This window comes from Athene noctua, chromosome 9, assembly GCF_965140245.1.
Source record: "Athene noctua chromosome 9, bAthNoc1.hap1.1, whole genome shotgun sequence".
NCBI lineage: Eukaryota > Metazoa > Chordata > Aves > Strigiformes > Strigidae > Athene > Athene noctua.
In genome coordinates, this window is record NC_134045.1 from 12193240 (window position 1) to 12265328 (window position 72089).

Genomic DNA, 72089 nt, shown 5'->3' on the forward strand with positions numbered 1-72089 from the left:
GGTCTCTGGTTACCATCAGCAATAGGGGGACACAGAAGAATTCTTAATTATCTGCACAAGGACTGAGTACATGTTCATTTCCAAGGTGAACAACATCCAAACTATTGAACCTACTAAAAAGAATCCTTCTTAGGTTTGGGGGTTTTGGTTTTTTTTTTTTTGCTGTTGGGTTTGGGATTTTTTACTTTAGTTGAACAAGTCATTTGAAAACAAATAGAGCAATGCATTTTGAGCATAGCTCTATGGTTTGCTTAGTCAAATTGTTAGACACAGTCTGACGTTTAATACATTACTGAACAGCCTACTCTGTGACCCTAAGCACCAAATGTTGGAGCCTAAATTACAAATATTTTTACTTTTTTTGCATGGTAGGCTAATGTGTTATACACCAGAACTGTTCTCCACATTCTTAGAATGTAATGATTGCAATACAAAGGCGGAAATGTCTCAGTTTCCTAAGGGTGGACCCTGTTTGAGCCCATTCAGATGAAACAGCAGTCAATGTCCATCCAGATGCAGCAACACTGGTGAATAAAATAAGGGAGCAGCAATACTTCATTACTCAATTTTGCTTGCTGCAGACTTGTTTCAAAGACAGCAGAAGGAAATGGGAAAGGAGGTAAACTGCCAGAGTCGTATCTCTACCTAACTGTGTTTAACATTATGTTTTATGTCAAATCATTACAATACACAGGAAAAACCACTGGTGTTTCGTGCCAGCTGTCTGCTTATTACAGCAAAGAAACTGGGAGAAGACACCAGGAACAAGGCAGCCATTAAAGAGATATGGTACCTCTGAATTATTGACACCTTCAGGTATTAGCAGTGTCACTTTGGGATAGCAGACAGGAGGCAGTGTGGTGTGGAGCTAGGAAGCACATGGTAAGAACTTTGCCACAGCGGAGCTGTGACAGCAGAGCTTGCTGCCAGTCCACTTTCTGGGAGGGAAGGGGCAGCAGGAGTGCTTTGGAAGAGTGTCCAGTGCAGTAGGTCAGGACTGGCCCTGACACTGGCCATCCCAGTACTGCCTTCTGTTTGCTTTGGTGATAAAATCTGTTGACTCAGAAGTTTGATCAATATTTAATGTGAGAGACAGCATGTTGATGCTGATTAAAAAAAAAAAAAAAGTGAATGTATGTTGTTATCTTTGTGCTTTTCACAGATATGAATGATGGCAGATTTCAGTATGACATTCAGAGTTACTCTGGGAAAGGATGTCTTCAGCCCAGGATGCAGCCCATAGTGCAAGGTGTGCTCTGGAAATGCAAAATAATAACAGCTTACATTGACAGCATAAACCATTGATTACACGTGCTTTGATGTGAAGAACCACACTACCAATTGAACTTGAAGCTGTAGTCAGGGACTGATTCACCGCGTGATCATTTTTAGCCAAGAAACTTCTGAATCATGGGCCTATAATTGCTTCAGATTCCTGTTATTGATCTCTTATGTCAAAATAATTGAACTTTATGGCTGACTTCTGAAGCTTATTGAGAAATCATATAATTATTTCCAACCAGCTGTGAGTCAATAGAAGTTGAGTACATTGAAGTTGAGTACACCACTACTCAGAGTGCCTGATATATAAATTTCTTTCCAAACAAACACAAGACCTACAACATATTGATAAATCTAGAAGTCCGGATTCATGGTCCTAAATTGCATAATTACATCACCTAATATTTGTAATACCTGGAATATCTGTTATGCATTTGTATATAAAATATACCCACTTCAACCCCAACCCTACAAGCTGTGGAGTCTGCTGTGCCTGCAGAGAGCCACAGCAGGGTCTGCACCGATGCAGCACTCTGACATGAAGAACAGGGATCAAGGTCTGGTTGGCCAAGCAAACACTATGAAGCATTGGGAGCCAGCATGTTTTATAGTGCTGAGGCTGGCTGAGACATGTCCTATAAAACACTAAAACCCTTCTTTTTCCATTTGAAGTTCATACCAGTCTAGAAAATACTGTCTATTTTTTTTTATATCTATAAAAATTTTATATTACTTTCTTTTTTAGCTTTGCCTTTATTCTTTTGGTTATACCAGTGAACTGTCTGGAGCCTTATTTACAAAATAAGTATCCAGGACACAGCCATCCTTGTTTTCCTTTGGAGAGGGTCTTCAGAGTAGACATACATGTGTAGTCTCTTCTTCAAGAAACTTATACTTCTGTGATTTCTCAAAACCTTAACATTTTTGTTGACTACAGGATGGTGACAAATAACAGTTGCAATCCTTTTGAACAAGCAATTCAAAAAAGCTCCCTTGATAAGCTGAAACTCTCTTCTAGAATTACTGAAGTCGAGAATTTTCACACCCCACTGCTGATGGGGAATAGACTATAGTGTATATATACACACACACACAGAGCTAGCAAGGCACTTGAGTGATAAACAGTGGTTATGTGAAGGTAATGAAGACTTCGTGCTGCCTAGTTGAATAGCTTTAGCTGTCAATTTCTAGATCAAATCCTATCTGAGAAAGCACATTAGCTTTACTGTGTCTTGTTTCCCATGTAATCACTGTGCTGCTAGTATTGGTTTTATTCACTCCTGCATTCCTTTAAATACTGTTTTAGTAATTCTCTTTCCTTAAGGAGAAGAAAGCATTAATCAGCCAGTGCATTTAGTACCTACTTACATTAATATCTAGACAATGCAGTGATTTAGAATTCTTTACACCTTTTTGCAGGTTTTTCATTATATTTCTTAGTGTCTTGAGGATGCCTTTCCTCATGACACTTTACAATAAACCTTTGCAAAATGAATAGCTTTCATTATGAAATCAATGATATTCCCTCTAAATTTCAGGGGCAATGTCAAAGAAAAGCTACTATAATTGCTAATGCTGAGCAGTTTTTTATGACCAAACTCTACTTCCCAGATGTCACGGCAATGCGGTCATCACCTTCCTCAGCACTTTTGCCCTCCCTTGTCACTGTGGTTCTCATTCTCCAGAAAGTGATTGTCAGCCATGTCTTTTTCTGTTCTTCTGTCTTTACTCCGTTTGCTGTTTGAAGTCAACCTTAAAGCTACCCTTTTCAGCAGAAATGGTCTAAAGTTTACACTTGTGACTCTGCATAGCAGGAACCTCTGACCACTGCCTCTCCTAAAGCATGATTATAAGGATGAATTTTAATTCTGAAGCACAAGAAGCAGTTATTAAGAACTTGATGTATGAATTTTAATTCCAGGTTGTTTCTTTTTTTTCAGGTGGATCTACCACGCAGATACAGAATACTGCCTGTGACCAGCCCAGTTTACTGAGTACTATCTTAGGTGTTAAGAATTTTGAAGTAGGGTCCATAATTGCATTTTTAAGAAGCCAAATCCAGTGTGCCTACTAGGACTAGCCCCTGTGGTGCTTGCTGCTTGCACTGGTTGTGTCCAGATGTGAGTGTACTGCTCAGTCTGATCCTGGCTGACACTGTGGAGCCCAGAGAGTTGTGTACTTCTGGGACCCAGAGGAAACGGCTGGACAAAGGAATTCCCAGGACTGTTGGTCATGGACATGTAAGTTCCTCAAAGGTCTGTGCAAGATTAAATCAGGCATATTCATTGTTTATGAGTGTGGACCTTTGTTCTTATGTGTTTATGGATATCAGCAGCAGAAGTGATGTGTGCTAATAGGTCTGGTAAAAGGCTTATAAACTAACAGGTAGAAGTACTCAGCAGCTGTTCATTAAATGCAGATAGTGTGGCTGTTCTACTTTTCAAGGTCTTACCAAGGTGCAAAACTGCGTCAGCCTGTCTTTGTCTCATGGAGAGACACCATTTTTTCCACTTCCATTTTTTTAAGGTAATACATTAAGCTCCGGTTCACAGGAAAATACGAATGAAATCCTAAAAGTTTGTCAGCATCTTGATATTCTCTTGATTAAAAACAGTTTAACTTGTTCTTCCTTTTTTAGTACAGAAATAGACATCTGAGTCACTAATTTGTTTGTCTTCTTTGAGGCTGTCGAAATGTAAAAGAGGTGAGTTAGCAGCCCCTGGCAGTGGGTGCTATAATGAAGATGCTGACAGACTTATTTATAGCATGGTCATGCTACCAGGCATGACAATTACATTTCACTCAGGGAAGTTACTTTGACTTCTGTAAGTAGCAGCTATAGTTAAACAGCTCTTTAAAGCTTGTCTTAACACCGTAGATGTTTAGATGATTGAACTTTTGTCATAGGTACCATACCAGTGGTTATCCTGATGTTCCGTTTTACTTTAAAGGCATACAATTGTCTTATCTCATTCCCAGCTTTAATTACTTTAAATGTACTGACAAGCACAACTGACCAATTAATAGTACTTTTTCTCATCTTATCTCATTTGTTATCCATGATGCTCTTCCATGTTGTAATTACTTTTCAATTTTTCATGACTCAAAATAGGAGGTGTACATAATGAATACAAATAGCAAATTGATTAAATGTAACATGCATTGTAGCACCAGCAAGATTGTCATTTGTTATTAATGAGAGAGATTTGCCAGGTTCTTGTGAAAAGGCTCATGACGCACAGCAATACAAACCTAACAGCTGTAAGACTAGCTGACCTTCAGCCCTTTAATTGTCATGAACACAAATAGGAAGGTAGGCATGATTTTTAAGATGATTTCATATTTCTCTGTTTTGGTGCCATCTTATCATTTGGGGGCTTAATAGCAAAACGTGCAAGTCGGGTTAACTGGGAATAAATGGTGTGTCATTGTAAGGTACCAAATTTCAATGCCAAAGCTGTTTTGTAGGAGCCAAAATACTGATTTTTAAAAGTCTGAAACTAAGCATGGCCTTTGCCTGTGCTGGTATGGCCAGCAGCTCAGTAGTCAGGGAGCTCATGCAAGAAAGGCAGGAACCTGCTGTTCGGATGCCTCTGCAGGATTTAACTAGATACACAAATATATACCTTTTGCATCCTTACTAAGTTACCAGTCATCAGGCAACGGACTACTCCAGACCCTGGTTCATTTTACATAAAGTATCTGCTGAAAGCTGGTCTTCTATGTACTGGAGGGAAGTAGTTGCTATTAGAGTGGGTGGGTTTGAGAGATTTCTTTCATGCCAGTGTCTGCCAAGAAGTTGATTTGATATCCAAAAACTTTTTGTGGAATGAGGAAAGTTTTCTTCATTGTATTGCAGAGAAACATCCAGGGAAGGCTCGAAAATGAAAATGGTAATGCAGGAAATTATTTCCCAACCTTGAGTCCTGAGCCTAAAAATCTAACAGCTAAATCCTTGTCCCCAACATGCAGCTCCCTCAATTTCAGTGTGGATCAACAAAGGGGGTTTTTTTTCCCAGAATCAGAGCCTTGATAATACTTTAGTTCTTTGTTGATGTACATTGTTTTTGCTGCATTAACTTAAAAAATACTTTGCACCAGGTGAAGGTCTGCCTCCTAGTCAGTTTGTTCTTACTAAGGACCATACTCAATTAAAAATTACAAAAACCAGTTTTCCTTTCAAATAACATGTTACAGTGTGAACATCAGTATTATTTACTTGTGTTTAAGAAATTAACTGAATATTAAACCTTGTTATTTAATTCTTCCATCTTCTGCTTTCATAAGTGAATGTAGAGATTTTATGGGCCCTATTTTAAACAAGAATTTTGATCATAAAGCCTTTGAAGAACTAAAAAAAAAATGTTACACAGGTAACATCTTGAGGTAATATCTCAAGGTGAGGAGAATCTTTGAAATTTACTCTGAAATTAGAAACTTCAATCTGCATAATTTATACACTGAGTATTCATAAAAGGGACTACAGTTGAAACTCACCTGTCATCAAAAGGATGGAAACAATGGCTAAGGCTGAGGCAGAGAAATGGTGTTATGGATGTTATTTCCTAAATATTTTCTAAGGAACGGTTTCTAACAGTTACTGAGGAAATTAAGGAAAAGTGACAAAGCAACAATCATTTCCAAGTAATAGTTCTTTTTTCTTTTCATTATCTGTGCTGTCTGCCCTCAGATCTCCTGCATTGTTCAGATTTCAAGACATTTCCTGCTGTCACAGACAAGCAAGAGACTTTCTCCCCGGGCGAGGAGGAGAGCTCTGCTCCCGCAGCGCGGCTCTCACCCAGGGCAGCGCTGGCTCTGCTGCTACAGGCTGGTGCTGAACAGCCAGCTCAGGCCTGTTCATTAATGACAGATAATTTTGCTACGCTCAGAACTTGGTTTGAATAACTATGTAAAAACTGGGCTGTAATTTTCAAATAATTAGCCGGTCTTTCCCCATTCTGCTTATTTTCTTTTCCTGCTTTCTCCCCGGAGGGACAGGATTGCTACTTCTTGCCTTTGGAAACACTTTTGGCTCATCAGGGTTTTCCCTCTTCACCGTGCTACTGGCAGAGGTTATCTCAGGAGCTCCTGTTTTATCTCCAGAAGGGATCTCATTGATAAACAAGGGTCCTGGGCAGGATTTACACCCTTCCTCTGGAAACAGAGGAAGCTTGTGTCAATTCTTGCTCATTCAGACTCATGTCAGCTTGTCAGGGACTATTGGTTGTTAAAAAATTTAACACAGGAAACCTGACAGGATTGGTCTCTTGGTGCTACAACAGTATAAATATTTAATAATGACACGATGATAAATTTCTGTTAACACAGCTGGCATTCTACACTTAAGCACAATGGGATAATAATTCTCTTTATGACTATGCACCCAGTAAAATACTTATGTAATAGGTGCATGGACCAAAGCTACAGTGAACAACGCAGAAAAGGCAACGTCTTATGACAGATGAGTGACTGCTCTAGTTATATTCTTTAATAAATTCGCCTTTCATGATGAGTCCGGCCCAACTTTGAAATTTTATGCTGTTAACACCTAAATCCATGAGTTCCACTGACTGCTGTGGGAGAGCAGGGTATAGATTACTTATAATCAAGGAATCATAATCTCCTTTAAAAATTAATGGAGAAAGCAAAATATCAAGCTTTATCACCCTCTCTCTTCCATTTATTCACTTTTCCTCATGTATAAAGGTCATGTGGGGACAGTGATGGAAGAACAATGCTTTTTTTACCTTTTAAAAATGTACCTGTTTGATTTACCTATCAAATCTAGTTTTCTCTAGTCTTCTGAAGTATTTCCTGAACATAAACATTTAAAACTGGACTCCGTTCATAGCTGAAAAATTGTTTACAGATCATTTTTTCTCTCAGCCCTTTACTCGGTATTTGGATGGATGTAAATAACAAAAGCAAGCCAAGAATGTTTAACGGTCTGATCAAAAGTACTGCTTCTTCACTGATCATATTTCTACTTCTTTGTTCAGTAACTCATGACGCCACACAGACCATCCAGTTCAAGGTAGGTTAGAGCAGAGCTACTTATTTATCCAATTAAAGTTCTTCTCTACACCCAGAACTGAAAAATCTGTGTCCCTCAGTCAGGTGGGGTAAACGCTGGGCAGTGTGCAGCAAGGACAGAACTGTTCTCAGTGTGACAATGGACTGCTTCAATGTGAAAAAGCAGATGGTACAGCATATAGGTAGGTTGATACACTTCATACAAGACCTGCTATATAATCCCTCTGAGCTACTTTCAAATCTGGGGCCTGCAGGCTGAGTCTTAAACCAGCAATGCATCTAATGTATGTACAAACATAAAAGGAATCCTTCTCTGCCTTTCTTCTCAATTTACAGAAATATTCTAATTAGTTATTTCAGGTGGGAGAAGAAAGGGAAGAAATTTGGAGCAGGGGAAATGTGTGACTGTTGACTTTGCAGTAGCTCTGTCAAAAAAATGTATTCTACTTCTAATACTCACCGTTTGGAAAGTAAAGCCCTTTTTAAAATGCTTCAGAACTCATGTCCTTTTTAATTGCCTGGAATTCATGGTGGCTGTGTGAGAAAGCCATAAACATATACAATCATAAAAACACATTTAGACAACCCAAACAGAATCAGTGCCATATTATTTTAGTTTATTATTCCTAGTGGAGTACAGATTGGTCTTCCTACTTTGATATTTATTTATACCAAGGAACTGCAAGAACATAAACGCCACTCTTGGGATAATCCTAATGCCAGGGCCGAACAGAATACACATTGCATCTGTCTCATTTGCAGTAAAATGAAGGAGTGTTTAGGTGTAATCCTCCTAATGAAGGACAAAGTTGAAGGTCAAATGTAGTCTTCAGAATTAATGTGTCACCATGAAGCTGAGAGAACTGTAGTTCTGCATTAAAAAGTTTTCTTAAAATATCAAATAACTAAGAAAAATGAAAATGTAGCTCTTTGGTTTTATAATTCCTTTTTCTTTGAAGCCACTCAAGGGTTCTGTTCAAGACTTTAGTGCTCATATGAAAAATTAATGATGGGTTTTGCTAGACAGAAAGCCTTCTTATTTTGCACATGATTAACAAAGAAAACTCAATGCAGGAGTGAGATACTCAGCAGGGGGTGGTTCTCTCAGAGGGCAGCTCACAGCTTCACACCAGAACATTTATTGACATGGGAAAATACCCACTTTTATCCAAAGACAGTTAAACAGATAGGATATGTGCAGGGCTGTACGTACTGAATAACAAGGAACAGAGTCTTGACAAAGGAAAATGTCAACCAAAATAAACAAACAGCCTAGCAGCAGGCTGACCCTGCGCCGTGCCTGTGGGCTATTTTGAGTCTACTGCAGAGCCAAGTGCAATGTTAGTCTTTTGCTAGTTATCGTCAGGAAGTAGATTATCAGCTGAAAGGCTGGAGGGTGACTTCAGACAGTCTGCCTGTAGCAGAAGAAAGGCCAAGGACATGTAGGCAGTATATAATATGTACAAGCCAGATCCGTACTCTGCTCACATGGCATTTGGGTTTGATGTTCTTCACCTACAAAGATCTCATTTTGGGGTGCTTTTCCCACATGTAAAATCACAGAGTAAGCTCACATGCGCTTGTCCAACTGAAAGCATCCTGGTTTAACCCCGTTGTGCCTGTGTACATCCCTTGATTTTTAAAGCTTCTTGTTTTGGTCTAGTCATCCAACTCCATGCATTTGCTGGGATTCAGAAGGGCCATCTGCTACCCACACATTCAGGAGGAAAGTCACCCCAAAACGGGCATAGATTTTTACAAGTTATGATGGAATTACAATGAGTTTTACTTATTTTAAGCTTAAGACACACATCTGTTACTAGTGTATATTTGTGATTTGTCCCCAAGTATGGGAGGCTTTTATAAGTACCTGTTAAATACAGCAGTGTACTACAAAGAGCTGACTGGGGTTATAAATCTCAGGTCAGACTTGGGGTTTCAGGTGTCAGACAAGAATGAAGCAGATCACCCAGGACGAACTGCAGCAGAAAGCTTTCTTGCCTTTTCTTGTCATAGTAGTAAATGGAGAATGATCCCCATCTCTGCTCCCCCCAATACTGCCATTATGAACTGTAAATTCTGTTTGTAGGTTCAAAAAGGAGTTATGTTAGTTCTGAAAGTACTATGCATAAGTATCCACAAAAGGTGCAGAATTAGTCTCAAACAAGTGAAGTCTTCCATGTAGAAGCTTGATTTCCTTAAAACCTCATCCCCATAGACAGCCAAGATGAAGGTTTCCCATGCCATCTAGAGTGCCTCTTGCTTTTGAGGTACGGAAATCCAGGGAACATTAAAGTTGCTAAAAATTGGTCTTTTGCAGGAGGACACAAGGTAGGGTTTATAAGTTATCATTTCTAAATGATAGGGAATAAGTTATGCTAGAGTATAAAAAGACATGAAGCCACGAATAGAGCACCTGGTAACAGCACTTGTGAGCTTTTCTAAAAGGCTTCCTATTTGTCTGGTTTGGTTATAGTTTGTTTGCTTGAGCAATTCTTTTGAAGTTATCTACAGTGGTGGCACTGAATCCAGTGGCTAGTGTACAATTATAGAACCAGGTTGGCAGAATGATTGAACTGGCTAACTGCCATTTTCACAGCAATTATTTTTTTTCTTGTGGATTTTTAGATCAGATCCCTGCAGGAACAGATTGAGTGGAGGTTTTATATTGTTATTATGAATGTTTTGATATTGCAGTAATGATTTTTTGATATTTGATAATAAAGCCTTGAGATGATAGCAGTGGAAGCCTCAGAGTAACTTTCATAATGTATTGATTTTGCGTTTTTTTCATGGTGAATTTTTTTCTTTGCTACCATCGACTGTTCAGTTTTTTAAATTATTTTTGTAGGGCTATCTCTCAGAGCTTTTGCCTACCACACAGTGCTGCTACATATGAAGTATATACAAAAAATGTGCTTGCGTTATCCTGTCAAGTGCTACTAACCATATACAAATAAGCAGAGCCCACGTTTGGTCCTGCATCACTAAACTCAGCGAGAGCTTTGCTTGAGCTACATTAAAAAAGGAGATCAGGCCCTAGCCAAGAACAGCTGGATGCGTTTGATAGAGTGAGATTATATTCCTGTCTGTACCTCAAAATTTAGATAGTAGTTTTTAGGACTTAATAGAATTTATATCCCTAAATTGTAATCTGTCTAGAACAGGAATGGTATTGCCATGTGTAATCTGCAAAACAATCTGACTATTTTGGCAGGGAAGGAAGAATTTGATGACAATTTTAACTACAGCTGTGAAGTGAAGGACTAGAGACATGCTTGCAAGGGAGAGGTGCCCTGTGCTCCTGGGAGCCTCCACTCATGGGACCACCCAGCTCTCACTGTTGTACCCACACCAGCCAAGAAGCCGTTTCTGCCCTCCCCGGCTTGTCCAGACTTAGCCTCATGCCGATGAGTGGCCGGTCTTGGTTTGCCCACTGGCTACTGCCAAGCAGATGGCACCGGCTGCATTTTCCTCACCTTTGCTCAGCAAGAGCTCTAACTTGTGTTTCCTTCTGCTCCCCAACCAAAAGTGTCCATGAAGTTTTACAGGGCCTGTATTTATTCTTGAGATTTACAATGCTTTTTTATTCTGGCTGAGATTGACTGACAGGCTCAAAAGTTCCTGTAAGGCAATATGAGAGAAAAACAAGGACAGACAGACAAACAGCAATGGCGTGACCCTCATTTCCTTATGAAACCAAGCTAAAAATGAAACTGTAACCTCAGACCCTTTGCTGAGGGCTTCTCCTTTGAAAGCCACGGTAAGAACAGATCTATCCTAGATCAGAAAAGACATGTAGAGATGACTGTATTCTTGTGACTATATTAAAGGAGTCAAGAAAAAAAACTAATTGTGAATAGCTTTTAAGTCCTCTTAAATCACCATTATTATTACAATTATTAATAGTAATTTTATTGTATTTACTTTTTGAAGGAAAAAAATGGTCCTGTGGTACAGTTAAAAGCAGAGAGGGATACCTGAGGGAGAGAATGCAGATGTGTGTGCAGAGATGCTCCCCTGCCCCTGCTCTCTGCTCAAGGGACAGACTGAGGAGTAAGCTGCTGTCAGGTACTGCGCTGGGCTGCAACCACACAGGGAGGTAAAAACAGCCGAGAAAGGAGGTTAGCATCAGTGTCCCTTCTCTAGGTAAGGTATTCATACAGCAGAGAGAGCAGAGAGGTTTTTGATTTCTGTCTCATGTAACAGATGGGAGGTAAGATGTGTGGAGTAAGCTCCTGAGAGGAAGCATGTCCTTCCCAGGCTATGCCCACCTATGTGCTGCAGTCACTCTCAGGCAATTTGTAACCATTTAGGTGGGTGTTCTGTATCTGCATGACTTGACTTTAAAGTCTTATTGAAGCTCTTCAGTCAATTCACTAGTGACCTTGAGAGATCCTATCATGTGTGCTGGCAATTGTGTAGTTGATGCATTTCCATATGAGGCACTAAACCCTTACATATTGGAAAAGTCATTTGGTCTGTTAGAACTTGCATGAAAAAACACAAATATTTCATAAGAACAAGTGGGCAGATTATTCTCAGGCTATTGATTCCACATTTTGGTCTGCTGAAAACCTGCTGCTAAATAGACCTCCCTACTGAAGAGACCGAGCGAAATGGCCATTACAGGGAGACGCTCTGGGGATTTGATTGGACATGAGAACACTAATCATGAAATAGCAAAGATTGAGCATGCTGTTGAAGCTACTCTTTGCATAAAAAGGTAACACTTCAGTGTTGGGAAGACAGATTTTTTCAGAACATTAACAGTAGCTGTTCCAGATCAAGTCATATCTCTTGCCACATCCAGCAGGGCAGCCAGTTCCTCAGGCTTCTCATTTTCTAGTGTCTAGAGAACTGGGACAACACACACATGTTGTCTGTAACAAGCAAGTCAGCAAATACTTTTGCTACACTAGATAGATACTGAAAACCAAACTCCTATCTCCAGCAAGCCTACAGAATGTTTTCTTTCTTAAGCACACTTGAAAACATCATCAATTCTGGATTTTGAAATGGCTAATCGATTTTCTATTTGATTCTTGTAATCAAGAAGTTAATTCAATTAATTTCAATCAATTCTTGTAATCAAATTCTTGTAAACTTTCCTTGTTCCTGACATGCTGATTTTGTCAACTTCAAGTACTCAAAACTCAAAAATGAGGAGGCCCTTGAAATCTTCAGCAAGACTGGACTGTTAGGCAGTTTACTCTTTTAAAACAGTATTTGTTTCATTCTCCCTTATCTTTCTGGTTTAGGGGTTTATTTGGGGGTTTTTTGGTTTGTTTGCATTTTTTTAATGTGGCTCATCAAAGACAGAGACTAAAAATGTGGATAGAATCTTTCTACACTTCTTTAAAGTAAAGACCAAATTTTGCACATATTTATGTAGCTCCAAGCTTTATGATTTTAAGAAAACACATATGAAATTACAACATTCATTATTTGACTAGGCAAAACGTAGTAAGCTGTAAATGTTTACCAGAGTTTACGTGGATGAGATACTTTGCAATTTCCACATATATCCTTTTCTAGCTTTGTCTCTAAGCTGGTAGAGCTACTCATGAAAAACACCCACACATGCATTCATTGAGGGTTTCACTGGGAGGATAATGTATACAGCCAGAAACCAAAACATGTTAACAGAGAGTCTATGAGCCCCAAACAAAAGCCCACAATATATACAGTATTTAGCTAACCAGCTGCCAACACCTCTGCACATCATTCTCCGGTCTTTCTGGGTGCTGCCAGGGACTAGCAGTCCAGTCTCCTGGTTGTCCCTTTCCCCCACCTTTGCTGCAGTCCTGTTTCTTTTGGATGAGGACTAGAAGCTCGGGTTCAGGGGTGTGGCCTGGCTCGCAAGCCCCCCAAATCTGGGGACAATGGTCACTAGGCTCTGAACTGGTCAAGAGCATGTAGGGTGTTTGTCAGAGGCAGGGGAAAGTCAGCCAGAGAAATAAACAGAGGGAGGAAGATTGTTCACAACATATCATGCATGGTCAGTCTTGGAGAGAGACCGTGAACAAGTGAAAACTCTGTGTGCATCTTCCTAGGTACTTGCTAGTCCTCTGCTTTGTCAGCAGACCCCATGCAGCTCCACTGGCAACCCTAACAGGAGGATTGCAAGGTATCTGTAAAGGGCAGGCAGTTATATAGCTCTGAATGTGCTTGAAGGATTTATGTCCGTGTATTTATGTCTTGTGGCATTTGTTTTACCATTCCAGGGCCACACCAGCCACCTTATGAATATCAGAGTCCAAAATTTAGAAAATAGTTACCCAGCCTGAAACCTAGACCCCATAACAAAACATTCATTGCCTTTTCAGAAACATCTAGAAGTAAAGGCTGAGACAATAATTTAGTTTTGTTTATGCTAGGAGCTAAACCAAATGAAAAATCGAATCCATAATTCCATGCACGTGGATGCAAACTGCATTGATTCAGTGCAGAACATGGAATTGCTGGTTTCCTATGCTCCTGTACACTTAGGGGTGTCGGAAGCGACCAGTTCTGCATGATTGTATGAAGACACTGCACATTATGTAGCTCCTGAAGTGCAGTATGATTTTGTTTATTAAGGCAGAGATGAGAATGGCCCAGACTGAGCTCTTCTACCTCAGGTGCAACTCCCTCTGATTATGGGCTAGTGGTACATTGTACCTCGTGCCTGCAGTTCTCAGTTCCTCGCAGATGGGATTCAACAAGGTATCTCAAGCACCAGTAGCTCTGTGAAGTACCTCACCAAATTGTGTCCTGAAAGACATCAGGTCCCTTAAATGCCAGCTTGGCATGCTGAGGGAGCGGTGGATTCACTCCACATCTGATGAGAGGATTCAAATTGTCAGTTCAGTGGGAGAATCTTTCTGTTGTAGGGATGAAAAGCTCAGAGGACCTCACTCATGCTCAGTGGTCTTGTAATTAAATGTTACACACTTGATGAGCATTGCATTGCAAGCCTCAAGGCTAATTTACATGTTACTACCAAAATGTCTTATTTTGCTTGTAAAAATACTGTACAGGCATCATTGCATGTCATTGCAAATGGTTTGTATCAATGATGCTTGGGCGACTCTCAAAATTACTAAAAGCTGTACATAATTACTGCTAAAGAGCCCCATACAGAACCAATAATACTTCCTCTACAATAGCTATTTTATGACTAAGATGGCTTTCCTGATGTGACTGACAATGCTAGGATCACAAACAAGCAGCCTGCCAGCAAATAAAGAATAGCTTTTTGGGGAAACAAAGTAGTTTGATTCAATTATAGTATTACATGTATAATTAAAGTGTATGTCACTTTTCCAAGAGTTGCCCATAATTCAAGACTGTAAGACAGGGTGGGAGGAAGGAGAGAATAATGAAAGTGGATAGAAACTAGTTGTAAGAATGGTGATAGGTATGATGCCAATATAAGGTATTTACTGGAACATTAAATGCTTTCTGTTGTAAAAGTTGCTTTTAGTGATTTGGGCCACATGACTCACTGTTACTCTTTACACAATGGATGAGTGAAAAGAGAAGAAGCTTCTCCAGACTCCGGGATCCATTTAGCACATACACCTTTATCAGTTTCTTGTTCTGAGGCGGTCATCCCACAAGTAACATTTCAATGAAGGCATATCAGATGGACTGAACTGCCATTTCCTACAATTCACTATTTCTTTAATACTTATGTGACTGACTTCAAAGCAGTGCTAAAGCACTGCAACCATTTATTGGAATATATTAATAATAATAAATTAGAGTTTCATTCACTGAATTCCAGCTCTTAGAAGAATAAACAACCTTGTGCAGATGCAGAAGAAAGGCAGGGAAATATTAGATGACTTACCCACAGTCTGCAGCAGGTGAGTGGGAGAATTAGAAACAGAACCTCTGGCCTCTAGCCTTTCTTCCAAATCATCTTTCCTGTGTTTGTGCCACAGTAAAATGATTTTGCATATGTCCTGTCTCAGAAATATGAAAAATATATGCAATATGCAAAGCAGCCAATTGGACTGCCTTTTGGAATATATCATCATTTATGAAAGGTGCATCTTGAAGCCTAAACAGATTGTGTGCAATTAATTGCAAACTGTCAAAGAGACTACAGCACTTTACTGCCAATTTGTAAATAAAACCTAGTATGCAAATGGATTAGGCAAGTGAAGTAAGTTTCTGTGGATAAAGAGAAGGCAATGTGCAAATGGAATGGCACACCATTTTTATACTCCAGGCTTTAAGAATTTTGCTGACCCTGTAAGAAAATGGAACGGAGTCATTGAACGCAGCTAGGCTCCTCCACAGGTCAATATTTTACATAACCCAAATGAAGAAGTCATTTATTTGAAAAGCTAAAAGAATACAAAAGTCATCAAGTGCAAAAAAAAAATATATTTTTTATTAAAATCTTGGTAGAGACACAAGCATTTTTTGTACCCTAAAGATGTGCTGAACGATGGTGATGAAGTGTGGATCATTCCAAATACAGGGGACTGCAAACAAAGCAGATTCCCTTTATGTCCTGATTCTGACCCTCAAATGATCTTTGTTATAAATATGCTCATCCTGGTGGCTGGCCAATACCTGACTCGATTCCTTATCCACTGCTGTCTAGCTCCCTTTGTATCACTGCTGTTACCATCCTATACCTCATTGTTCCCCTCCGTAATATTCAATAAATACAATATGTTTGCTGCCACTGCTGATCTGCTGAGCCAGTCAGTGGCCAGCCCAGTGACTCAGACTTGATCTCAGCTTCAAAAGAAAAATTATGATGCCTGTCTTTCTAGGTTTGAACCCCTCTGGTGAACAGTATCACAAATGTAATACAGACCTTCAGTAATTACTGAAACAGCAGTTTGTCACAAGCTGCTGGTGGCACTGATGGAGAATCTGCTTGGGGGTATAGTTAGAGGAAGGAATATGTAGGAAAATATGATAATTGTGACAGGCTTAACTTGGAAATTTTTTTTCAGGGGATGAAATGTACATGCAGAGGCAGTGTAGATGAAGAACTGGATACTCATATTCATCAACAGTTCTTTCCACCTCTCTGGTATTTAATATATATGCAAAAATTACTCTAGTGTAAATGAGAATTTGGCCCAAGTAGTAGCCACAACTACATGAAGAGCAGTTTTTATCTCCTCTGAAGTTCACATACATCAGCAGTTTCCAAAACAAGTAGATTTGGCCCTTGGGGAAGAGCAAAACTGCCTACATATCCCAGTCACAATCCACACTGATGCCACTGAGGGGATCCTTGCAATGCTCAGTAAATAAAAAAATCCCTTCTCGACTCCCCTGAGTCTTGTAGCAGGCCCAGAGCTTAATGCCACATACAGGCACTTCCCTGTGCTCTGTGAACCTGAAAAAAATGGAAATCTAAAAGTCTGCCCTTCATGTGAAGCAGTTCTCTTTATACTTTTTCTCCCCTTATCTTGTAGTGCAAATGTGGTTCCAGAAATGACATAAAACATCCGAATCCAGGCATGGTGAGGTAAATTCAAGGTTGAGAGAAGATGAAAGAAAAAATGGACTCCGAGCCTGATAGGCTTTGGATGGAGCTTTACAGGGAATCAGCACTCCAAAGGATGCTGTGGCGGAGGTGACCTGCCCACGCAGGGGAAACAGGCCCAGCTCGCTGCAAGATCAGAAATCTAGAACAGAGAAGAGGGAATGTGCTGTTTGACCCAAGCTAAATTCATAATGACACTTTGTTTCACAACTTAATATTTAAAATGTGTTGCTCCAATTAGTGAATTGAAGAATTTTTTAGGAGACACAGTCTCTCCTCCCCAATTAAGGTATTTTAATTTCTTTCAGGACTTCTTTGGAACCAGATTGCACTTGACTCTAGGAACAGAAGGTATCCTTCATAAATCTTTGCTGAGTTTATGGCACAAACAGCTATGTCCCTCCAGCCTTTATTAACTCAAGCTTACAAAGTCTACCTGTCCACACACCCTTGTTTGTTGCACCACTGGAGACTGCTGGTGTTTCACCAGGAAAGGCTCTCCAGTCTGCAGCTATTGTATTTTCTCTCTTGTGTCACTCGAGCAAACTGCCTTGCAGCTTGCCTGCGCCAGGGTGGGAGCAGGGCCGCTGAAGCCCGCTGGCCCCAGCCAGGGGCCTGGCTCATCAGGAACCCGCTCGGCACCGCGGGTGCAGACACAAGCTGGGCTCTCCCCAGCGCTGCCGGGAGCCAAACGGGACTTTGCCTGAATGAGTCCTGGAGAACGGGGTGCTCTTTCAGAGCTACAAACAACTCTTTAAAATACTGGCAGTGTTCAGAAGATGGAAATTTGCTATATTACAATTTCAGAAAGCAGTAGATGAACACCGGACATAATGACCTCCCCTCTTCTGAACAGCTAACCAAACACGGTGAGTCCTCTGAACAGAACAGCTTCAGCCCTTGACTGCTCATGAGAGTTATTTTTATGCACTGTGATGAATGCAAGATGAATGCATAAAAAGCAGAGTTCAATAAGCAGTACAGAACAGCATTCGTTTGCTGGCTTACAGGTTTACCCTACAGTTATTATGCTAGTTGTTTCCAGCCTTAAGTCATGAGAATTTGGTTGGTACTTAGGGTTTTGTCCTCCCTTTCCCCTCTCTGCCACTGAAGTAATCTGGAGTCATCATTTTCAACTGAAAATTTGTGTTATCTTCACCTGTAGTTGCCAGTGTCTTTAAGAGCTCAACCCATTCCTCTTACCACTACCTCTGCAGGTGCTTGTGGAAAGTGAGGAGGGGACCAACACTGCACGTGCCTGTTGCCAGCACGACTCCACAGTTTCCTGGCTCTGAGGTACCAGGGTGTGCTGAGCAACCCTGATGCTATCTAGGGATACTAACATGTACATCATGTAATGCTTGTATGTCACAAAGATTTTGGAGGGTAGAATAGTGAGAGAGAATAGGGAGAGCCTATTATTTTCTTTAGAAATAGCCTTCCTCCTCTGTTGTCCCTTGACATCTGCCCCTCACAACAGGCTTGTGGTGCAATATGCATGTTTCCCCCCTGCAAAGGCTCTGCTCCTTTTAGAAAAGCCTTCCAGAAGGATACCGACAGCACTGAAATCCCACTCAGTCTGCTTGGTTTTTACCAGCCCTATGCAATTGCCCTGCAGGAAGAGAGGAATATTTTCCCTGCTCTCTGGAGTAAAGTCCTCCATTACCATGTCATGAAAGCAAACAGGCTGTTTGGTAGCTAAGGAAAAATGCTGACTTTAAACCTGAGATAAGGCTCTATCATTTACACTAATGAGCTCACTGGTGGGGAATTTGTAAAATTTTATGATAAAAAGTAGCTGTAGTCAGTGTTTGATGGAATTTACTATTTTACTTTTTTGCTGAAAATACACATAACTACTAATAATTTTTCCAGCCAAACCTAGAGAGAAATAAATGCAGCGAGAATTGCCTCAGTAGAAGTTCAAAGATCTTGTAAGTAATTCACTATTTTTAAAATTTATTCTTTAACCATGAGTTGGTCTAAATTCTGCTGAGAAGGGTATAGACACTTTTAACTAGTTGAATAACAAATTAGTTACTTGGAAGGAGGAGCTCTTAATAAAATATTAATATCAGGATTTTAATTGCTGGTAACTTATGGTTAAAAGTTAAACCTCTAGATCTGATAGTCATCATTGTCCTGTCAGATTTTGATTTCTGATGGAAGTGTGCCCTGAGATGCACCCTGGGGTTGCCTTGTAATAGCTTCTGTGTCGGGTACCACATGTGTCCAATACGTGCAGTGAAAAAGGGGAGGTATCTAATAGCCTTTGTTATCATATACTGCCAGAGCAGTAAATGACCAGTGTTAAGGAAATCTCCCAGCTACTGTACATTACAAGAACCTAGACCGTTCTGTTCAGAACCAGAATAAAGGAGTGTGGCAGGAGAGAGTAACACTGCTATAAAACTAGTAAAAATGGAAGAAAGGGTATAAGAAAGCATAAAGCAGAGAGGAATAGAGATGTCTCCAGTAGAAGAGCTGGAAAACTCTCACAGTTTGGCATGCATGTGAGACATAAATGAAATGTTTTCTCTCCACCTCTGAGTTTTTGGGTTTTGTTTTTTTTTTTTTTTTTTTTTTTTTCAGCCTACCCACTCTATTTGAGGTGTTTAAACTCCACAGAGTCTCTGGTTCAACGCCTGGAAAAGCTGGCCAGAGATGCAATACAGTGCATTGACTTCATTGCATGTGAGAACTCACTGCTGCATGCAGACAGGAAACAAGTCCTTAGGAAATATTCCAGGTACTGTTTGTACCCCTGCAGCCTTGTTTTCTACTCGGGGGTAGCTGTGTTTCTGCAGCGCTGTCTCAGCCACCTTATCCTCTTAACAGTCATAGTTTTGACTCATCACTTTGATAGCAATTTGAGAAGGGGTGCTGGGTTGTGTGATAGGCACTAATCCCAGAGCAGGAACAGCAGAACAGTAAGCAATGAACATAGAGATTTGAATGTGGGTTTACTGCTGCTGAAAAGGACAGACAAAAGCATGTAGCAGATAGGAGAAACATCTGTGGAAAGAATACAAGAGGGACAGCTGGTTTACAGGCTGTTACTGATGCATCTTCTAATCCCATGAGTCCTGCAAGCACTGGGAATATGGGAAAACAAGACAGACCAACAAAAAGGATTGGTGTGAGAGTCTCTGAAGTGGCTGGTCTTGCATGTGAGTGATCACAATTACTCTGATCTTTCAAGAACACATTGCATTTTTCGCAACAATATTGTCAAATCCACGGCTCTTGTATCTCTGTCTTGATATGGCTCATCATGAGATCCCCTCCATCCTACACCCATCACTTTGTACCTAATACAGAAGTGATGCTACTTTTCTTTAAGAGCAGCCACTAGAGGGAAGGATGCACACAGAGAAGTTCCCCTCAGCACCTCTGGTGCTTCCTCTGTAAGTTAAAAAAAAAAAAGTCAGAATTTTACCCAGCATTTGTAAGGTGGCCTGGTTTATTCTTTCAGATAAAATATACTGAATGAGATTAGTTTTAGTATTGCAGTTTCACCGTACATCCTGAAACACAGCCAAAATTAAGGGCCAGAAAAGAAATAAAATCACTGGCTAAATTACACAGAGGAGATTGGATTACCTGTTCAAACAGAGCTCTTAATTCTGTGTATAAATAGAATCCACAATTACAAGAGTACTGTGGTAGAAAATAAAGCCAGCCAACAGCCCCTAATAACCCCTAATTATTAGGAGTTTTAGTTAACATTTGGGCAGCTTTGGTCTTAATTCTTTTAAGTCTGAAGAGGCAGCATGACCGAGGTGGCCACATTTACAATTTCAGCAAGCACACACGCTGTTCCGACCCATGCTGGCTTTAGCTGAGTGTTCTCTGGCAGCTTGGGTTGGGATTTTGCCCCGTTAAAATATAATTACCTATCTGAATGGCGACTAATTTCCAGTTTATTTATTCGTAACAATGCACTTGTTTTGACAGAAGTCTATGACAAGAAAAACAAATCAAGCTCCTGACCTTGGCATCATCAGTCACTTACGAATTTTTTGTACCTGAAAGAAAACCTGCTGATATCCCATCCAAGTAATGTATTTCCTTGTGTGTTATCAGTAAATACAACAAAGTTCTAGCGGTAAAGCAGACACCTCTTCAGGTAAAACTGAAGTCCAATGTTACTTTTTAAAAAAATAAAATGTTACTTTTTAAAAGCTTAATAGCACTATACTACATATGGACAATTACGGTTGTATAAACCAGAATGTTTAGTAGTAGTCTCAAGGATGGTGTTTTCAGATATCTTTAGCAGTGAGCTAATATTCTTTCCCAGTTTTGAAGCTGCCCTATGTAATATATATATGGGAGACTATAAATCAAATACTGTATTGCAGGCAGTCAATAAAAAGCAGCAGATTACATTATCCACATTATCTTAATAAACTGTGTTGTTCTTCAAAATATACAAAACCTAATATGTGTTCAGCCCAATGATCCTTCAAGGCAGACAATTTAATATTCATTTACTGCTGCAATCCCCACTTTGGTTAAGATTGTGTAACAGTTTCCCCTTTGACCTTCTGTTTGCAACTGCCCATATCCATCAAGAATTTCCACTTCTGAGACTGAAGTTTGCCACGACTGCAAGCTGCAAAAGGTGAATTTTTATTTCAACATTTTATCACAATCTTTTTGAGCATTTCAAAACACATGACAGTACAGGGAATACACTAAGCTTATTTTGTTTGATATTCTCTGCCCAGAAGTGAGATCTGAAAATAAAAATCAGAACTGTTTTTCTATAGGAAGGAGTGCATGATTAATTTTGGGAAGCAATCTGGCTTCATTTGATCAAATAAAATTACAGAACATTTGGATATGAATATACACAAATGATCACCTGGCAGTTATTCTCAGGTACATGCCTTGGAAAGCATACATACTCTTTAGGTATCCATGCTACTGTTGGGTTTTACCCTCAGTGATGCCATCCTTCTCCTGCAAGCATAAGTGATCAGGAGAGAATTCCCTTGGCCTGGTGGTGCTCTCCCCTGGCACCTGAACCACCTGTCTGTGCCATTTTCTGTCCTTTCTCTGCCGTGTACCACCTGCGCTGGCAGGCGTGTGGCACCACAAGGCTCTGTGGCCTTTCTTATGCTACAGGGTGAGGAACATTACAGATAATTTCTGCTGAACGGCACCTTAACAGTTCATCTGCTCCCGCGGTGCACTCTTTCACTGAACTCAGCCTGCTCTTTGAGATACCTTAATTGCTTGCCGGGGAAGCTGAAGGTGACACCATAAGCAAATCACCATAAATACATGCAAACCTCTCTTACAACAGCAAATCAGATGGGTGTAGATAGAGCACAATGTGGATCAGCAAGAGCTGTTTTGCTCTAAATCTTATTTTCACACATCTTCAGACTTTGTACAGAATCCCAGCAGATGTTTGGGAAGACAAGTAGCTTAAGTTTATACCGGCATATATAAATCCCTGAATGCTTTTTGCTGTTTATACTTCATAAACTAATATAGCAGTGAACAAACTGCATTTTCAGAATTGTGAACAAACTGAATTTCGTATGAGTTACCCAGTTATGGGCCAGACCTTGCGTTTCTTACTCAAGAAGGATTAAATCAGAAGGCAAGTAGTCTGTGAAAAGCTGGTTTTATCCACAGCTAGCTAAAGTCTTGATAAATTATTCTCTCAAAGGAAAAATAAAGGTTTCCAGTAGATTTCTCTGTGCTTGTTTTCAGAGAAGCTTATGCTTGCCCCCCTTAGAGGCTCTCTTCATAAGTGAAGCTAAAGTTAAATGTCTAGTGAGACTGAGTTTCTAAAGATGATTTTCCTAAAACAGGATTAAGGCTCACTGACAATGTAATGCAGAGCAGGTAATGTTGCTGCTGCTCATGATTTACACTGCTCTGCAGCTAAACGATATTTTGGTTTCTACAGATAATGGTTCAGTACCTCTGAGCTTTAAACCTGCTTCTGTAAAAGGTAAAAAACATGTTATTTTGGTCTCTCTGTACTTTTTTGTCTGGAACAAAATGAGCAACCCTCTCACCATCTAAGCAGGATAGTAACCAGTCCTAAAGTGGTCCTTCAGAGACTTATTGAGTATCATTGCATTATTTTTTTTTCTCCTCAGATTATTACCATGGGTGAAACATTAGGGGAGCTCTACAAACTAAGATCTGTGGTCAATCTGTCAACATCAAGGTCACGGCTAGTTACGCTGCAATGGACAGTTCGCATATTTTCTCCATATACACAAAAGTATTTCTTAAAAGCAAACATCAAACAATGAGCTCTGCTTGACAAATAGTTTCAGTCTAATATCTAAAACATCTACTACAGTTTGTTAATACCGGTGACACTGTTCCCATCTTATCTGAATGACAACTGCACTATTGTATCTCTATGACATTGATTAACAAGGCAGTTTGTAATTAGATAGGGTAATGTAATTCCTGGCTCTCTGTAAACATCTGGATTTTCAAATCTGCACTCCTAGCTTGGGAGCTCTCTGCCACGCATCACTAATTACACCATGTTCTTATATATCAGTACCTACATCCTCCTGCTGAGCATCTCTTCTTTGTTCCCAGTATGAGTGAGAGGCTGTTGTCAATACAGAGAAAATCAACATAACTGCCTAGCGCCGCGTGTGACATTTAATGAAAATGAAGTAATGTCTAATTTGCATGGCTGGTGTTACTTTATTAAAGCCAGAACTGCAGAGGCTGGGTGCTACAGTGCTAGTCAAGTGTGCAAGACTGATAGTCTGCGGCAATGATGGTGTCTGGCACAGGAAACTTTGCATGCTCCCCCTTGCCTGCCTGCCCACCTCGTAAGTGAGGACTAGGGCTTCTGGTAAAAGTGACAGATTTGTTCATTTTTCCAGGCCCATCTGTTCTTGTTCCTTCTGTTAACTCCATCCGTCAGAGCCCGCGACGCGGTCAAGGTGGGCAGGGGAGGAAGGCCCACCCTGCCGCCTCCCAGGGGGAATCACACAAAACATCAAGGGCAACTTCCAGCTCAGGAGGGAAACCCCTCCTGGATTTAAACCAGCACGCTACAAATAAAAAGCTCTATAGTACAAGAGAATTGACTTCTGCCATGCACAAGAAGTGTCTTAAATGAGAAATTATATAAACACTTTTTACATAAAAAAAGCTATTATGTTGGAAGAACACATATTCAAGCACTCAAAAAATTTAAAAGGGCAGAGCTGTGCTCCTTCAGTTTCCATTTTCCCACATAATTTTGACAGTACTGACAAGGATGCAAAATGCTCATTTTCGCTGACTGTCATTTGCTTTTGCCTTATTAGTACCGTTTAGAAATACTGAGAAATGTTAATTTTATTTTTTTAAAAGTTTCCGATTCTGACTTCGGACTCAGTTAAGAAGGCCGGCAGTAATAATGCATTATAAGTCATAAGCTTATGTCTTGAAGTAAAACGTAATACACCTTCTAACAGGTGGTGGCTCCGCCCACTCAGTTTTATCTCATTTTCTACTTCTCAGGAGAGTTTTTGTTTCTATTTTCTTATCTTCCTAACTCCCTTCTGACCAGTTTCCTTCCCCTGTAACCATTTTGCCATTACACTGGTTTCCAGACAGCTTTACTGCTGAAAGTTTCAAATAAAGTGCAGGTTTGATGCCGTTGGTTGTAACTACAGCCGGTCCCCTAGACCCAGCCAGCACCAACCCACAGGCAAACTCGGATACTGCAGACTTCTTTCTGAACAACTTTACAAGCATGCATTTAACTTAGCAGGGCAGTAATATGAACAAAGTTTTGTCTGTAGCCATTTTCAGAGAGAGATCGATTTGTCAGGTAAAATCTGCTGAATCACATAATCGGAACAGCACAGTAAAATAAATTAAAACCTTTACCAAAAGGCATGATGGTTTGCACTGGAGCCCAGTTTTGGCTGCTTTTCAATTTCCCAGAGAGGATGCTACAAACTCCGTATAAGTTTTTATCTCTGAACAGAAGTTTAATTTTGCAAACAGATCTGCCAGTTAGAAAAATATTTTGTTCCAGTGGTTTGATTCTAATGGCTCATCAGTCAATCTCTTCTTCCTCAATCCCGGGTGATGATGTTTTGACAGCACATCCAGAGGGAACACTGGCCAGGTGTCCACCACAACCTCTGCACTCCAGGGAATGACCGGCCCTAAACCCGCGCTCCCGGCCGGGGCCGCCCGGGGCCGGGCCGGCACCAGGGGCGTGCCCTCCCCTGTCAGCCGGCGGCTCTGACGGCCAGAAAAGTCTCCGCATGCTCCTAAAGTTTCTTGCTCGGGAAGCCTCGCCGGAGGCACTGCGTTCTGGTCCTCCCCGGGACGTGAACGGGGCTGCCGAGAGAGACAGCGGGGCTCGGACACCCCGGGCGGGGGAACGGACCCGGCGCCATCTCCGGCGGGGCGGGCGCGGGGGGGCGGATCCTGCCGCGGCTCCGAGCACGCCCGCTGCCTCCCGGAGCCGGCGGGAGGTCCCGGACCCTGCCCCTGCCCGTGCCCCGCTCCCTCCCAGCCTTCCTCGCCCAGGAGCGACGCGGGGACCCGCGGCCCCGTTCCGCCCGCGGGCCCTCGGCCAGGCTTTGCCCGACACCCCGCTCCTCGCCGAGCTGCCGCGGGGGCTCTTCCGCCCCGCGCACCCCGCCGCGCCGCCCCGGCCCGGCCCGGTGCCACCGCGCCCCAACACTCCTACCTGCGCTGCGCTGCGCTGCGCGGTGCGGTGCGGTGCGGTGCGGTGCGGGCGGCTGCTCGGCACCTGCTCCCGCGCCCGCGCCCGCGCCGCCTAACAAAAGCGGCGGCGTCAGGTGGCAGGAGACGGACTGCGCGGCCATTGGCGGCGGCGGCGCGCGGCGGGCGCCGGTTGGGCCGGGCGCGGCGGGGGCGGGCGCGGGGCGCTGACGCCAGCGCGGGGCCGGTGGGGAGGCGGGGCCGCGCCTCGCGCCGTCTTTGTGCTCGCCGGCAGCCCCGGCAGCGCCGCCGCCTCCCGCCGCCTCCCTCAGCCCCGCGCGGCGCGGCGGGCGGCTCCGCTCGGCTCCGCTCGGCTCCGCAGCGCTCCGCGCCGCCCCGCCGCTTCCCGCGCCGCACCGCCCCGCGCTATGTGTGCCGGCGCTCCCGTGCCTCCTCGCGGCCGCTTCCCACCCGGCGGGGCGCTCTCGGCCCCGCTCTGAGAGCGCGGCGCGGCGGGGCAGGGAGCGAGCGGAGCGCAGCCCGGACGTGCCGCCCGGCGCGGAGCGGCGCGGAGCGAAGGGAGCGCGGCGCCATGCGGGGCCCGGGGCTGGGGCTGGGGCTGGGGCTGCTGCTGGGCGCGGCGTGGCTGGCGTGCGGGCAGAACGAGACGGAGCCCATCGTGCTGGAGGGGAAGTGCCTCGTGGTGTGCGACTCCAACCCCACCTCCGACCCCACCGGCACGGCGCTCGGCATCTCCGTGCGCTCCGGCAGCGCCAAGGTCGCCTTCTCCGCCATCCGCAGCACCAACCACGAGCCCTCCGAGATGAGCAACCGCACCATGATCATCTACTTCGACCAGGTGGGGCGGCCGCGGCGGGGCGGAGGGGGCTCCGGGCGCGCCGCCGCCGCCGCAGGAGGGAAGTTGCGGGGGAAGGTGGCGGGGCCGGGCTGGGGACGCGCCGCCCCGCGGGGCCCTGCCCGCGGCGTGGCGGGGGGGTGTGTGTGGGGGGGGCGAGCGGGGGCGCTGGGATCTGGGGCGGCCGCGGGGCAGCGGGGCTGGGCGGCGGCGGCGGCCCCGCGGAGGTGCTGACGGTGCCCTTCCCTTCCAGGTACTAGTGAATATCGGCAGCAACTTCGACTCGGAGCGGAGCACTTTCATCTCGCCCAGGAAAGGGATTTACAGTTTCAATTTTCACGTGGTGAAAGTGTACAACAGGCAAACCATCCAGGTCAGCCCCAAACGCCGTCGCCTCTCACTCCGCGGGCAGCGCGGGAGGGCGCGGACCGCGTCCGCAGCCTGGTGGGGCCGGGGGCCGTGCGCCTGAGCCGCCGCCGCCGGGAGCGCCGACCTCCCGGCGCATCCCCGCCCGAGGGGACGGTGCCCAAAGGGCCGCGCAGCCCCAGCAGGCCCTCGCCCGACCCCTGCCCGCATGAGCCGTCCCGGGACGGGAGGTGTTTGCCCGCCGGCCGTCCCCTCCCAGCCTGCCCGGGCCCCCGGGCCGCGAGTGCCGGCGGGAGCATCCCTGCACAGAGCCGGTGGGAACCGCGGCCCCCGGTGGTCTCCTCACCTGCTCTCGGGTCGCAGAAGATTTCATAGGGATTTGGGGTGCAGGAGAGGCCTATGGCAGGGATATGATAACGAATACAGCTCCCTGTGTGTGGATGCAGCTACCCTATACGTGCCTTCCGTATGTGGTTCGATGCATACGCACCTCCAGGTAGGGATAATAAAATAGCGGCCTGAAGCCAGGTAGCATAACCTAGCGGGAAATCTGTCTGCGTAGCGATGCACATTGCCAAGGTGAATGTACGGCTACACAGCACCGTTCTGGTGTAAGTGGCTTCACACATCTAGATTGGGCAGGTAGCGTATTATTACTGTGCGGTATGCAGTCCCAGAATCATTAATGTGAGCTGAGCAGGGCTTATTGCCTGTGTTGTGGCATATTGTCTTTGCTGCCTAACAAAGGAAAACTACCTCTTGAATACACTTCAAACGCGCTGACTCCAGTGGCTGTGGCTCTGCTCCTCGCTGTCTCTGAGGTTTTGCATAAAGCCATCTTTCAATAAGTATGAGCAGGCCTCTTTTCATAGCCTGAAAACACAGGCACCCTATTGAAATTCTTCAAAACAGGATCAATGTCCTGTTTTATATGCACCGGGTGTTTTGATGTGATTGTCAGTCTAAAACAGCGGTGAAAGGCTTCTTCTTTTAGAGTATGTACCTTAGCTGGGTTCAGATTGGTATTTCATTTTTATGGGGCTGGAGTTTCAGCTGTCAGAAGAGGCCTTTTCTTAACTAAGCATTTTGCCTGCTAGGCAAGCCCCGGCGGTGTCATTGTCTGACTTTAATTGACAGAGGGCTTTGTTTTATCTTGCTCTTTAGGTGAGTTTGATGCTAAATGGGTGGCCAGTGATTTCTGCCTTTGCAGGGGACCAAGATGTGACCCGAGAAGCTGCTAGCAATGGAGTCCTGATTCAGATGGAGAAAGGAGACAGAGCTTATCTAAAACTGGAGAGAGGAAACTTGATGGGAGGTTGGAAGTACTCGACATTCTCTGGATTTCTAGTGTTCCCGCTTTAAATCACTTCTCGTCCAAGAAAAGGGAGAGATCTCTTATGAATTCTGAAGTCGTAGCTGGGTTTAAAGAGTCGTGGACAGCAGACTTTTTACATTCAAATATTAACGAAGCTAAATCCTGCTTAGGTTTGTGTACATCTGCTTTGAAGAATTACTACTTATTTTTGTTGCATTGCAGACAACAGGCGGGAGACACTATAATTGATCAAGCCCCCATTTATATTCTTCTCTCTCCTCCCACAAAATTAGTTCCCATCTCTTGTGTCACTGGTGTAATCTGCCATCGTTCCCCCATGGTTTCTGCCTCACACAAGTAGACTTTAGATGTTTTCATTGTCCTTTACAGCATATTTTGTAGTTTTGTTTTTAAAACATGTTAATCTTGACTCTTTCTCTGAGTTTAACTTTTAAAAAAAAAAAAGCAAAGTATTTTTGAATACGTGGATGCCATGATGGAAGGGAAAATGCAATTCTTGCTGTGTACTGGCTGGCAAAAGGAAAAATTTCTACACGAAGAACTGCTCACAGCCAAGGCTGACTAGAGTATTTCAATATTTCTATGTAATTCTGAGTGATTGTGAAATTTAAGGCTGCTAAATGTTTTGATGCTTGTTTTGCTCTTGTACAATGTGGCCCAACTAAATGCCAGGAAGTATATTGAACTTTTACTATTACTCTGTAATATATGTGTGAATATCGAAAATTAATTTTTGCTTTAATTCAATAAAGTTTAAATGGGACTTTTATTTTTCTTAACCAGAAATAAGGTTTCTCAATGCAGGTAGGCGGGGGGAGGAGGCTCGGCGCAGTCCCGGTGCTGCGGCGCTGGGGCTGGATCAGGGCGGGGGAGACCCTGCGGGTGCGGCTGCGGCCACAGGGCCCCGCACAGCCCCCACCCGCCCCGCGCGGGGCCCCGCAGCTCGGTGTGGCCGCGCAAACCCCGCGGGCAGTGTCGGCAGCCCGAGCAGTCCCATCGCTAGGAAGTTTCTCGCCGACTCTTATATCCAGTTCTTTATAGCATTTATCTGTATTATATTCTATAAACCAGATCGCATTTTATACGGCCGTCTAAAAAGACCTGACAATGTATACTTCGATGCTAGTATGATTTATTTGCTAGTATTATTTTGTTTACAGTCTTTTAAAGATGTAAATGCTATAATTTTGCAGTATTCGAAGAGATTACTACTTTTATTAAAAGGTGTGTACGAGGATTTCCATTGTATCTAAACTTTAATGTGAAATAAGCCCGTGAAACGTCCCGCGGGGCTCTTGCGGGGCTGCTCCGCGCCCGGCTGCGGCACCGAATCCCGCCTCCCAGCAAGGAATTTAATTAGCTCCAAGGCGGCGGGGGGGAGGTGGGTGGGGAGGGGGCGGATTAAGACGAGCACAATAAGCAGCGCTTCTCCTTTTATTCACAGGTTCTGTCCTGGAAAGCGACCCGCGGGGCGGGCGGGGACGCCTCACTAGCCCGGCGTTGCGCCGCGCTCCGCGGAGGGGAGCGGGGCCGGCCCGGGCTGCGCCTGAGCCGGGAGGGGCCGCGGCCCTTCATTTCCAAGGGGAGCACAGCAGCCGCGTGTCGGCACCTGCGCCTCTGTCACCCCGGGGCGAGGGGGCAAAACGCCTTTTTCCCACGCGGCTGCTGACTAGCGCATGTCGCGATACGCACCCTGCAGCAGAGGGGCAGCTCGTCGGGAGCCTCGGCACCTGCGGCCGCTGGCCGGGAGCTGTACAGGGAACAATCGAGATTTATGAAGAAGGGTTGATAGCGGAAGGCAGTCGGGTTGTTGTCACTTGGAGTTAGAACCTGCCCAAGACGCCCCACGTACCGGATTCTCGGGGCTGCGCGCCTCTCTCAATATGAGACACTTTATTACTTTTCCCTGAAGCCTTCAGCCGCTCCCGCACCGCTCTCGCTCCTTGCCCGTCACGCTGGCGAGGCCAGGCCCGGCCCCCCGTTCCGGTTTACACCACACCCGCGGGGTCCCCCGCCGCCGCTCCCGCCCGGGAGAGCTCGCCCGCAAGTGAGAAGAACGGGCAAGGCGAGCGATAGCGCTCCTGCCTCCCGTGACTGCGGCGAGGGGGCAAAGCGCGCAAAAAGACGGGGAAACAGAAATTGCCGGGCTGCAAAAGAACGGGCGGTGGCCCTGCGCCCACCCGCCCTGATACCGGCCCCGCAGGGCCCGGTTGCCGCTCCCGGCCGGGCTCGCCGCGGGGGTGCCCCGGCCAGTGCCACAGGTGCGGGGGCTGACGATGCTGATGCTTGTCTTCTCCCCCCCCGCCCCCTCAACGCGAAGCAAGTAAACTCGCCACCTTCCGCTGAAAGTTTTCCCCTGGTTGTGAGAATCTCATTAATATTGTGCAGCTGGAAATTATATTACCCCCGATCGCAGCAAATCACTGCTCTGCGGCTGTTACAAAACGCCGCCGTGGCTGTCTGGAAAAGCCTTGCCTGTTCCGCGCCCGCGCAGCGAGCCTCTCCGCGCCGCTCACTAACGCGCAACGGCCCAGGCTCGGCGCTGCTCGGGCAGCGCTTCCCGCGGGGCAGCGCGGCGGGGCCGCCCGGAGGCCCCCGGGGAGGGGAGAGCACCGCAGCGCCCGCGCTTTGGAGGTAAAGCCGCCACCGCAGCGAAGCCCCTGGGGCGCTCGGCCGGCCCGGGAGCCCTTGCCGGCGCCCCGGGGAGGCGGCCCGGCCCGGCCCGGCGCCTGCTCCGGCTCCCCGTAGGGGCGGGCGGGCCCCGCTGCCTCCCCGCCCCGGCTCCGCCCGGAGCTTGCCCGGCCGCGGGGTCTGGAAGCGAAGCGGAGTGTGTGTGAGCGGCCGCGGGACGGGGGCTGCCGCCGGGTGATTTACTTCAGCAGACGGACTGTGTTTAAAAACAGCCCCGAACCTCGCCACCGCCCCTGGGCCCCCCCGCGGTCAGAAGAGAGGGGCCGGCCCTGAGAGGGGAAAGGCCGCGGGGAAGCCAGCGGGGGTGGCCGGAGGGCGCGGCGGAAGAGCGGCCGTTAAAGCGGAGCCGGCCGAGTGCCGCCGGGAGGGCGGGGCTGGGCGGAGCGGGAGCAGCGCTGCCCCGACGAGGCGGGCAGGACAGCCCGGCCCGGCGCACCCGTTCTGGCAGACGTCTCCGCGCAGTCGGTGCGTTCGGCCCGTGTTTAAGGCAGGGAAATGTCAAAGGAGCGTTTTGTTTTAGCGGGCGTCTCGCAGCGCAGCCTCAGCGAGGGACGGGGCGGCGGGCGGGGCCGGGCCGGGCGGTGCGCGGGATCCCGGGCGGTTTCCGCGAGGAGAACGCTCCGAGCGGGCGGCGCAGCCGAAGGAAACCGGGCCCAGGTGCGAGCAGCCCGTGCGGGTAGGCGCGCCGGGGCCGGCTCTGCCCGCCCGCCCGCCCTCGGAGGGGCTCACCTGGCTACTGATGCTGCCCCGCACCCGCAAGGCCGCAGTCGCCATTTTTTTGAGCGGCGGAGCCGGCCGCGGCCTCCAGACGGGCAGCCGGGGCCGGCTCTGGGCACCGTCGGCCGGACTGCGTGGAGGCGGCGGCGGACGAAGGACCGGCGGGGCTGCGGCCACCCTCGGCTTTGGTCGGTGGCCCCGCTGCGACCGGCAAGCAGCGGGCGGGAGCCCCCGACGGCGGCGGCCGGGGGCGACCTTTTCCACCCGCAGCGCGGGGCCCTGGCCTGGCGTCCCCTCGCTCCTCGCCACCGAGGGATCCCTCGCGGTGGGGCCGCGTCCCCTCGGGCCTCCAGCGGCCTCGTCCTCGGCCCCTGCAGCCTGCTGCTGAGCCTGCTCCCGGGCATGGGCCTGTTCTTCCCCCAGACGTGAGCAGCTACTGCCCTTTACCCAGCTTTAATGTGTTTTTCAGTTGATGTAAATAATGTCTGATTGAATTCATTGCTGATTAGCGTTGAGCATCAGTTTACACAACAAGAAATTATGTTTCATTCAGTTCATTAGCATGACTAGTGTTTGGTTTATGAGCATATCACTAATGGTAATGACCAGAGTTGATTGATTTCTAATGTGAATATAATTACACAATGTAGGGGAATTAAAGGGGGAAAAAATTCTACATTTTTAATTGTTGGGTTTTTAGGGAGGCCATGTGGGGATGAGGGGGTGGAAAGGGAGAAACAAACCAACTCGCTTCTGCACAGACGTTGTGAATGTAAAGAATTAAGAACTCCAGCAGGAGACAGCGAGTTTGGTCCAAAAGAAGAGAATGCCAAATGCAGTTAACTCTGGGAATAGTTAATGCACGCTTCACGCTGCAAAACATAATTTCCCCTCTTCTGCCCCTCAGGTACAGCTCGAAGCCCAATAAGTTCGCCTGAAAGAGGCCGTTCCCGAGGAGCCAGCAGAGGCAGAGCTTCGTGCATGGCCAGACAGCCGGCTCCCTCCAGCCCCGCCGGCGGCTGCGCGGCGGCAGGCTCGGCTCGGAGGCAGGCTCGGCTCGGAGGCTGAGCCGCTGCCGAGCGGAGGGCAGAGCTGCGCCTTTCGCCGGGGTCAGAGGGAGCTGCTCGCTCAGCCGCAGAATCTTGGACGGCAGCGGCAGTGCCGCCCCTGGCAGGGAGCGCTTGCCCGCCTCGCTGCCCTGATCCTTGCTGGGAGGGGGAGATGGAGACTGCAGTGCTGGAGAGCTCGGGCTGGAGCAGGGTGAAGGGCTGCAACAGGTAAGGGGAGCAGGGAGGGACTGTGTGGGCCAGCCACCAGGAGGGTTTTTTTTTTCTGGGGGGGGGCAGTACTGGGAGAGCAAGTCGAAGCAACTTGTGTGCCTGAGGATGACCTGTGGGACTGTCCTTTCGACTTAAACGGAAGGGTGGTCTGGGAGGGGAGTTACCAGAGTGTTTTTTCTGGAAGCACCTCCAGTGGGATGTGCAGGGGGAGAGGGGGGAGGCCAAGGTTCTGTGGGAACCCCTGCAGTGCAGAAATCCTGGAAGAGGGGGGGCTTGCAGAATTACTTTTCTTGCTTCTTCCCAGGCAGGGTCAGTCAGGGAAGCACAGCATATACTCTGCCTGCTAAGAGTTGCCAGAAGGCCTCTCTTGTTGCTTGCCTGGAAAGAAAGAGGCCTTGTGTTTCTGTGGAGAGTGAAACAAGCTGTGTACCTTGCTGTGGGAGAAGAGGGCTTGGGCAGGGCTACCAGTAATCAGTCCCTGTGTCCTGGGGCTTTGCTCCTCTCTGCTGTCAACACTCCTGCTGGAAACCCAGTGTGGACTTGAGGCTCTGATGCCTGTGCTGTGGATATCTGAATTAGGTGCGCTTCTGCACCTTCTTCCTCTCCCCATGTCAACTTTGACCGTTCTGTTGGACAAGTGAAGAAGATGATGCTGTTTGCCCTTGCTTTATACCTGTGTTAGTGGGGAGACGTGGTAATGATCCATGTTACGTTTCACTAGTTGCATTTAGTTTCTTAAGAGTATGAGATTCCTAAAATGAAACAGTTGCTTTTCAGAACTCAGGACGTGTATGGGATGCTGAAAAGCTGTGTTTGGGAATTTTCCTTCAGGAGGGAGTTGTGGAACTATTGCAGAATGGTTCTAGCATTGCACAGGTGTCTAGACTTGCAGAAAGATTCCCAAGGGTCTCTTGCTTCTTGTGCCTAGGTCGCTAACAAAAATGGGTTCAGTGTCATGAGTCTTCCTCTCAGAATGCTGCTACCAGCACTCTTGTTATTGATGACCTTTTAATTTTTATTCAACTGCAGTGTAGCAAGTCATATATGTTTTGATCTTATCCTCATACCTTCTTTTTTGTGCCTCCATGCTGTATTTTGGAGAGTTGTTGGGGGAGACTCTGAAATGGTGCTAAGCTATCAGAAGAAAGAAGACCTGAAGAAGAGATATTGGAAGAGTTTGAGCAAAATGAAAACAGAAGATATGAATAATTGTCATTTGTATTAGTAATTTGTTGTGTCCAGTATGTTAGAAGAAATACCAGTGCATCAACTTCAGTTACATTTTCAATCAGAAGTGTTGTCAATTTCTTGCCAGAGACATCCAGCAGTAGTGCTATTTTTATTTTTTTGTCTATGCAACACTTACTCAAGGACTAGAGGATTACAGGAGGACTCTTGCTTTGTTTGCAATTAATTGTCATCCAGTTTATAGTGGAAATTCTTATTTCATTGTTACACTTCATGCTAATAAATTTTAATGTGCTTTTGATATTGTAGACTTCAGGGTCATTTAAGTCAGGGGCATCCTCCTTGAGCTGCTTCTATACTTGACAGTGTTTACTAGTTTTGTCAGTAGTAAATAACCCTTTTGAAAAGATAAATATAATAGTGAAAATGAACATGATCCTGAACCTTTTCTGTTAATAAAAATCCCATGTCACTAATTGCATGATAGTTATTTTGGTGTTGCTGTCACAGTTCTATATTTATCTCTCTGTTTTCAAATAAAAGTGCTAAGTCTTTAAAAAAACCCAAACAAACCAAAAAACAACCCAAAACAAACAAACAAACAAAAAAAAAACCAAAAAAACCCCAAAATGTCATATTGCTCATGCCAACAGTTCTTTCCTTCAAAATTTAATGTAAAACACTGCAGGGTATTGGTCAGGCTGCCTGATCTGCTGACCTCATAAATACCATTTCCACTGAAAGAATGGAGAAGCATTTTGTTCTTTCCCATGCATGTGATATTATTCCTGATTTCATAATTGTTAAAATCTGGTCTACGGGACTTGAAATTTCATGGGTCAGTTCTCCTTCCTACTTTGATTCTCCCCAAGTTCTGGGGCATATGTTAAGTCTGGTTTTAAGGTTATTGATTTACGTGGATCTACAACTCCCTTTGGAACGTTTTTATCATTTTCTGTATCTGGTTTTGTATTTCAGGTCTGTCAACAGAGCTGAATTTCGCTATGATTCTTTGGTTGAGGTGTGTGGAAAGAGAAGCTTCTGATGTCTCTCTTTTTAATCTGGTTTTATTGTTCCTTTGTTATCTCCTTTCAAGTGATTAATCTCACTATTTTAGTCTTTGAAGAGCCTTTCCAAAGGCTTGATTGTTCTTAGAACCCAGAGGACTGCAGCCCCTAGTTTTGAAACGCCTCTCTTGAAATGACAGGACCAGTTCTATCCAGAATAGTGAGATGAGGCTCAGCAGTTATTACATGCATAACAGAAATACTAATCCAGGTAGCCATGCAGTTTGTCATGTGGTCAACCTCTTGCAGTGATGTATTGGGCAGAGATCTTCACTCAGTTTTCAGCAATATCACCAGGTCCCTCTTGCAGTTTGATTAAGCTGAGAGCCCTGCTAGTAAGTGACCACTATTAATATACATAAACTTACCAGCTTTGTATTTTTCTTATTGTGTACATGAAAAATGGCACAGTATTGACCAAACTCAGAATTAAATTATTTGCCTTGGCTGAGCTAGGCAATCAGTGAGTCTTAAAACACTAGTGTTTAACATAACATTTTAATCTGTGAAAGTCATATTTATTTTCCTGATACACATAGTGAAAAGACTTCATAGACTAGAAAGGACTTTGGAACACATATGTTGAGAGAAAAATCAGTTTCTCTCTGTAACAGGAAGAGCAGGATATTTCATTATTAAAGTAGAGGTGCCAGGGCTCAGTTTTCAAGAACAGTTTTAAATTCCAGTGGGTTGTTAAATGAGATTTTTCTGCTGACGTAAATTTGCATAGCTGTGTTTCAGTGCAAATTCTCGTGACTTAGTTTGCCTGTGGTATCTTATGACAGAAGCCAGGAAAGAGAGTTGTTACAGAAATATGTCCCGGTCCTATTGCCTCAGTTGTTGCATGCAGTAGATACGCTTGCATGAGACAAGGATTATTTGGATGACTAGCACTTTGTAAGAAATGCTTCCATATTTCTTCTGTTTTATTTTGTCTTGTGGCCTTATGTAACAGAACTGAATTCCTTTGGCCATGTTTTCAAGATCATATCAAACTTCTGGATAACTGTAGAGACATTTAATAGTTTGTGGCAAACACATGGTAGAATGATGCTGTTGTCCAAAAATTAAGATGTCTAGATTAGTTTTTTGAAAATGACTGAATGTTGCAGGGTCAAAGCTGTCCGGTGTTATCTGGTGATGATCACGTTAAGTTCCATCAGTCTAGGGCTTTGGGTACATAACCTGTTCTAGTCCTCTGACAAACTTTTCTTGCTTTAAATGTTTCTAATATTTTATTAAAGATGCAGAAGAAGAACAGTCAAAAGCATTGAAATATCTTATCCAGTAAGGTATTTATTTGAATAACATCCATTATTATTTTCTCTTGAAATGGTAGATGATTTTATAGGGGGCTGCTCCCCTCTGTCTACCAGCAATCTTTTAGAAGACTTGAATACTCATCCTGTGTGGGAAAGGAAATAGTTGAATTGGTCTGGAGATGTTTTAAGACAAAACAAGTGAAGTGCTTATGGAAATGCAGAGAACACGGTATCAAGGACAGAAACACAGTTTTTCTTTCTGATGCAATTTTATGTCTTTTTATGGCTGAATTGGTCATAGTGTAAGGTAGTATTAGCTCCTCTGAAACCAGGCAAACTGATGCTCAGGTTCTCTAGGCCAACTAGTCAATACCCACAGGTTTGGTCATGACTGTTTTATATTAGTAACAGTGGTAATATGCAGCCAAATCCCTTTGGTTATGCTTCAGCAGCTGGGAAGATAAATTAGTCCTGTATAACCACAGATCAACTGCAGAATGATAATTTTAGTTTAGTGTTTAAGCATGTTTTTAATGTTCCCCTTATTGTAATATGTTTTGAGCAAAGCTGGAAAATGTTGTAAATGCAATGTTGGGATGTTGTTTCTAAATTGATTAGGAGCTGGTCTGGTTAGTGCTATTAATGTTAGTATGTTCCAAAGAAAGGAGGGCTCTTTATTCAGGTTGACTTCACATGTATCCTCTTAATTTGAAGTTGTGTGACTATATTTTATATTTTCTGAATATATCTGTCACACCTTAATGGTGACAACATACCATACCACACTGTGTTTCTGTCTTACTGTATCTACACTAAGTCTAATGAATACTTCTGCACAAAGGCTATTGTACATAGTGCAGCTGAGTGAGCTCCTGTCTGACTCAGCCTTTTACCTCTGCAGTTCATGGGGATTGCCCTCCTGTTACACCATGGCCAGGTTGCAGGCTAACCCTGTGTCTATTCTTAGGGTCAGAGGAAGAATGCAAGATACTGCTTGCTGTATCTGTGCAGCCATAAAGCATTTTTGCAGGCTTGAAGGGACTGTTACACGGTAGGAAGCATTAAGCACTTTAGAGCAAGCAAGCAAGGTGAGGTCTGGCCACACACGACCACTTGTAGGAGAATTTTAAACCCTTTGCCGTGACAGTTTACATCTTTGCCTGCAACATTGGTAATGTACTGTAGAAGTACAGTCCTTTATATCTTGAGACATTTTTTTGTACATTCCTTCTGATGCAGTTGCTGATCTGCCAAACTTCCTCTACAAGTGGTGCAGCTTTTCATTTTTGACTGGCTTTCTTCTCATAAAGCCCAATACTTCAGCCTTCCCAATCCAGTGGAGACCCTCTCTGCTGTGTTAACTCTGTTTGTGCCTGCCTCTTTGTGTATCTACTTTCTGTCATCTCTGAGATTAATTTAAAATAATTCTTTCCTTTGGTAGCCCTTTCCAGTTTTCTCCACTACCTTTATAGGTTGTTCATGCTGTGTTTTTCCTTTTTGAACTTAATTTTTTTTTCTTGTTTAGAAGAACCCTGTTGATAGACAGTATTAGGATCTCTGCTGGAAACCAGTAATATGTTAATTCTGGCTGAAGTGTTGGCTACCCACATCTCTCATTGGTTCCTCAGGAAATGATAGATACCGATATATATAGTTATTTTGTTGAGAAGCCTACAGTTTTGCAAAACACTTAAGAATGTGCTTGATGTGAAAAATATGTTCATCCAGTTGAAAGCAACAGGATGCTTGATGTTCTTAAAGCACTTAAGCATAAGTTTTACCAGCCATGTATACCTGCAGGCTAGATAATAGAAGTAAGAGGGTTGTTTTATATTTAGACCATTAGATAAAAGTGGCCTTTTAAAAATTGGAACATTCTTTTAGAAGGAATCACAGGCAACACTCAGCTACTTTTAAGGTGGATCTTGACAAGATGGCAAATGTGTGTTTGTAAAGAAAAGAAGACAGATGTGGAGGTGTGTTCTGTATTTACAGTTAAGTCCAAGTTAGCAAGCTTGTTTCTTTGTTTAATAAGTTACTTTATTAAACATTACTTTATTGACTCTGCTTGGCATACTGCTATGAAAAAAGTTGCTCTGAATTGTAAATTTATGCAGTAGTTGAGGTTTGGTTTCTGTGCCTGTTTTTCCAAGGAGATAAACTGTACCTGTTTCTTTGGCTGGCATTGCTTACTTTATCATCTCTACAGGATAGGAGCACGACTCTTCTTTCTCCCAGTTACCGTGTAGGAGCCCAGAATAATTACCCTATTGGTTGTTCCTTAAATAAACACCTATCCAGGTTCATGACTGAGCATGAAGTTTCTCATGGTTCAGAGTTTAATGTTACAAGGGAATAAAATACTTGTCACTAAATGGTAGTGAAAACACAGTAGGAAGTATTTTGTTCAGGGAATACGAGCTATTGTCCTACCCTTGTCCAGAAAGCAACATACATCAAATAGAAGATGTCTTTCTTACATTCTAGCTAAATCAATGTTATTTCTTCCAGAATACTGCTGCTTCCATTCCTAGAGATAAAAAAACATAGCTCACTGTCAGTAGATAATTCCTCCTCTTGGGCTTTCTGTCCTTGACCAGTAGAAGTTTTTATTTTTCTTAGACAAGGAAGACTTTCTTTATCCCCGGAAGATTAAATTGCCTTGCTGGCAAATCTAGCTCACTGAAGAAACGGAGGAGGAAGAGCAGGTAGGGAACAAATAGAAAAGAAAATAATTTTAGGGTATCTTTACAGTCTCCTATTGTTAGGATGTCAATTACGATCATATATCACCTATACCACAAAACTTGTCATACCTTAGGGTATTCTCTTTTTTTTTTTTTTTTTTTTTTTTTTACCCAACTACTAGAAAATGTATCAATTATCCATAGGAAGGTTTTTTTATTGCTGGACTGGTCTTTAAAGTATAGCTGTGATGCTCAAAGAGATTTACATTTTAGCATCCCGTTCAGAAGCATGAATATTAAAAGATCATAGTTGTGGGTGGTTTTTTTTTTTTTTTATGGAATTGTGCATTCCATGGGAATAATGCAGAAAATAGTGCCATTTTCAACTTTTTTAGTTGGTACTGCTGTGTTTTAAATGCTGTTAACCTCACACTACAGAATGGCTAAAAATGGTAGATTAAGTAGTGTATTCTATGGCTGGGCTCTGATTTAACACTGTAACACTCCTTTTGATGAGCGCACAGTGCATTCAGTTACTGTAAACATGGGTTTTCCAAAATGGTGTATAGGTGTAGAAAGGAGGTTAATGAACCCAGTTACTGAGGGGGAAAAAAAAAAAAAAAGCGCTTCTCTAATTGACAAAAAGGTCTGCAGGGAGTCAGCCAGGTTGCACACAGGTGAAGCAAGCAGGCTGTGGTCTGTGATCCTGGACGGTGGTTAGTTATTGATGGCTGCATTAGGCATTCTGATTACCGAGACAGCTGTGGTGTGCTTAGCTCTTAGCAGTGTTTTTCTGCCTCCACAGCAATCAGATTTTCAGAGTATCAGGAAAGAAGGGAAGCACCTATTCACAGAATATGTCAACTTGCAAACTTTAGGTACAGATCTTTCCTTTTCTCGGTGATGTGGGAACAAGACCGACTTAACTTATGTTCCTTGGAGCCCATGTGTTCATCCCACCCTTGGAAGCACAGTGCAACTCCATCACTATACCCTGGTAGTGCTTGTGTGACCTTTTGAGGGCAGCTCCTGTCCCAGAGGCTTTGATGTCAAGTTTCAGCATTGATTGTGACCGGAGAAGGTTTGTCAGAAGGGCTCCCAGCTCTCACTGGGAACAGAAGACAGAGGGTAGGTAATGAATAGAGCTAAAAGGTCAGAGGTATCTTCTAGTTCAGCTCTCCCTTGGTCAAGTTCTCCCTCTTGATCTACCTAGTTCTTACGTAGACTCAGTCCTCAGTTTCCTTTCAATTAGAGCTTCATCCTACTTTTCTGTCCCTTCCAGTTTGTGTATCACTTGTATTTCTTCTTTGCTTTCATGACTCAGGACTTCTTTTCCTCTTTTCCTTCATGCTATGTCATTTCTTCTGGCTGGAACAGTGTCCTCCTTTTCTGAAAGGAAACATCAGTCCAGCAAGGAAGATTAAAGTAGATTTTTAGAATAAATTCATAGGGAGTCTCAACCCCTTGAAAAAACTGGAAGAAAATGGCAGTGAGTTTCAATTATAGCGAGCTTTATTTCTGAACAGTATAATGTAATTCATAGTGTTATCAATATCTATAAAAGCATAAAGACAGCAGTAGGAGTTACAAAAAACATAATAAAATCAAAAGCCTTATGAAAAGTACAAAATTAAACTTCAAAATACTGTAGAAGAGGAGGAAGGACCAGGGCTAGAACTGCAAATCGTAGGCTATTCTGGAAAAAAACAACTTTGGGAAGATCTAAAATTGAAGCCAGAAGATGGAGGAAGCCCCCCAAACTAACAAAAGAGCAGCTTATCTCAGTCAATTCTAGCTGAATAGGTTAGGAACCGAAGAGGAAGGGAATGTTAAGCAAATTTGGTTTATATTGCATGCAGAAAGAGGAAAATAATCACAAATTTTCTCTGAGTAAAGGGTGTCAAAGAAGCACTGTCAGTTTGACTTATTGCTGAGACAGTGTTTAAAAAATAAACAAACAACCTCTCGGCTTTTTCTTCAACCTTCCTCTCTAAAAAACCCCACTAAAACTCAAAAAATAGAAATCTCAAAAATGATCAGTCAAAACAACAGATTCTCCTTTAAACTTACTGTGTTAGAGGTTAGATCACAAATTCTCTTGCCCTATGATAAATGTGATTAAAACCATAGGGATTCCCTCCCATACCACCTTGAAAAGCAAATAACGCAATGAAGAACTGTATCGATGAAGTGTTGCATGCTCTACTGTGTGCAGTTAATGCTGCACTTCATACCAGCAGCAGCTGCTGTTACCAGTGTGAAGATCTGGATAACCTGTCCATTTTCCCCAAAATGGGAACTGTGTCTGCCACCAGTGTGGACCTACAACTTGTGTCATGGGCACCATGCCTTGAAGGCTTACGACCTTTTGTTTTAAATAAAACCAGAACTGAATGAGATTTTGATGAGAGAACATCAATAAGATAATGGCAAGTTGGATCAAGAGCTACACAATGGGTTTTCTTTTTTTGTCATAGGGATGATTATCATTATTTTGCCCCAAAGACTAGATTTTGGAATCTGCCTAACTTTGAGGGGTTTTTTACTGAAGAAAATGATGATTTACGTCAGTTCTCATGTAAGAATCTGCTTCATTGCGTAATACAGCTGTTACCTTAAAAGTTCTGCCTACGGCCTGTGCAGCATTATGGATTGTTACATTTGGAATAAGGAATGCTTCTTGCAGTTACACAACTTAAACAAGTGATGCAATGGGTGAATCTTTCCTTGTGATTTGTAAAAGAAGGGTTGCAGTTTTCCCATTTCCAGTTAACTAAAGTGTTTTGACTCAGTGACAGACTCAGTTCAAGAAATGACAAAGAAACCTTAGACAAAACAACGGTTTTTAATGTTATTAGTATCTTGGGTTGTTCCTGAGTCAGAGTTGTTACTTCTACTTGAGCCTAACAATGCCTACTTTTTTTTTTTTTTTTGCTAGTAAAATGTTAGGCACCTAAGACTAATGCATGTTACTAGTATTAGGGTATTCGAGACTTTTTCCTTGTCAAATAAGCAAATTCTTGGTTTGGCTTTTCAAAACTGAGGTGTTTAAGTTTGCTGTTGTGTTTTCATAATGCCGTCTCAGTAAGCTGATTTGTTTGTGTTTGAGTTACTTCTAAATGTTCTTCTTTGGAAACAGGAAAATTGGAGATATTTATCCCAGGCTACAGAATTAAAGAACAAAATCTGTGTCATTTGCTGGTAGGCCCTGGTGTGTGTCAGGTCTGTGTTTTCAACCCCACAGACCCCGATGTAATTCTCAGCTCTTGGCGTGATACCACCTGCTAATAGGAACTGCTCTTGCAGAATTCTGCTAGCCATAATAAGGTGTACATTGTATAAGAATAAAAACAGCTCAGCTTTATTACGTGGCTTGCATGCCCGGTAATGAATAGAAGGAAGACACATTCCTTCACGAACAGCAAAATTTAATATAGTCTCTTCCTGGAGTTGCACCAGTGGGACTGAAAGTTTATCTCAGCATTCCAAGGGCAATAAAAATCTAAATTTAAACTCAAAACGTCTTGCTGGGGCAAGAGTACCCGGAGGCTCTGTACTGTTCAAACTTTGTTTAGGTCATAACTGCTTATGTAAAGTTAGTTTATATCAGCTAGTTAAGTTTTATTTTTTCAAGCAGCACCTCTACTGCTAGGAGAGACATAGCAAGTGGAGAGGATGCATCTGAAAGTTCAGCTCTGCTTTACTGTTGCATTTAATTTGGCTTCTTACAGCGTACCGCACAACTCTGAAGAAATCCCTAGCTCTTAACTTTCATTGTGCAGATGTCTTTAAATCTATTCTAAATCATGCCCGTAGTTAAGACATCTCAGATATCAGGGATTTAAGGTAAATATGAAGGGAAGTGAAAAAGATACTGAGTGAAGGCCAGTTATAGCAGGTAAACTGTTAACTGTGAACTCAGATTGGAAAGACCAAATATAAAAAGTAACCAGATGCTGGCTGGTGGGCTCTCAGTTCAGAGTTTCAGTGGTGGCTTGTTCTCTTTGCCTGTAGTTTTAAACATGGGATGGGGAGAGGAGAAGATCAGATGCCATGTCTGCAACGTGAATATGAGCAAGATGGGATAAGGGAGTGAACTAGAGACTTTCCTGAGGTCACATGAATAATCTGGTGGCAGAGACACATGTGAACACTTTGTGAGATTGAGTCACCACATATTCCAAGACCCTTATAACCTCTCTTCTTTCTGGAGAGGGCATGGCTGCTGGATTTAGCCACCGTAAAGGAGAAGGGGCGGTTGGAGGAGTGTAGGAGGGGGTAATTTTGGTGAGAAAACTTGAGGGGAAGCAGTATTCTCGTTCAGTGCCATTTTCTAGCCATGTTCCATTTCTGCATCCCACTCACGTACACAGGAATACAACTACGCTTCCACATAGCGGGCAGGGAAGAAGTAAAGGAGAGCAGGTTTCAACAGAGTTGAGCTTAATGCCACAAATGCTTGTTTTATTTTAGCTTGCGAAGTCTGTCAGCCTAACTTAGCAGAATCAAATGTTTTTGAGTTTTCTTTGAACAGATATCAATGTGAGGTATCAATGGGATGTGAAAAGTGCTGTGTCTCTGACTTCTGTAAGAGAAACTGAAAATTTCTAATCATTTAAAATACAATTTCTGGGTGACCCATTACAGTTACAAAATGTGTTTGTTTAATCTCTGTTCATTGAAATAGTTGTGCTATGGGAAACATATCTTTAAGGAATTTGATATGATGACAAAGATTGTAAATTACAGTGAATCAGACTAAATTACATAAACATACCTCTTCTTATTCAGGAAAAGTCAAAAAAAGGTTTGAGTACGTTGGAAGACTAATATGCATATGATGTAATCTCCAAAACTGTCGGTCTCTAAAACTATGGGTAAGTACACAAAGAAAATAGTTGAGAAGTCCTCGCCTTTTATAAATGTTGAGATATGTTTACAAATCATGTGTCTCCCGATAAATGTTCCCACTTCTTTCTGTTTCCTCTTCATCTTAACTGCCAGTCCTCCCCCCATTTCCATCAGCTTTATGTACCATTTGTTGGTTTTGCCTGCCTTCCCAGATACACTTAGATTACCTGCTTCACCATGTCTACTTTTTGCATTCACTGGCATTCAGCCATTTGCATTACTAATTTTTTTTCAGTCCCATAATAGCATTTTAATACAGTTATAGGGTCTATTTCTTTGTTGTTTGTGCACTGAAATTCCCACTAGTCAGATTTCTTTTGGTGTGCAGGCATGCAGGATTTCCTCTGATGTCTGTTGTTGTCTGGGCTTCCAGCTAAGAGAGCCACAGCTGACTCAGCTTTCCTGAAAGCTAAGATGCCACATGCTTTCTTATTTTCCTTGACTACCCTGCTTCACACATACTACATTCAAAGTTTTTTTGTTAGTTTTATTACAGCATTTTTGTAAGATTGTTTGTCTTCACCAAGACAGCTTTCCACCCGTGAACAAATGTTAGCTATTCCTAAGATGCATGTGTGCATGTTTCAACAGTACTTACCACCATGATCTTAAAAGGTAAATATTTATTATTCAGTAAAACTGTTACTTTTAACTGTGGACATGCTCGAGCATGTTGCTGGATTGAATTGTGTTAAGACTGGACAAACATCTAAATGTTTCTAATCTTTCCCAAATTTATTTAGGTATTTATGAGAAAAAAGATTGTTGTTCCTCTTAGTGTCTTTTACATGTGCTTTTTTTGCTCCAACCCTAATTGTCTGGGAGCTATAGAAAATGCGAATTTTCAAAGCAAATGAAACATCAGTTACAGACTTACAAGCTTCTCTGGAACATAGCTGCTTCCTCTAACTCACTGAAGACATTGCTTTGGGGAACAAAAAATGTATTTGTTCTCTGGCACTTCATTATTTGGCTTCCTTGAAACAGCCAGTTAAGGAGCTGGCTGTTTCTGATGGCAATAACAGTTGCTGCAATCCAAATGAAGCATTTGACTGCAGTTCCAAGATACATGACATAAGTTACAGCATGGATAATGTCTCCGTTACATGTCAAACAACTTCACTCATTTGCTTCACAAAGCCACCTAAACAATTCTATACTAATCATTTAAAGCTGTTGGTATCATAATCAAGTACTTGGCTATTCTTACTGGCTTTTTGGATTTCTTTGTAATTATTGTGTAGTCTTTATATTGCATGTTCTTCTCCGTAATCTCACTGATTTTTATTTTAACTCACAGTACCAACAGTTGCAGTTCCTTATCTTTTTAGATTTACTTCACAAGAGCAAACACAGAGAAGGGAATTGTACAAGTGCAACTGTGTGCCTGAGAATGCCTAGTGAGATTTGCAAAGGCCTGGTTAAATGTCCTACTAGCCACACACACATTTTACAAAGATTTCATAACACCTGTTGATTTTATGCAAACATGGTGCAATGTATGGTGCTACAAACATGGACATCAGGAAGCGTGTAGAGAAGATGAAGTTAGTTATTACTTGACATTAAAAATCGCAGAGCTACTAGAAAAAGAAAAATAGCTTTAGTATCTTTTCCCTTCTCTTTAATAATAATAGTAATTAAATTTTAATATGTGAGTTCTTTGTAGGTCATTAGTGGTATAACTCTGCATATATGTGTCTGCTTCAAAAAACAGTTCTGTCCATAGTCTTGTAATGTTGAATTTTACCTGGCAGTTTTATTTGAACTTAATTTCTTTTTCTTCTAATGCTATTACCCTGAGAGTTATGAGACAGGCCATCAGCTGACAGCACCAGGGGAAGGATAGGTATTGGCAATGGCATAAAAGCAGAAGGGGTGGAAAATATAGCTATTGTAGCATTTATCAGTATTCTACTAATAGTCTGCTCAGAAACAACTCTGGAATAAAATAGACATTCATACTGCAATTTCTTTTAAAGGTTGAAGCTATTCATCTGCAGGGTTACAAGACAAAAGTCCAAACCTCACCGATATTATAGCTGTTTCGTTGTATTTTTATAAGAAGAACACCCTTAAAAAACCATTGCCTTAGGTGTAAATATTCCACCCCATTCCCTTTGGAGGGAATGCAAATACAGCCAACCATCCTTCCTAGAATGCTTTTTAAGTAGTGTCTTTACCTGTGAAAACAAAGCTATCTATAGCCAAATATTCGAAGCAAGCAATGGAGTCAAGAGGCTTATAGTTTAGGGTTTGATCAACCACCTGTTGAAGTGTACAGAAAGGCTCTTGTTTTCCATGGATTTTATATTGTTTCAGTGAAGGAGCATGGTTTCACTGTGTGTAACCAGGTAGAGGGATGCTCCACAAGAGCTCATTATTTTTACTGTAGAAGAGACTTGAGCCAAGAGGGTGGGAACGGTGTCCAGAGACAGCAGCCAAGTCTGTGAGTTCAGAAACCCACCAGACACCGTGCTACATGGATGCACGTAATATCTGTGGAGACCTTTGTAATTCTGATTCTGGGTGGCAGCTGCGCTGTTACCTGTGTTCTCTTTCAGTGCCCCTAGTGAACATACACGTTTTAGGCTGAAATGGAAATTCTTACTCACAGAAATGATTCACTTAGGATTTTTAGGGGAGGACAGTTTAGATTCTGGGCTGGATTCAGACCATCTAACTCGTGTATCTAAGACACCTGGATTAGGAGCTGGGGAGAACTCTCATGTAGACACCCTCTGACTTGGCCTCTGCAGATGTCTCTCTGACATTACAACATTTCTAGGGCAGCTGCTTTCCTAAATTAGGGACTTCACCAAAGTTGTTTCATAGAGGCAAACTTGTGAACCCCAAGTCAGTGGGGATAAAAGAAAGAAAACAACCCACAAAAAAAAAAAAAAAAAAAAAAAAAGGTCAGGCACTTGTTGGCTTGGTGTTAGCAGACCTGTGACCTATTCCTACTCTTCCATTGGAGGCATTACACTTACAATCTTAAACAAAGTTGACATTTTCTTTCAAGTTGATATGCTTCAGATTTTGTCCAAGGTCTTATTTAAAAGAGCTCATTTCCTTTTTTGTTACAGTGTGATTGTTAAGCAGGGAGAAAGAATTTCAGTGAACGATGCGGGTTGTCAAAGATGGCATTTCAGAATTCAAAAATACTCCCCAGAAAGGGTTATAGTTACCCAACAGTTTCTTCAGGAAAAACAGGGAATTCATTAAAAAATTAAATGCTTTTCATGTACTCAAATACTTCATTTCTGTGTTAGTGAAATCAGTCTGGTTTGTTTCAAGTTTTAAGATGTGTAGAGAGGATTAAAAAGGAAAAAACCCCAACATTTTGAATTGCAAAAATGAGCTATTATTTTACATTCTGGTTGAGAAAATTAGATAGAATACTTATTCAGAAAAGCTGTATTTTCTTACAAATATTTAAAGTAAAGAAATTGTTCTTTTTAGAAATCCTGTTTTCTGAAATTAAACTGCTATATAATTTTCAGTTGGACTATTTTATTGTTTTAATTGTAGAACAGACACAGTTAACTGGGATCCTTGATAAAACCTACTTAGTCAAAATATTAGAACACAGAAATGGGTTCAGATTACCTTAGAAAGCACTTGTCATGTTCAAGATTACTGGCAGAGAAAGGAAGATGAAGAAAGGCAATACCGTATCAGTATTCCCAGTTGTAAGCTTTTGGTGTTACTTTCTATATGTTTTACTTCATTCATTCTTCCATAGTCAGTCATGTATGTTTAGATTTATGGAAGCTGAGTAAGAATGTTTAAAGAAAATACTGCTTTCAGGTTAAGTAAGGACAAGAAGTATTTGGTAACTCTGTAATAATTACACTAATGTCTTCTAGTTTTTGCAGTTCTCACTAGCCAGCCCTTGAAGGAAAATATTTTGTGTGCACGTTTCTGTTGTCTGCCTTGTGTCAGAAAATGCATGTAAAATGCTACCAAGTCTGACACCTAGTTTGTCTCCAGTGTTTTCCTTATGTAAATGACTATACAGCTGCATGGAAATAGGAAAAATGTCTCCTGTTTCAAACAAAACTTCCAGCTTTCTGGAGTTTGAAGTCAATGGAAGGGAATATAACTGGGCTTATTTTATGTGAGATAAACAAGCATGAGAAAGTCTGAGAGCTGAACTTAGCTCTCTTTTTTTGGTGAAAGTTTCTGTCAAGTAAAATGCATAGGTGAAATGAAATTAACCCTACTGCTCTCCAATTCATGTATGAGGGATTTTTGCCATATGCTTTTTTTTGTCCAGTTTTATGGACAACATTGAGGTTTCCATTGTCTCAAAGCCCTAAGAGCAAGCTTTTGTCTCTTTGCTAGCTGAAATAAAAAGAGACATGGTTCTAATTATGAATTAGAAGAATTTAACATTTAAAAGGTAAAATAGAAACTCTGTTCCAAGTGAGTAAGTTCTGTTGAGTACTTTCGTATTGCAATATTTTAGAAAAATCGCTCACTAAAGATTTTTTTAACGTGGAAGCGTAAGAAGATAACTTCCTTTTTTGACATACTTTACCTTTGCAAAGTTACTGGGCTGTTGACAGGTACAAGAAGACATGTGCTGCACTTACATGCTATTAGTGCAGTAGGGTTTGAAAAATGTCTAATGCATTGGCATATCTGACAATTTAGGGTATTAGTTAAGAGTAAGACACTGTAAATAGAGTGAATTTTAGCTACAGCTGCTGACTTGAGCATTCAGTCAACATCTGCAGTACAGGGCTGAACTATATACAACAAATAATGCCATCTTATGCTATAGGGATGGAAGTTGGCGTTATACAGTGTGTATGGTTCAGTCTGAGAGCAATGGTAATTGCAATATATTGAAGTTTTGCATTGTAATAAAAATTGAGACCATTAGTGGATAACATTTATGTCATTAGTATTTAGTGGCTGTGTGTTGCAGCTTTTTTAGTGCTCATAAAACTGTCTCTGCTTGCAGATATGTGACAGCACTGATATAAATTTAAATATTTAGAAATCCATAAGACATAAAATATAGATAGTAAATAAGGGCATAACATTATAAGCAGAACCTTAATAATTTGGCACACAAATGTTTATATATTTGCATGTCTAGTGAAGAGATTAGCATAATGGTGATCATGGAAGATACTATGGAAGAACTTGATTAAATACAGAATAACAAATAAGGTAAAACTGAAGCACATCATGCAAAAGCAGCAGAGAATTCTTTCAGGTCCCCAAAAGGGAATTTATGATGTTGGAAGGTACACCCCCTACATATATCTGGCAGGATACTGGTTTTTCTCTTTATAGATTTTTTACTAGTTAGAATACCTATTCCACTAACTAGTAGTACAGTTGTTCTTAAGAAGTGTTTATGTTAATTAACCAATAAAAAATAAAGTTGTTAGGGAACCGTAAGATAAAGATTGGCTGACATTTCTTTAACAGTAATGGAACCAGCCAGCACAGGGAAGGTCTATAATATCTAGACCAAAATAACAGTGTCTTGTCAGGAATTTGGAGGCTGGTGTGAGGTCAGTGAAAAAGGTGGCTGAGGAAAGATGTCTTTGGAGGATGGGGTAGGGAGGAGTCCAGGAGGATTTCCATATATACCAAGTGTTGTACATGAGCCAAGTGCACAAGCCACTTTGTTTGATCTTCCCAGTGTAAGATTTTTTGTTCAGGAAATTTGGAAGCCTGTTTGATTTCCTTGCAGAAGATCTCTGTGAAAGCTGTCATCTTCTGTTGGTTTAAGGAATGTCACTTGGATTCTGCTGGCGGTTACTCTAGGATCTTTATGAGCTTCCCACCAAGGTTGATTTTTCCTTAGGAAGTTCTCACCAGGGTTGATTTTTCCTTTAAGAGACTATCCATTGTCCTTTATTATCCCTGGTTTCTGTGTCAGTGACGGATTTGAAGCAAGAGATTCCGAGACTTGTCTTCTGCACACCCCATCCTCATCTTCAGCTCTGACCTTTACATCTTGGATACACCCTGGAGGTTTGTCACAGAGCTCTTGGGGGATTTGGAAATCAAATTACACAGCACTAAAGGAGAACACAGAAACTATAAAAACACTTCACTCGTTAGGAGTGAAGTGACAGGAAGCAATGTTAGAGACTGAATCTTTCCAATTAATTTTCCTTTCAGAGCTCTCGACATTTTTAATTCTAAATGTGTATGAATGCTTTGGCAACATTAGATGTGTCTTTCAGAAGAAAAGAAAACCTTTGACAAACCTACTGAATCTCTTGACTGAACAATAATAATGCCCTGATTGTTTTGGTTCCTTGTAGTTGGGTGAGAAAGATGGTAGTGTGAATGATGGTGGGAATGTACATTTGCAGAGAGCTTGTGGCTTACATTAATAGTTGTTAAGGTTACAAAATGAGATGCTTTTCAGGAGCTCAGGTAATAAGCAGAAGTGAAACATGAGCTTTTTGTACAGTGAATATAAATAATTCTTTCTGTGGCTCCTAGTATTTCTTACGATCTAACTGTGAAGAGTGTTAAACGGGAAATGTTATTGTTCCTTTACAAAACGTGTTTTTGTCTATTTATCCATTCAAAACAGACTAAAATGTAAATCTGTAAAATGCTTTCCATCTTCAAAGCAGCTATTTATATTCATCTAAATTCTGAAATCTTTTTGAAACTTTCATTTTTATTTCTGATTGTGGGATTTAGTGTCACTTCTTAGCACATTGAATACTGATGGCTTTGAACATACGGCATGGCACAAAGCGATAACTTGGCAGTGCGCACTACCCTGCTGAGAGACAATTCTAAAGGAAAAGTGATTTTTATGCTGGGGTTTTGGCTGATTTTAGAATTAAGGGAAATATTAAAGAGCATTTTAAAAATCTTTTAATTCATCTATGCACCAGTAAATTGCTTGTTATGTTATTTATCCAAGTAACAGCTACCTGAGAGCAGAGTCTGCTTTCTGAAGCTGTTCTCTGCATAGTGGCGTACTAAAGCCACTAAGGGACTGAAATCATAATACAAGTGAACAGATGAGTTTTGTAGTAGAGAGTGTTATGCTTGACTGGGTCTGTGCACACTTACCAAAAACATATGTAAAGGCAGACAAGTATTAGAATGATTTAAGAGAACTGGGCTTTCTAGACCCTACTGTGTCATAAGGTAGAAGACAGAATACGGAGTTTCCGTCAGAACCGGGTGAATCTGAGAAAACACCATACTTCAAGGTATTTCTATGGGAATAATTGTAGTTACTGTAGTTACTGTAAAGCCTGATACTAAATCAGAGTGCAGCATATTCCCTTAAGCAGGACAAGCAGGTGTAACATTTTGAGTTGGAAATGATTGTTGAAATGGTGATACGTGAAAATACCTGTAGGATTATATGAAGCAGATTTTCTTATTCTTGAAATGTGTTTTCTCTTCCTGCATTTTCTTACATCTGTTTAAATTCACTTTTGTTCCGACTGCAAGATGATATTGGTATCTAGTTGCTCCCTCATACTTCTTTGTATCTTGCAGGTAGACAGTACATCATCACAGATTCTTATGGGGCAGTTGGCCTTATTAAGTTACCAAAATTACTACAGGTCACAGCTGAGATCCATTAGTGGAATTTAATAGGAAAGCTTGCCCAGTATAGGCTCTGTTGTTCTTACTGCTTGTTACTGCTTTCATAAGAAGCACAGGACATTATTGAAAGATATGTTTATGAAATATACAGTGCAGTACAGCTACACACCAGGTTTATGCCAAATTAGGTCTTGAACCTGAATGGATTCAGGCATCTGCTGCAGTGTAGATTACAGTTCACTGTGTGACCTCACACATGTAGCTTGGCCTCCTCCTGGCTTATTTAATCCATCTGCAAAATCGAGAAAAACAAGTACCTCCATGAAAAAACAGGTATGCATCTGGGCCCAACTGTCCTGGGTAAATAAATGACAGAGAAGGCAGTGGCTCAACTGAAGGGATAATAAAGAGGAAATGTAAGTCTCTTTGTCTCCTACACACATTTATCATTAACTTTGTGGCTACTGTGTTTACATTTATTGGGTATGTTTAGTCTCACTGGACTTCCAGCAGAACAGATCTGGGGTCATCATCTTTCCTGCAATTCAGTACAGGAGGAGCATTATGTGGTTAGTCTTATTGGAGGGAACATAGGCAGCAGGCTTTAGCGACTTGTGAATGAATCAATAAAGCATGTTCCTGTAGGTTTCTGAATTGTCTCTCATTAGGAATGGAATTGGGCAATGGAAGATCGATTTTTGTGGCAAATCAGAGGTTTTTTAGCAGTCCTTTATTTAGACTGTGGATTTTTTGAGTCATAAAGCTTCATCAAAAATACTATACAGGATTTAAGCTGCAACAAGAATTGTAAATAGTTTAAATATCCTTTTTCAGAACACTCTTGTGGACTCAAAATCACATGAGACCCGATCCCCACAGTTAACTAAATCGGTGGAAAGCGGCTGAGCTCCCACAGCTGAGGAACGTGGCTTATGGAGTACCTGACATGATGTCAGTAAGAGTTACCCAAAAAGGGAACTGTTGTCTAAGGATATAGCTGAGAATTGTGTTATTGTGTATCAGAATTGCTTACAACAGCTCTTGACAATTGAGGTGTGTGACATAATTAAACTCTGCTTGAAATGGTGTCATGCTTTGGAATCATCTCAAGTAATTATTGTACAGGTACAAAACAGGCTTAAGTTTTGTCAGAGAGGTGTTTTAAATCTACAGGTTTTTTGCTTCATCACCATGTGGCTGTGAAGTTCTGAAGAAACTTGCCTTTACAGATGCCATTCTCTGAAAATTCTTTCCCTGCATGGCACATATGGGCTTAATTAAGTGTAGTGGTATCACCTTGGCAGTATGTTTTTAGGATAGTGTAACTTGCTTATGGATAATGCAACGTTCATCTAGGAACCTCTGCTTTTAGTACACACGTGTGCCTTCCCAGCATCTTGAACCGGTGTTAGTTTCATGGTCAGTCTGGGGACAGACAAGGACGGTGCTGTATATGCAGTTCTTAATTTTTTAACAGGCTCATCAGGTAGGAATTTGTATTTGCAAATCCTGAGGGAGCTGGGGAAACATGGATGAGCCACACTGCTGAGCACTAGACAAAAATCAGCTGAATCAAAATCGAGAGCCATGTCAACAGTAATAGAAACACAGAGCTTTATTAAGAATTGATAAATTGCCAGGCATTACTTTCCACATAGATAATGTTGTAAGATGTTGTCTATCAATAAGGCACTACATATTCCAAAAGAAGTCTAAACCAAATATGCTATCTTAATATGTATCATCACCTCTTACATGTACTTAGCTTCAGCTCATGTCTGCATACCTGCAGAAGATAACAGTGTTCTCCAGTCATTCTCTTGAGAAGCAGTTACATTAATTTTCTGGTAATTATGATGTAAGAATTGATTCATGTTACCTACACGTAAAGAGTTTGAGTCATTCATTGCTTGGTGCAAACCTGGATCTGCCCAGTTTTTCCCTTCTTGGGGTACCTGCATAGACATCCTTTCTAGCTGACTGCAGAAGCATGTAGAGTTATGTTTATCCCCAAAGGGTGCCCATAAATGCTATACATACAAAATTAAAATGTTACAGCTCTGCTTGTGGTGCAGTAATAGATGCTGATGGTACAGTGCCTTAGTGGGTGGTTTCTAGTTCATTTTTCTGTTACACAGTCATAATTTGTGATCCTGTGTTAGCATTGTTCTGTCAGTCTCAGTGGTCAGGAACTAACTAAGGATGGATGAACTTTGCAGGATCCTAGAGGTCTGGCTAAGGTAAGAGAAATCTGAATAGTTTTTCAGACCTTAATGAGAGGTGGACTTTTCAGGTGGAAATATTTCCCTTTTCAGTGGTGTATCAATTTTTGCAGGATGCCTGAAGCTATGTTCTCTCTCTAGAACAGAGCGTTCCTTAGTTAGGGCGAACATCAGCAGATGTTTCTGAGGGATTTTCCTAAGCAGGGTTTTAATACTGTCTTTGAGGTCCGGAGGAGAACGTGGCTTTAGCCATGTAGAATTCTCTGAATCAGTTCATAATGTAGTAGCTACAATCAAGGGTTTGTCACACATTAGAGAGGAGTAAGATACTGATGATTATTCGTTGTCATGTTTACAAAAGAGGTCTCGCTGGAGACAAACTGATAGCTACCACTCTGGGGGACTGTTTTTGGACTCACTTAAGGTGAATTGGTGTACATTATTTATTTTGATTTTCACAGGATTCATTGCAAAGAAGGCAGAAACTGAAGACTTTATTCTTTCTTACTCAAGAAAAATACCTGTTCAAGTCAGCAAGTAGTTTGTTTGAGTGAGGGCAGTGAAACTAGTCCATAGTGGAAATTTTTTAAAAAGAGAGGTGAGTGATATTTTTCTTTCAAAACTTGAGTGTGGTTAAATGGGAGGAAATGGAAAATATGGTAAGTGGGTTGACCTGAAATTAGAACCATCCCTCAAAGCTGTGGGCAAGTGCTTTCTGTGTTAAACTAGTCATCGTTTCCTTATGAGAGTGCCCCAAAGAGGAATGTATTTGGGTCTGCTCAGGAGGAACATAGGAGATGTCCTTGATTCTGGACTTTGATGAATCTTTCATGGTAAAAAGACATGCCAAGGGCATGAATGTATGCGTGCGATTGCTTGCATGTTTCTGAATGGTAGAATTGCTCATACCTCTGAGCCCAGCTCATCCAGGTTGTAGGGTACCAGCACCTCCATGGGACCAGAAAACGGACTGCCAAAGCGCTGTGTAGCAAAGGGAAGTAGAAGTCAGTGAGTGGGAGTGACAGCCTGCCAAGCTCAATTGAGATGAGCTTTTTAAGTGTGAGGTAATAAATGTTAGTGTAAACTGCTGAGAGAAGATGATGGATTTTCTATTTAGAGATTAAGACTGGAAGTATTTCAGGAGGGTGTGTTTTAGTCAGCTAGGAAGTATGGGTATTGATATAGAGGTAACAGAGAAAAAATCTGACGGTAGAAGTTCAGACCAGAATGTCTGATGGCCCCTTTAGATCTTAACATTTTTTAAAATGTTAAACTGAAGCCTCTCTATGTTAAGGTTTGAGTGGCACATCTCGGTGCACTTGTAAACATCCCAAGCAGCATTAAGGTTTCAGATGGAATTGTAATGTTTGTGTGAACCCATGTTGCCTACCTGAGGACAGTTGGCCTTGCTTGTGTAATGGAGATATCTAGTGGACATAAGCAGTTAAAAAAGAAATGTGATGTGCATGCTACTGACAGTATGGTCATCTTTTCTGTCTAAGGCTCTTTTTCAAGCCCCAATAAAATTTGAACCACAAAGGAAAGTACATAGTAAGAACTTGAAGAAAAAAAATGCAGAATGAAAATTCTGACTCTTGTACTTCCCCTTCCTCCATTAAGCCTCATGTGGGCTTTGCATGAGCCTAGGAAATGCACATGGAAGTGGTTCCCAGTTAGTGGTAAAGAGCACTGTGGAGCCATAGGGTGAAATAGGATTAGGGCCTTTACCAGAATAATGCCACTTCTTTCTGGATAGAAATACTTGCCAAAGCTTGTCCTTGGGTTGGTATTTTTGTTAAAACAGAACATCCAACCAGCCATGTTGAACTATGCTATTTTAATGTTCTTAGGCAGAAGTTCAGGTCAGTTTAAAAAAAGTTGCATTTTAACTTTCTGTATAGAAAAATAAAGCATTTCAGTTTAAGAGATCATGTCAAAGTAAAAAAACAAGTATTTACCCAAAGCAAAAGTCTTTTGCCATGTCATTTCATGGAAACATGGAGTTCCTTAGGCATTTACAGTGTTTTGCGACAGCCTTCTTACTTACACAGAACTCTTGGTTACTTCCCAGCTCTGCCTTACAGGTTCGCAGGTTGGTATGGTTCACAATTATCACAGCAATTAGTTGATTACCATAGCAATTAAATATTTTTATGGCTTATTGTCATATTCTAAATACAAAATGATACCAGCAAATATTCTTGGAGAGGTTTGATGGCTGATCTGCAGACTGTGCACTGTGTTTGCTTACATATTTAAGCTACTAGTATTTCTAGGAAGCTGTAGTTTATTAATTCATTATTATTTTATTGATGTTCAATTGATGTCTTATTAAATGTAAATTAGATATTTGGGAATAATAATTTAATGGGACGAGGCAGGTGAGATTCCCCCAGGGTAGTTTGTAATGAAGCTTCAAATTGTTAATAATTCTAAACTCATAAATAAATTATTAAGGATGAAACAAATGCAAAAATACTGAAGTAAGTATGAAAATGTTAAGTGGTGGTGAACAGACACATGATCTGCTGGGAGATCTGTGTGATAATGTACATTTGGCACTGTCACGTAAGTCAGAATAACGTCAATGCTCCCCACTCCTTCCAACCGCTTAATATTTAGACACGTATCTATCCCTTGTATCCCATTATTATGCTGCGCCATTCTGTTCGCAGACATTTTGCTTTGCCTGGGAACAGTGTTAATTTAATACACTCAGCTGACCTCGGAGGCACTGAAATGACACGGCAGCAGCAGTCCAGAGCGCTGCAGTATATCCTGCTGTTAGCAGAACTGGTGGGGAGACCGTGTACTTTTCTGGACAGTTGTCTGCGAACTCTTTTGGGAAAAGGGAGGGGGAGTTGGCTCTTTGACCACACTGTAACTGTCGAGAAGGACACATCCTCTCACTTAGCTGTCTTTCATCTTTTCCGTGGAAGACACGTTTTCCAGTTGCCTCTCTGTTTTTCTTGAAGAGTTAGCAAGGAGACCATAGGTCTGTCTCTGATAAGAAAAGAAAGAAAGGAGAACCTACCCTTATGTAAGAAAAGAACAGATGTAGAGAAGGAGAGGATAGTGTTAGTGCAAGTATTTTCTGGTTTGGGTTTTTATTTTTGGAACCCCGAGCATCCTGCAAAGGTCTTAAGAGATCCAAAAACCCCTGTTTCTTCAGTAAAAACATCACCACTATCTGAGCCTTTAAAGACAGAGCTAAATCCCAAGGGAGTACTAGTATCTGTGTTTAGTACTCCCTGCAGTAGCAATTGCAGAAACTCAGCACTTTGTAAAATGCTGCTGGTAATTTGAAGAGTTAAGTCATGCAGCAGGTTATTAAATGTAAAGAAGCTAAGTGCCTAAAATTAATTTCTTGATATTTCTGTCAGTGGCGGTAAGGGATACAAGAATTCTGGAAATCTGGCCCTGTGACCATAGTGTTACATGTAAATAGTGGTGACACATGCATTCAAATAGGGATTCTGATGTATCCAAGGTGGAATTTTGGCCCAAAGTCATTTGGGGGAGCTTGAGAGATGGTTTTCCCCTAATGTTAAAGGTGAGGACACTCTTGTTACTTGTGGTATTTTTGAAAAAAACCTCCATGTTTGTTTTAGAAAATGAACAGAGATGGCTTAATCACTGGTTTAGACTTTCACCTAAAATTCTATTCCAGGAATTTGGTGGTTATTCCATGAATGGCTGGAAGAGTTGCAAACTAGAAATCTGACTTAATACGAGGTATAGAAAAAAGGCAAATATGCTGCTTTTCTGATGAAAGACCTTGGTTGCTAGGAGGAGAGTATTCAAGTGTATGCTTATGCTTTGTTGGGGTTTTAACAGTGTGGAATAAACAGATAACACTGTGACTTTTAAATAATGTTTTCTTAAATAGTGAAACTATAACCTAATGAAGAAATTGCAGTAATCTCATTTCTTACAGAGATACTGTAATTCTCAATTTTTAAAGTGCTGTATTTTTCAAACACAAATCTGCGGGTTAATACATTTTTATATAGTTTTGTAATCAGACATTTTGAAATTAACTTGCTGTTGTAAAACAGAAAATACGGATGCGACTTCCTAACAGGGTAGGGATAGAGAAGTCACTTGTGTGATTTGCAGCATCCATAGCAAAATTATGTTCTTTTTGGTAGTTGTGAATGGTTATTCCTGTGCATCTGCCAGGAGACCCACGCATACAGAAAACCGATCTGGCTTCCCTCTGTCTTCGCTCTTTCCCTGATGTGCCAGTCCAGCATGGTCTGGTGGAACCGCTGGCAAGTTCCTGTCCATACAGTCGCTGATGCTTTTCTGGGGAACCACATTAAGCAATTGCTCGGGTCACCAGATGCCTGCTCCTCCTCCTTCATGTGTCTGCACAGGCTGGGCTTGGAAGAAGGTCCTGCCCTCTTCTTGACGTTGTTTGCACACTCCCCAGATTTCTTGTGACTTATGTCAGCATGACAAAAAACCCTTCCGAGGCTCTGCTTGCTGCCACAGATGTAGGAGTGCTGTGACAGACGAATAAATGGTTCACAGGATCCCTGCCACTTTCTCATTTCGGAATTACAGAAGTCTCGAGGCTAGTTTCACTCTTGGGGTTTGTCTTTTTGCTTCTTCTTCTGCAGCTTTTATGCAGACAAAGATGGTGTTATAATTGAGAGACTTAGTCTAAGAACTGAAAGATTAAATAGGCATTATGTAGGCATTTAAGCTGTTTGGGGCCATAGGTGCCTCTGGTGTGTGTATATAAAGCTGGGCTCAGGGATTGTAGCAAACATCCTGCAGCCTCCAGAGACACCTACAAGTCTGTGCTTCTGTGTTTGCCCTTGTCTCCCTTTAAAGTGCTACTGTTACTGTTGTTGCTGCACATCTTTATTCAAAGTTACACATGGTGAGGTGGAGTAGAGGATATGGTTTATAATAACTGGCAATCAAAATGAAAGAGGAAACAAAAGAGCAATAATGCAAGACTATCATTAAATGCCAAATATAATTTGTCAAAGGTGTTCCTTCTAAATTAGATGGAGGCAGCATTTTATCAGATCAATACTGCCTAAGTGACTCCAGTACAGTCTTGGTAGTTTTTGGCGAACAAATACGAAGAATTGTGGTACGCCCTATGCTTAAACAATAAGACCAAAGAACCTAGTGAATTAGTAACCCTTGGCTGTGGTCAGAAATCCCTGTAAAACTGGGATTGTCAATGTCCAAGGATTGGAGCTGATACAAATCACATATATGGCCTGATTAGCTGTGAAGCCAGCCTCGTAGATCAGTCACAGCCAGAAGTGCAAAGCTCAACAGCAAACTGAGCTCAGTAGTAAATATTATAGCCCAAAGAGTACATGCCCTGGTTCTTGGTGATGTTAATGGAAAAACATCTGTTGACTTCATTTGGAGTTTGAGCTGCCTGTTACAGGAAGTGCTTTAAGTATTTAACCTAGCTGTTGGCCATCTTTATCTGCACATCTTACCCAGCCCAATTCATTTAATTACCAATATAATGTGTTCTTGCTGCAACTTAACATTATAATACACTCTTACTCATTGTTACTGTGGTGCAGCTCTAAGTCAAATACTGTGTCTTATTTCAAAATATAAGGTGGGAATAAAGAAAGCAGGTGTCATACAAGAGAGTGGCAACCTCATAATAGGAAACAGCATTTCAATTATGTTTGAAGAGGGGGAATGATATTCTAGGTATTTTCTGTATCAAAACTTCATAGTAGCAGAAGTAAGCAGCTCGTTATTTCTTAATTGGCTTTCATTGGACTTCACTGTGCAGTAGGAGTCCCTGGCTCTGGTATCACACTTCATCTGTGGAGATGAAGGCCTCGTAGACTAAGCAAACCTTAGAAACTTGCCCCAAGACCAAAGAAGCAGTCTTGGGACCAGGATCCTGATTCATAGCCAGCTCAGCTTACACTTGAGACTGGACTAAATGTGCCTCCACAGTGTCTCCTAGAAGGAAAGAGGCATACATACGCATGCCTACAAACCAGTGCATCTCATGCCTTGCTGAAGACAGCTCTGCAGTAGGAAGGTGCATCACGACTGCATTTTTTTTGTGAGGAGAATATGCTAATTTTTGCTGCAACAACTGTATATAACCTGACAATTATTCTTTCCAGTCTCTTGGGTTAACTTTATCTGTGGTTGAGTTTAGAATCCCCACATGAGTATGTAATAGGTACCAGATACCTGATAATGTTACAGGCCTGTTCTAATTTTTTTAAAGCTGTATTAATGTAATTTCTTAGGTGTCATCGTGTCTTTTCCAGCATCAATCCATTGTGAATCATGCACAGACAGCAGAGAAAGAACAGAACCTACCGCAGCCTGTGAGCAGCAAGAAATTTCAGCTGGATGACTGCATAAGGGGTTTGCAAGACCGCCAGTAATTTTTTATATTCAGAGTTAAATAGAGCAATAAGATGGAATTTAAGCTTTAGTGCAATGGATTGCAGCTCTTCAGTCAATCAAATTATAGTTCAATCAGTTCATTTTAATCACTTCTCTGGAGAGAAGTAAACCCCTATGTTGAAGAATATGCAGCAATTTTATTGATGGAAAGTTTAATTGTTTCATTTTTCCTACCGTCTGTAACACACTAGACTTTTAATCAGTGGGAACTGAAGTTATAATGAAGTAAAGTCCACTTTCCACAGTTCACAACTAGCTGAAAATAATTGGGTTGAGACTCCCATCCAGACAGTGTAATGCCTCTGGCATTTTCCTGAAAACTACACTTAATTGCTTTGCTGATGTTGTTAAGTGGTCCTGAGGGGGATGAAGTAGTAAAGCTGCCCACATATGCAGGGAAACAATACACAAAAAATGTCTTACAAGGTCCTTAAAGGAGGACCAACTAGTGACTAGAAGACAATATATGGCGCTTTTTTTTCCCCTTTTCTATACCAGAGAGAACACACAGGAGAGGCTGATAAAATAAACTGTGGAAATTCTATAAACACTAACAGTATTTTTATTTAAGGGCAGAAAGCTTGGGACTAGAAGTACAGAAAACATGAAGGCAGACCTCTTGCAATCAAATCTGCAACTTAAGGCTAGCCCAAGTCACTTGGCATTTTTATGCTGAGTGCCAGTTAGCGTGCTGCCTGTCTTCAGCACCTTGGGCTGAGGAACAGATGTACTCTTGTCCCCAGGGAGGGAGGACAGCTCACTCTCTGTGCTCTGAAGTGACAGCATGTGAGCCAGCTATGAGCTGAAAGCCTTGTCCAGGCGTCAGTAGGACCAGCGAGTGTACCCCATTAGGCTCTAAACAGAGCCAGAGAAGGAGTAACACTTTGGAATTTCTCCTTATTTAGTGCACTCATGGGAAACCCTCCTCAGTTGAATGGTGTTTGTTTGAAATGCTGAATTAACTGCTAGACTTAAGGATATTCTGATGCAGAAATATGTGTTATTTAGTAGAGAAAAATATTTTTTTAGGACACGTGAATTGGGTAGTGCCCATGAACTTGAATTCATGGTTGGAGCTGTTTTGGGGAAGTGAAGACAATAGGGCTAATTTAGCTTTAAGCAAGTGTGGTTTTTTTCTCCTTATTTACATATTCAGGCACAGCAAAGTCTCTCTCAATAGCCAGACCTTCCTCAGCTGGTATCTTTGTAAACTTCAGGATGTCCTTTGCTTATTTTACTCTTGTTTTCAGAGGCCCTGAGCTAAAGCAACTACCCTCCTGATGAGTTTCTAGAAAGGAATGTAGGCAAAAATTTAGTCAGTGAATTCTAAAGCTGAAATCTTGAAAGTACCCTTAACCCTGCATCTGACTCTGGGGGCCCTGCAAGAGCCTCCAAGTTGGTACCGCAAATTCTGGCCAGCAGAGCTCTCCCAGCACCTGAAATGATGTTTTTTCTGCTGAAACATGCTTAAGGCTAGATGGATCTTGAGTACTTTGGCATGTAGCCCCATGTTAGCCTGCCCAATCCCCATAATATTAATAAGCTTTAACACCTATTTCTCCTATGGTGGAATAGTAACCTCCTGTGTGCTGGAACCGCCAACCATATGCCAAGGAGATCAAGCCGTCAGTTTTGAGCATAGCACTGGGAGTAGCCCGTTGTGTCTAATTTACTCTGCTTGTGTACCTCTGGGAGAGCAGCTCAGCAGCAGCAGTGGTTGTGCTCTGCTGTTCCTGGGGTCCCTCTGTGAGATGAGTAACGTGGTGCGGACTAGTTCTGGCAGTTGCAGCAAATGAGGACTATGTTGTGACAGTTGATGGGAGACTCTGCTTGGGTATTGTACTCTTGCTGAAGGGCTGCAGGAACCAGGCCAAATCTTCAGAGGGAAAAACCAACTTGATGAGGCTGGCTGAAATTTGCCACTGTGTTGTCTGGCTGTTTCAGAGGGTATTCCTCCCTGTCTCAGGGGGTGCTCTCCGCTGACCCACCCTTTGGAGGCTGGGCTGCTGTCCCAGAAGGAGGGGTGCTTCCAGGAACTGTAACACAATGCTGTGCACCACAGCTGCCAGCTGGGCCTCATTTCTAAGCAGACCTGCTTGATGGGTCTCGCATGCTTTGAAGTCTTACCCTGGGTCTGGATGGAAACAAGAGGGAGCAAATGATTTGATGCAGTCTCCTGATTGGACATACTGTATGGTTACAGCATAGTCTGTCCTCCAGAAGAAATCCAAAATACATGTTGCTGTACAGGCACAAATATGACTGTTCCCCTGATAAACTGTTCATGTGGAAGGATACAGTTTGCACGATTGTCATCAAAGGCAGTCTATGTATTCATTTGTGGAAGCATGTCAGGCACCATATGTCAGTAATGTGCCTTTGATATGTTGGTGTCTGAATCATTTTTTAACAGCTGAATGGCATATGTTAAAATGTAAACAGCTGTTCTATGTTTGTACTGTCTGTATTCCTTATTTCTGTATTTTCTCTTGACTATGGGTTTGACTCAAATTCAGGAAAAGTGTGGGATTCAGACTATTTTTAAAGAAATGCAGTTTTTGTAGTATTTCGGCATGTAGCCAGTGTGTATCTTTTCACAGAAAAAAGCAATCCATGTAAGAGTGTAAATTGTTTTTTCCAGAAACTTTTCCGATGCAGTTAAAGAACTTGCAGTGTAATATATGACTTAATAAAGGAATGAAATAATACATTGTCTGTTAGGCTATTTATTATACATGGGTGAAACTGAAAACGGGTGTCACAACAAAGAGATTCAAAAGCAGTTATTGCAGCTGATCATTCAGACGAGCCACTGGAGCACCATTCAGGATGCTACAACCAGCACAGAAGTCACAGTTTGGTCAGAAGTAATGAACAATATCTTACTATTCCAGCAAAACGACAAGAGACATTACAGACCAGCTGGGAATACCTGGAGAGTCTAGAGATCAGTGTCTAATGCTCACGTGCAGGAGGTGCCTAAGGAGCGCTGCAGAGTGAGCAGCCGTGGGACTCACCAGCGTGGTGGCAGGAGGAGGCTCTGGAAAGAAGCAACCACAGAGGCAAGCTGTGCACAAGCAGAGTTACAGGTGCTTCCTCAGTAAATGCTTCAGCTGAGCAGATGATCTTGCTCTCATGAATGACCCTTGACTGCTGGTTTCTATTCTTTCGGTAAGAACTCACCTAGTTTAGCAACGAATAACTAACGTCAGCTCTTGATGGGCTTGCAGCAGTCTGGTCTTCATATGCTGTTTATATGGCCTGGCTCAGGCCTTAAAAAAGAAAATGCAAACATCCATCCCATATAAAGTATGAAAATTAAATCTGTCTGAATCCCAAAGCTTCATATTATTGTCACAGAACCGAAGCATTTCATAGCCACAGCTTAAACCAAACCAAACCATGAAAAGCTGAGTGATGTTGGAGCCACCAGCTAGTTAGTAAAAAAATGACCAAAGTAGCCCAGACTGCACCTGCTGCAATGGCACAGCCGATGCAGGGGCAAGAGGAGGGCAGGTAAGCCGAGGTGCCTCGGAATCAGTGCCATCTTGTGGCACTTCGGCATAGCGAAAGACCCCCGAGCGACAATAACTGCAAATGTCCTCAGAATCAACCACAGTTCAGAAAAATTGTGCGTGGTAAATGATACAAACCACAGTAAGGATATGTAAATTTGGCTGTAACTTCTACAGTTGTGCATGGCGCGGCTCACAGCACCTGAATGATTAATGAGGCAAATGCCTACCAATTACGGATCGCTGAAGGTGCACAGTGAGTCGCATGTAATTATAAATCCTGGGAACAGATGGGAAATTTTGCAGCATCAAAAGCCTGCTCCTTATTAGGGGGGTCCTGCTCTGTGCAAGCGAAGCAGCCAGGCCATGCGGCCGCCTGGCTGGGGCAGGGCTGCCCCCCCGTGCGGGGCGCGGCTGGCTGCTGCGGCCGGGTGGCTGCGGTACCCCCGCGGGGGCCCGCGCAGGGACCCCCCCTCCATCCCATCCCCTGCCCTGGGCTCCGGCAGCCACCGGGCAGGGGCCGGCCGCTCCCGCAAGAGCCTTGCACCTGGCTGGCTGCAGGCACGGCGCAGGCAGGGCAGCGCTGCGCTTAAAACACCCAAATGAAACCCGGTGGAGCAGCACGAGCTTGCTTTTCAGAGTCGGGCTGCCTCTGCGTGCCTTGCCCAGCGTCAGACGCTCCACACCGCATCGCTGACGCTCGTTCCTGGCACCGGCCTTAGCCCAGGCCCACAGAGGCAGCTGCTATTACTGGCTCAGTTTGAAGAAACAAACAAAAAAATCCCCCTAACACCTATCCTCCTCTCCCCAGCCACCCAAATAGGTGGAAAACACCTAGAGCATTCATGTTAGCTTTTTCTATATATATACAAACCATAGAAAATATAAGTATACATATAAGATGATACACATATAATATTTACCTGCTGTATAAAACAATATATATACTATAAACATATAAAACAAATACTGTATGAAGTATTAATATTGAAATATAAGTAATATATGAATACATATATAAGGGAAATATATAAAATATTCATATAAATATATAGCATATATAAATGCAAATTATATAAATAACAATACAATTATAATAAATGTATAAGTTTTTTATATATATATATGTAGTTATGTGTATATGTATCTATATATAACAGGATGCTCTTTCCTAATAATGACTGCTGCGATATCGGAAGAGGACACACAGTGTTCCTATCAGTGTAACATTTACTGAATAAAAAGGAAGGAAATAATAATAGCAATTTGGCCGACAGTGAGAAGAGATGGTTGAGGCCCGTTCCTAGTGAGGTGGTGGGCTAGCTGGTACACCGGGGAGACACGGCTTCCTTCCTGCATCCAGGGATGCTGACAGAAGCTGGACAGGCTCTCCCGTGCTTGTAGGTAACACAATGGCTCACTAACACCTTTAATTCTTCCTTGCCTCATTACCTACTTTGAGGCTGTTAAAGCAACCTGGACGTTTCCCACAAAGGCTGTTTGGGAGTGATTATGGCTTAGTAACAAAGTTACAGTCTTCTGCTTTCTGCTGTCTCCAGTCAACTATTCAGAGATTTTTTTTTTCTTTCAGTGACCCTTAAATTCTTATAGTTTATAATTCTTGGATTAAAACCAGATTTTTTAAATTTTTTTTTTTTTTTTAAGGAAAATGCAATGTTATTTTTATTACATCTTCTGAAAAGGAAATCACTGTCACACCACACACATTCCACTCAAGGACTTGAGCCTTGATGTTCATCTAGTATAATTTAAGTACTTAAAACAATGGGCCTTTCTCAGAGATGATTGCTTTGCTGGAAAGTCATTAGGTCCAATTGCCAAGTGCAGTTGTGGGTTTGCTTTAGGTTTATTGCAGGGCACTGAATCGTGTTATCATATAATCGCTCTTGTTTGAGGACAATAGGAATGCTACAATTTCAGACATCCAAAAATTTTAGTACATACAAAGAGTCAATAGTAAATTAGAAACTAATTTTTTCATGTTAATTTGATCATACTTAGAGGAAAAAAAAGATAAAAGGTTCATTGTCCTGAACCATCACTGTGATTTGTTACACAGTGACTATTAGATTTGCTCCAGCTTGAACAAGGCAATTCTTAAGTTTTATTTTCCAAACTAGACAAACTGCTTTTATCTCGTATTAGGGTAAGCTGCATCATTAAATGCAAAGTAATCTTAGAAATAGTTTGAAGCCAATACTAAACTTACAACATAATTGATTACAATTGCTTCTTTTCCTAAGAAGGATAAAAGCAAATAATATTTCTTTCAAGTGTCTTTACTTTTCAGTACTTTGTATAGACATATGTCTGTTTGCTAAACTCTCACGTAAATCTGTAATTTAGCAAGTTCCTCTCAGTCATGCTAGAAATTAAATTCGGGTTTTATGGCTAAGATTTTTTTCTCAATCATTTCCTGTCCCAGTAGCAAGTTTTGTTTTCTGACAGGCTTCATTTTGTTCTGGTTTTGCATATGAAAATTCCCAAGAAGCCATCTCAGAGTGGACGATACCAGCCTGGATTCCCACTGCTTTCTCTGGTGGGGGTGTGTTTAAGCATTATTTTGTTGCTCATTAGAGGGCCTGACGTAGCTGCCGTGTGAGTGGGAAGGGACCTTCTTATGTAGTCATAAGATACTCACATCCTTTTTCATCATGTAACAAGGCAATCATGCATCCTACAACAATCTGGGAAGGAATGGAAGCAGAAAATACTGCAGCTACCATTGAGAGGTAAAATTTTAATACAGTTTGAGATTTGAATATCAGAGATACCCAATGTTCTCAGCACTGTCTTTTCATTTTCAAAAATACAATATATAGATGACAGTTCACATTTCAAGAAGTTCAAAGGTTTTCCTTTTAGAGTTTGGGCTCTAGCTTTTGAAGAGATCTTGGTTTTGTAACATCTCAAATTATAAGGCAGTCAAAAATAACACTCTGGCTTTACTTTCCTAACGCAAATTTTTCTCCCATTTCTTCATCTTACAGAGCTGGTCACAAAAAGTCCTGTTTTGCCTATAGGATTCATTAGTGCATTATAGCTCCTTATATTAGACTAGGTTTTTCAAGTTAGCCCTTAGAGAGATTGCATTTCCACTTTGTAATGATTTTACCATTGGAAAAGTTCATCTAGAAAGATGCCTGGAAAACAGTGAAGGCACTAAGGGAATTCTTTTCTTCTTGAAGTATCTATCACTCCATGGTAGAAGAATCAGAGGGATATGTTAAGCTTGCTATGTCCTCTGTCAATCTTTTGTTTGATTATTACATTATCAAGTTGCTTGCACTGTGAGAGATTAAAACAGATAGGTAAGTGCAAAGCATAGAGTTATAGAGCACTTTGAATATAAGTCAGACATCAAACTAGTTTTTGAAGTGCAGAACTACTGAGCTTTCGCTTTGTCACACAAGCAGATGTTGCTGGAGGCAAGGAGGAAAGGAGCGATGCATTTTTTTTTTTACTTGGCTGCTGAACCTTGCACTACCTGCAGAACCAGACTGTGTACAGCTACTGGTTAGATGCCTTTCAAACCTGTCTTCTGCCTCAGGGCTGTCAGATGTGTGGCTGCAGAGAGGGGACAGGCTTTCCTATCGTGCCTCTGTAACTTTTGGATGTGGTGCTCACTGCAGTAAGTAAGTGGTTGGGCTGCTTTAGACTGGGGGAGAGCTTTATTAATTTAGGAGTCTGACAATATTATTCTTCCCTTTTGCTCTACTTTAAGGAGAGTTCTGCCCAGTATGGGAATGAACTACTAATGAGCAGAGATGAAATATGTCATCTGGGGAGGAAGACTTAATCCTGGATACAGTTACTCAAAATCATGGTGCAGGTTAATTTATCTGGAAAGATCTGAACAAAACTATTTGCCATACATATTTCTTTTTACTAACTGTGGCCTGCTATTTGTACATTCTGGCTACCCTTTAATGTTGGTGGGGATTTGTCCACCGGGGAATCTTTAAGTCTGGTAACTTTCCTATCCCATTACCCGAATGTCCATTTATTCTGCAGAATCCAAGAAGCATCCAGTAAGTCACTCTCTGTACCCAATGACCTGGCTAGGGACCCTGGCTCTCTAGGTAATTACACTCATGACTCTCACTGTTCAAGTTAAAAAGTGCTTCACTCTCTTATTTACATCAACCTTTAAGTAAACCTACTTATACCGCTTTTAACAGATGTGAAATTACTATAAAGGCTTGTGATACAAGGTGTCAGGGGTTTCAACAAGCATCAGTAGAACTGCACCCATCCGCCTAAAACATAATAAGCTGTACATCATTCCCTACATATTTTCTTCTTCCTGGGCATGCATCATATATACCTCCACTGGTATATATGCAGATACCTCCACTGCTATTGTATATATCTCCTTATAACAGGGTGTCCAAAACACCATGCTGGAAAATCATCTCTGTGTATCTTACAGAGCAATGACGGTTTGAACTGGTGGAATATTGGGGGCACCAATATTCATCCATGCAGCTGCTTCAACCCCATGTTAGCACAGAACCTGTGTATCATGGAAGGAACGGACAGCAAGGTTAGCACTTGCAAAGGGAGGTGCGTTCTGGAGGGTGACCTAATGCAAATGCCACAGGTACAAAAGTAAGGCAGTTCATTTGTAAACAGATCCTATACAAGACTGTAACAATACAGAGATGCACGTCAGCAGAAACCCTCTCTGAAGAAATGTGGAGCATAGTATTTTCTACTTAACAATTGCCCATAGTCTCTTTTTAAGCACACTTGGATATGCCTACTTCCAAAACAACTGTGCTATCTTCTTAAGATTTTTTGTTTACAAATAAATAAACAAATATTGGACATTGGATTTGTACATAAAATTATTTTTCCCCCAAGTATGTACATGGTCATGCTTTTTCCTGTTATGTGTAATCATTAGTGACCCCATGGTCAATTATTAACAACATCTCACAGAAATCCCTGCTAGATAGAGAGAAACATGAAAATCTCAAGAAAGAAGGTATCTGACTTGTAGACAGAATGCCTGCCTAAGACCGAACCTCATTAGGGAGAAGTTCTCCAGGCAAACATCCTCTCATTATTTATTGTCATGGTTTACTGAAGAATCCTCAGTGTAATTCACAATTGGTTTTTAAATAAATCTCTCTGTATGGGAAATGTGATATTCCAGCATCTAAGCAGCAGGGTTAGCTGAAAACAGAACAAGACCAAAACTTCACATTTCAGGGACTCATAAACAGCTTAGAGCCTGGCAGTAACGCAACAAGAAGCAAAAATATGACTGACAACATACGGCTGAAAGTTAAGGTAGCAGTGGTTGTACAACATAATAACGAAGCAGTAAGACTGCAAAGCAAAAGCAATTAGCAAAAAAGTGTTGGTAATGAAAAATTATTTACAGTGTGGAATTTCTCTATAGGAGAAGGATAGTGCTGTGTTCATGATTAACATTTAAGCCATGAAGGCCTTCATTTAAGGCTTTGCTTCCCATCTTTTGTCCTGGTTTCTAGAGGGTCAGGTGAGCCTAGGGTCTCAAATGTTTTGAGGCACTCTGTTGTCCTGGAACATTTCGGCTAAGTCTCCTAGAGCTCAGCTGCTCATCTGGAAATTAGGGATACTAGAGATTCTCATAGGGAGTACTGTGAAGGAGAGGGTGCTAAAGACTGGGCATGATTCATGAAATGGTTTTGCTACGAATCTTTTCAAGGGGATGAAAGTCTGAGGGATTTTCCTTACAAATCTTATTCCACCAAAGGGTTAACTAATGCTTATGCCTAAGGTGAAAAGTGCATGACCATGATTTCCATTTTTTATTGCTCTAAACTGCTGAGACCTGTTAAAGAAGTCCAGAATATGTCAGAAATTTCCATCTCTGATTAGAACAGGGTGAAGTTCCCTCCAAGGAGAAAATCCTCTGGTGTGATCCATTTTTCTCCAGTAGTTAAAAATTCTTGGGCTGATTCAGCATCATGGCTGATGAGTTGGCCCCTGGAAGACCTTACCTTTGTTGTTCTTGAGATGGCTGGAGGGGCAGCACAATGGAAAGTTTCTCTCCTCGCCAGAGGACGCGCACACAGGGCAGCGCTTGCCAGGGCAATGTCTCCTGAATCCCTCACTTGGCTCAGTGCACTGCAGCTACTACTACCCATAAAAGATTCATTCTCTTAAATTTCATATTTATTACTTTGCATAACAAGGTTTCTTTACTAAGGTAATACTATAGCCAAACAAATGTAAAGCTGATGAGGATAAAGAGCAAAATAACTGAAAAGGGCTTTTTTACTCAGGGTGGTGAAAGTGGATATTAATACAAACAGATTGCTTTTTTTAGTGTACTTATTATAGAGTCATGCCCACTCTTTGCTGAATGCATACCTATGAGACTCTGTGTGTGTGTGCAATAAAACCCTTAGTTTATTAAGCATTTTCTTCTATTCTGCTATGTCAGTCTAAATTTACTTTGAAGGCAGCAATGATGGAATTGTTCAATATATTGTGTGCAGAAGGTTATGACCTCTGCAATCAGCCCCTGAAACACCGCTGTCTTTTTCCTTCTGGGGCAGCTGAAATGAATTATAAGGTAGCCTCATAAACTCATAATGTGTTACTAAAGCTGAGGCCTCTGAATATTCAGCACTAGAGCATCTTTGTATTCTTTCTCATTTCCAAAATATTTACAATCTGTACAAGATACCAAAAATCAAAACTGAACATACTATTTTTCCTGAATATCTTGTTTTTAAAAAAGTCTCAGTCCTAAAATAGCTCAAATGAGTGATGGCTTTGCGCTTGTAAAAAAAAAAAAAAAAAAAGCCACTGATTTCTGCATCCATTTGTGTACTCTCTTTGAAGGAGACATCTTAAATTTGCCAGGGTATGATATAGCAGGGAGACACATATACATCTGCCTGAGTGCTGGACCATGCTGTGGAGGACACACCTCTACACTGAGGCACAGTCCTAACCTGCAGAGGTGAAATGCTTTTGATTCAAAAGGGGGACAAGGAATACTCTCAACGAAAATCTGGGACAAAAGTAACACCTCAAATACCTTCCACTGCATATGAAGGTCCTCTGTTTGGAGGAAGACTGACCCAGCCAAATTGGAACACCTAGTGTAACTTCTGCATTTCCACACTAATTAAACCTTGTTTCTTCATTCTGTATAACATTTGCATCTAAAATTATATCAATGGCCATAACAGTGATCTTTTCTTTTTGTCAACTCTCTACAGAAGCAGCTCTACCTCCTGTCTGTGTTGTTACTAGCAGAGTAGCTCCAAATAATCAATCATTTTTCTTCCACACACAGCAAAGGCCTATACAGCATCAAGAGAGCCCATAAAGTGGTAATCAACAAACTGAAAGTCATAGAATCACAGAATGGTTTGGGTTGGAAGGGACCTTAAAGATCCTCTTAGTTCCACCCCCCTGCCCTGGGCAGGGACACCTTCCACCAGCCCAGGTTGCTCACAGCCCCGTCCAGCCTGGCCTTGAACCCTGCCAGGGAGGGGGCAGCCACAGCTGCTCTGGGAAACCTCTGCCAGTGTCTCACCACCCTCACAGGGAAGAATTTCTTCCTTATATCTAACCTAAATCTTCCCTCTTTCCGGTTAAAACTATTACCCCTCACCCTATCCCTACACGCCCCGACCAAGAGTCCCTCCCCACCTTTCCTGCAGCCCCTTTCAGTACTGGGAGGCCGCTCTAAGGTCTCCCCGGAGCCTTCTCTTCTCCAGGCTGAACACCCCCAACTCTCTCAGCCTGTCCTCACAGGGGAGCTGCTCCAGCCCCTGAGCATCTTCATGGCCTATTCTGGACCAGCTTGAGCAGGTCCATCTCCTCCTTCTGTTGGGGGCCCCAGAGCTGGACACAGCACTGCAAGTGGGACCTCACAAGAGCAGAGCAGAGGGGGAGACTCCCTTCCCTCACCCTGCTGGCCACACTTCTCTTGATGCAGCCCAGGACACGGTTGGCTTTCTGGGCTGCGAGTGCATGTTGCTGGCTCACAGTAATTTTTTCATCTGCTCATACCCCCAGGTCCTTCTCCGCAGGGCTGCTCTCAATCCACTCCTCGCCCAGCCTGGATTTGTGCTTGGGATTGCCCCGACCCCACGTTCAGGACCTTGCACTTGGCCTTGTTGAACCCCATGAGGTTTGCACGGTCCCACTTCTCACTCCTGCCCAGGTCCCTCTGGATGGCACATCCCTTCCCTCCAGCCTCTGCACCACACAGCTTGGTGTCAGAAGCAAACTTGCTGAGGTGCTCTCAGATCCCACTGTCAAATTGCTGAAGTTTATCATTGGTGGCCCTTATTTGGTAAAGTATTTAAACGCCTAAAGTTTAATAAAGCTGCTGTAAATATTCAGTGCCCATGGGTGAACATGGTTCACCAGACCCCTGTGTTAACACCACAGGTCTAACTTGCTTATGGAACTTGAAAACATTCCCGGCAGGATCCTCTGAACAGATGTAACTCACATAATGTTTTAAAAAATAAAACCTTATT

The 72089-nt window shown here is 42.4% G+C and overlaps 1 protein-coding gene and 1 long non-coding RNA gene across 2 annotated transcripts; both read left to right on the plus strand.

Moving 5' to 3' along the window:
* Positions 1–25797: 25797 nt before the first annotated feature.
* On the plus strand, positions 25798–29255 carry CBLN1 (cerebellin 1 precursor). The gene is made up of 3 exons (XM_074913202.1): positions 25798–26348; positions 26599–26718; positions 27876–29255. The coding sequence occupies exons 1-3, from the start codon at positions 26082–26084 to the stop codon at positions 28071–28073; spliced, it is 585 nt and encodes a 194-aa protein (XP_074769303.1). The 5' UTR covers positions 25798–26081; the 3' UTR covers positions 28074–29255.
* A 3416-nt stretch (positions 29256–32671) lies between these two features.
* On the plus strand, positions 32672–54326 carry LOC141963871 (uncharacterized). The gene is made up of 3 exons (XR_012634225.1): positions 32672–32732; positions 43731–43816; positions 54091–54326. It is a non-coding gene; the product is annotated as an uncharacterized LOC141963871 (long non-coding RNA).
* Positions 54327–72089: the final 17763 nt, after the last annotated feature.

Coding starts and splice junctions, on each gene's coding strand:
- CBLN1 (XM_074913202.1), top strand. CDS start 26,082: ATGCGGGGCCCGGGGCTGGGGCTGGGGCTGGGGCTGCTGCTGGGCGCG. Junction 26,349..26,598: donor TGATCATCTACTTCGACCAG/GTGGGGCGGCCG, acceptor CTTCCCTTCCAG/GTACTAGTGAATATCGGCAG. Junction 26,719..27,875: donor ACAACAGGCAAACCATCCAG/GTCAGCCCCAAA, acceptor CTTGCTCTTTAG/GTGAGTTTGATGCTAAATGG.